At 47.2% G+C, this 72089-nt stretch overlaps 1 protein-coding gene and 1 pseudogene across 1 annotated transcript in view; both read right to left on the reverse strand.

Annotated features, from left to right (window-relative positions):
- Nucleotides 1-4204, reverse strand: part of LOC115125356 (Golgi reassembly-stacking protein 1-like) — an 11709-nt gene extending 7505 nt beyond the window's left edge. The window contains exon 1 of the mRNA XM_065007705.1: nucleotides 3945-4204. Within this exon, the coding sequence (XP_064863777.1) occupies nucleotides 3945-4007 (63 nt within the window). The 5' untranslated portion in view covers nucleotides 4008-4204. The remainder of the gene's footprint in view (nucleotides 1-3944) is intronic.
- Nucleotides 4205-16628: 12424 nt separating this feature from the next.
- Nucleotides 16629-40853, reverse strand: LOC115125357 (cysteine/serine-rich nuclear protein 1-like; annotated as a pseudogene).
- Nucleotides 40854-72089: the final 31236 nt, after the last annotated feature.

The following is a 72089-nucleotide window of genomic DNA, read 5'->3' on the forward strand; positions in this document are numbered from 1 at the left end:
ATAATTTATTTGTTAATGGCAGCCTGCAGTACCCCGGTTGACCTTCAACTAGAGTTAATCATTCAGAGGGGGCAGCACTGAGCTAGCCTGCAGTACCCCGGTTGACCTTCAACTAGAGTTAATCATTGAGAGGGGGCAGCACTGAGCCAGCCTGCAGTACCCCGGTTGACCTTCAACTTGAGTTAATCATTGAGAGGGGGCAGCACTGAGCTAGCCTGCAGTACCCCGGTTGACCTTCAACTAGAGTTAATCATTGAGAGGGGGCAGCACTGAGCTAGCCTGCAGTACCCCGGTTGGCCTTCAACTAGAGTTAATCATTCAGAGGGGGCAGCACTGAGCTAGCCTGCAGTACCCCGGTTGACCTTCAACTTGAGTTAATCATTCAGAGGGGGCAGCACTGAGCTAGCCTGCAGTACCCCGGTTGACCTTCAACTTGAGTTAATCATTGAGAGGGGGCAGCACTGAGCTAGCCTGCAGTACCCCGGTTGACCTTCAACTTGAGTTAATCATTCAGAGGGGGCAGCACTGAGCTAGCCTGCAGTACCCCGGTTGACCTTCAACTTGAGTTAATCATTGAGAGGGGGCAGCACTGAGCTAGCCTGCAGTACCCCGGTTGGCCTTCAACTAGAGTTAATCATTGAGAGGGGGCAGCACTGAGCTAGCCTGCAACGTCACTTCCAGTAGCTCAAACTGCGCATATGTAAAACACTAAACAAGAAGGGTGTTCATGTGAGGACAACACGGAAGAAGCCACTGCTGTCCAAAAAAACATTGCTGCATGTCTGAAATTTGCAAAAGAGAACCTGGATGTTCCACTACTACGCTACTGGCAAAATATCCTTTGGACAGATGAAACTACAGTTGAGTTGTTTGGAAGGAACACACAACATTATTTGTGGAGAAAAAAAGGCACAGCACACCAACATCAAAACCTCATCCCAACTGTAAAGTCTGGTGGAGGGAGCATCATGGTTTGGGGCTGCTTGCTGCCTCAGGGCCTGGACAGCTTGCTATCATCGACGGAAAAATGAATTCCCAAGTTAATCAAGACATTTTGCAGGAGAATGTTAGGCTATCTGTCCACCAATTGAAGCTCAACAGAAGTTGGGTGATGCAACAGGACAACGACCCAAAACACAGAAGTAAATCAACAACAGAATGGCTTCAACAGAAGAAAATACACCTTCTGGAGTGGCCCAGTCAGAGTCCTGACCTCAACCCGATTGAGACGCTGTGGCATGACTTCAAGAGAGCAGTTCACACCAGACATCCCAAGAATATTGCTGAACTGAAACAGTTTTGTAAAGAGTAATGGTCCAAAATTCCTCCTGACCGTTGTGCAGGTCTGATCCACAACTACAGAAAACGTTTGGTTGAGGTTATTGCTGCCAAAGGAGGGTCAACCAGTTATTAAATCCAAGGGTTCACATACTTTTCCAACCTGCACTGTGAATGTTGACACGGTGTGTTCAATAAAGACATGAAAACATATAATTGTTTGTGTGTTATTAGTTTAAGCAGACTGTGTGTGTCTATTGTTGTGACTTAGATGAAGATCAGATCAAATTTTACGACCAATTTATGCAGAAATCCAGGTAATTGCAAAGGGTCCACAGTTTTGCCACTGTGGTATCTGTACTTTACTATTTATATATATTACTACTACTTTTACTTCACTACATTCCTTAAGAAAATATTTTATTTTTTACTCCGTACATTTTCCTTGACACCCAAAAGTAGTCGTCTTTACATTTTTTTTTTGCTTAGCAGGACAGAAAAATATTCCAATTCATGCACCCCAAGCCATAAGACTCCTGAACATCTACTCTAATGGCTACCCAGACTATTGGCATTTCCCCACCACCATCTTTTACACTGCTGCTACTCTGTTATTATCTATGTATAGTCACTTTAATAACTCCACATACAGGTACACATCACCTCAATTACCTCGACTAACCGCAATGTTGGTTAAGGGCTTGTAAGTAAGCATTTCACTGTAAGGTCTACACCTGTTGTATTCGGCGCATGTGACAAATAACATCTGATTTGATCAACCGAACATCCCTGGTCATCCCTACTGCCTCTGATCTGGAGGACTCACTAAACAGAGAACATCCCTGGTCCTCCCTACTGCGTCTGATCTGGAGGACTCACTAAACAGAGAACATCCCTGGTCATCTCTACTGCCTCTGGTCTGGAGGACTCACTAAACAGAGAACATCCCTGGTCATCCCTACTGCCTCTGATCTGGAGGACTCACTAAACAGAGAACATCCCTGGTCATCCCTACTGCCTCTGATCTGGAGGACTCACTAAACAGAGAACATCCCTGGTCATCCCTACTGCCTCTGATCTGGAGGACTCACTAAACAGAGAACATCCCTGGTCATCCCTACTGCCTCTGATCTGGAGGACTCACTAAACAGAGAACATCCCTGGTCATCCCTACTGCCTCTGATCTGGAGGACTCACTAAACAGAGAACACTCCAGGTCATTCCTACTGCCTCTGATCTGGAGGACTCACTAAACAGAGAACATCCCTGGTCATCCCTACTGCCTCTGATCTGGAGGACTCACTAAACAGAGAACATCCCTGGTCATCCCTACTGCATCTGATCTGGAGGACTCACTAAACCGTCATGTTTTGCTTGTAAATTATGTCTGAGTGTTGGAGTGAGTCCCTGGCTGTTTGTAAATGATGTCTGAGTGTTGGAGCGTGCCCCTGGCTATCCGTAAATAAATAAAAACTAGAAAATGGTGCCATCTGGTTTGCTTAATATAAAGAATTTGAAATGATTTATACTTTTACTGTTGATACTTAAGTATATTTTAAACCAAATACTTTTAGACTTTTACTTGAGTCATTTTCTATGAAGATATCTTTACTTTTACAGAAGTATGACAGTTGGGTCTCTCTCCACCACTGGCATCATCTGCTCTAATCCGCTCACCAACGGAGAAGATTTGAAACGGATTGTGACCAATCAAATGATTGGAATAGAGATGCAGTTTGGGCTGTCAACGGTAGGTAAAACGTGAAGAATTATCAGTGATGATGACGTGGTGTGAAATTAGGTATGACTAACGTGGTGTTTGAGGCTATTAAAAAAAAGAAAATGTTTGAGACAATATGTGTGGGCATAGACATACGTTGCAATTGGAGGCTGCATGTTATGCATATTCTATAACAGCTAGTTGATGATCCCTGTTGGATAATGACAGGCTGCCGACATCTGTCCGCACAAACTCTGATTGTGGGAATGATGACGTCATTTACACTTCTGGTACCCTCTCACCGGCGGGGTTCAAAAATAACACTTGACCACTGCTTATTAGCTCCCAATGACATATGTAGCACATGGGGACATGTGAAACTTACTCCAGCTACTTTTTCGCGCCGCGACAACCGGTAAAACGCTTCAGTAGTGCGGTGACAACCGGTAAAACGCTTCAGTAGGGCGGTGACAACCGGTAAAACGCTTCAGTAGTGCGGTGACAACCGGTAAAACGCTTCAGTAGTGCGGTGACAACCGGTAAAACCCTTCAGTAGGGCGGTGACGTGTGTGAACCAGGCAGAGGTCCCGGGTTCGCGTCAGGGCCGAAACGGGAGTGACTCACTAAAGCAAGCAGCGTGATGTCCTTTATACATATATATAACACACATAAAGTTATCTCCTAGTAACATGGCACTGCAGAAGTTAGTCCCCAAAACGCAACCAATAGATTGTACACAGTATAGCTGATGGTGTAACGAACCAAGCAGAGGAAAAGAGATGTGTCAGTGCCTCCTCATTATCACAGACATAACGTTACAGAGCAGAAGGCAGTCTAGATGTCAAAGTTGCTGATTTCTGCTAAATATATATATATATAACGGCACAGTGTCTTGAAATCCTACTATACTGTTTGCTAGGCTGGCTAGCAGTCATTAGCAACCTACCCCATGGACATGGTATCCACTTGTCCCCCCGTCGGGTACTATTGAGCTTTGACTTATGCCCATCGCAAACTACCGTTCCAGTTGTTTTTTAACTAAGGTGAGGTAGTCCTGTCATTTTGAATGTGTTGTCTTAGCCGAGGAGAAATGCCTCCACGTCGCACAGAAACACCTCTGTATGCAGCCAGGCTAAAGTAACAAACAGAGACGACGTGCCAGACGCATCGAGCGGTGTGGATTCACAGCCTGGAGCAAAGATGTGAAGTCCACTCTGTGTTCGATTAGTAAGAAAAGATAAAAGGTACAAATCGTCTTAACACTTGAAAAAGGCAACTGACAAATGATTATTACAAGTGTCAAAAGTATTTTTTTGTAGACGTGATTTTTTCACCTGCCCAGTGTGAGTTAACAGGTCATTTGAAAGCTTGTTAAAGTCATTTTTACACGTGTTCTTTACACCTGTCCATTGACAGGTGATTTGAATGCTTATGTCCACCAGGGGGCGTCCAAGCCATCCACCCAGCTCCCTGCACCAGGGAAAGGAGGGGGAGAGGGTGGGGCCAACTCAGGGAAGGGGGGCTGACCCATGGAGCGGTTGCCTGATCTCTGCAAGGCTGCCATTCAGGGAAGGGGGGCCGACCCATGGAGCGGTTGCCTGATCTCTGCAAGGCTGCCATTCCAGCCAGCTTCTTGCCCCAGTCAAAGGCCTCAGACTGTCCTCCAGGCCCAAAAAGTGTGACAGAGCAGGTGACCTCCACAGAGCACCATATAGAGCACCGCTGTGCAGGGCCCTTAACCCAAACCTTATTTTCAACGCAATTGCAACATTAGATTGCTTTAACAACCTGTTAGTTGGGTTAAGTTATTGTGTTTGAGTTGAAGTTTTACCCCAATTTCAATGTTTTCAATGATGGTTGAAATGAGATGCAAACCATACTGGTTAATGACATTTTGTAAATTCAAATGTGTTTTCAACGTAGATTCCACACATTAGGTTGACAATGGCGTTGAAACAACAGTGTCCTCGCCACCGTGAGGATGATCAGCTGTCTATCCTGTCTCCCTGTAGTGCTGTCTTAGGCGTCTCCCAGTACGGACATAGCAAATTATTGCCCTGGCCACATCTGCAGTCCTCATGCCTCAGGCATCTTTCTTTTGGTGTTTTTCAGAGTCAGTAGAAAGGCCTCTTTAGTGTCCTAAGTTTTCATAACTGTGACCTTAATTGCCTACCGTCTGTAAGCTGTTAGTGTCTTAACGACCGTTCCACAGGTGCATGTTCATTAATTGTTAATGGTTCATTGACCAAACATGGGAAACAGTGTTTAAACCCTTTACAATGAAGATCTGTGAAGTTATTTGGATTTTTACGAATAAACTTTGAAAGACAGGGTCCTGAAAAAGGGACTTCTCTTTTTTTGCTGAGTTTTAAAAAATGAATTCCATTGTTTTACTATTAGATTTGTGTGTATTGCTGTGAATTGTTAGATACTACTGCACTGTTGGAGCTAGGAACACAAGCATTTAGTTAGATGCTACTGCACTGTTGGAGCTAGGAACACAAGCATTTAGTTAGATACTACTGCACTGTTGGAGCTAGGAACACCAGCATTTAGTTAGACTGTTGGGCTAGGAACACAAGCATTTAGTTGCACTGTTGGAGCTAGGAACACAAGCATTTAGTTAGATACTACTGCACTGTTGGAGCTAGGAACGCAAGCATTTAGTTAGATACTACTGCACTGTTGGAGCTAGGAACGCAAGCATTTCACTACACCCGCAATAACATCTGCTAAATATGTGTATGTGACCAATACAATTTGATTTGATTAGAGAAACAAGATTCTCTGGTCTGATGAAACCGAGATTGAACTCTTTGGCCTGAATGGCAAGCTTCACGTCTGGAGCTGCAACTCGCTGTTGGCTGGGCTCCCTGCCTGTGCCATTAAACCCCTACAACTCATCCAGAACGCCGCAGCCCGTCTGGTGTTCAACCTTCCCAAGTTCTCTCACGTCACCCCGCTCCTCCGCTCTCTCCACTGGCTTCCAGTTGAAGCTCGCATCCGCTACAAGACCATGGTGCTTGCCTACGGAGCTGTGAGGGGAACGGCACCTCAGTACCTCCAGGCTCTGATCAGGCCCTACACCCAAACAAGGGCACTGCGTTCATCCACCTCTGGCCTGCTTGCCTCCCTACCACTGAGGAAGTACAGTTCCCGCTCAGCCCAGTCAAAACTGTTCGCTGCTCTGGCCCCCCAATGGTGGAACAAACTCCCTCACGACGCCAGGACAGCGGAGTCAATCACCACCTTCCGGAGACACCTGAAACCCCACCTCTTTAAGGAATACCTAGGATAGGATAAAGTAATCCTTCTCACCCCCCTAAAAGATTTAGATGCACTATTGTAAAGTGGCTGCTCCACTGGATGTCATAAGGTGAATGCACCAATTTGTAAGTCGCTCTGGATAAGAGCGTCTGCTAAATGACTTAAATGTAAATGTAAATGTAAATGGAGGAAACCTGGCACCATCCCTACGGTGAAACATGGTGGTGGCAGCATCATGCTGTGGGGATGTTTTCCAGTGGCAGAGACTGGGATAATAGTCAGGATCGAGGGAAAGATTAATGGAGCAAAGTACAGAGAGAGCCTTGATGAAAACCTGCTCCAGGGCGAAGGTTCACCTTCCAACAGGACAATGACCCTAAGAACACAACCAAGACAACCTAGGAGTGGCTTGGGGACAGGTCTCTGACTATCCTTGAGTGGCACGGACTTGAACACGATCGAACATCTCTGAAGAGACCTGAAAATAGCTATGCAGCGACACTCCCAACCCAACCTGACAGAGCTTGGATCTGCAGAGAAGAAACTCCCCAAATACAGGTGTACCTGGCTTGTAGCGTCATACCCAAGAAGACTCGAGGCTGTAATCACTGCCAAAGGTGTTTCAACAAAGTGCTGAGTAAAGGGTCTGAATACTTTTGTAAATGTGATAATTCCGTTTTTTTTATTTGTATAAATCTGCAAAAATGTAAAAAACTGTTTTTGCTTTGTCGTTATGGGGTATATAATGTGTAGATTGATGAGGGGAAAAGACTCTCAGAATAAGGCTGGAACATAAATGTTTTGGGAAACGAGGTCTGAATACTTATGTAAATGTGATAATTCCATTTTTTGTAAAAATGTAAAAACCTGTTTTTGCTTTGTCATTATGGGGTATATAATGTGTAGATTGATGAGGGGAAAACACTCTTAGAATAAGGCTGGAACGTAAATGTTTTGGGAAAGGAGGTCTGAAGACATTCTGAATGTATTGTATTTGAAACAGCTACAAAACTCTGCAATTCAGACAGCATTTTTGTCATATTACTACCATGATTCTGGTAACAATTAGCTAAATACTTATAACATCTCTGGGCCATCATTCAGCATCACCTTACACATGTTTTCAGTCTTTATGGTCTCATTACAACAATTATTTATTCATTTATGGCTTTGAAAATAAATTCAGCTTCTCCACATTGTAATGAATGGTGGAAAATAGGCTGCTGTGACTAAATCATTGATGACTCTATGAATCTTTTTAAATAAGTCCCCTTGTTCTGTGGGACATTTGGTGTATTTATCATCTAGGGTACCATGAGATAATGAAGCATATTTAAATACTGCCCATCCTGTGTCAGTATACCACAAAATGCATAGCGGTATGACCTTTGACCCCCCCCCCCCAAGGTGGGCCCATGGAGATGCCATGAAAAACAGCCCCAAACCATTATTCCTCCTCCACCAAACTTTACAGTTGGCACTATACATTTGGGCAGGTAGCGTTCTTCTGAAATCCTCCAAACCCGAATTAGTCCGTCGGACTGCCAGATGGTGAAGCGTGACTCATCACTCCAGAGAACGCGTTTCCACTACAGAATTCAATGGGGACGAGCGCTTGGCATTGCGCATGGAGATCTTTGGCTTGTGTGTGGCTGCTCGGCCATACAAACCCATTTACAAGCAAAAACTAAAGCAGGAAGCAGCAGTGACTCGCTCAATACAGAAGTGGTCAGAAGACGCAGACGCTAAGCAACAGCACTTTTGCTAGCACAGACTGGAATATGTTTCGCAGTTCTTCCGATGGCATTGAAGAGTACACCACATCAGTCACTGGCTTCATCAATAAGTGCATCGATGACGTCGTCCCCACAGTGACTGTACGTACATACCCCAACCAGAAGCCATGGATTACAGGCAGCATCTGAGCTAAATGGTAGAGCTGCCAATTTCAAGGAGCGGAAGCTTGTAAAAAATCCCAATATGCCCGCTGACGAACCATCAAACAGGCAAAGCGTCAAAACAGGACGAAGATTGAATCGTACTACACCGGCTCCACTCATCGAATGTGGCAGGGCATCAAAACTATTACAGACTACAAAGGGAAGCACAGCCGCGAGTGACACGAGCCTACCAGACGAGCTAAATTACTTCTATGCTCGCTTCGAGGCAAGCAACACTGAAGCATGCATGAGAGCATCAGCTGTTCCGGATGACTGTGTGATCACGCTCTCCGTAGCTGATGTGAGTAAGACCTTTAAACAGGTCAACATTCACAAGGTCACAGGGCCAGACAGATTACCAGGACGTGTACTCCGAGCATGTGCTAACCAACTGGCAAGTGTCTTCACTGACATTTTCAACATGTCCCTGACTGAATATAATACCAACAATAATACCAACATGTTTCAAGCAGACCCCCATAGTGCCTGTGTCCAAGAACACTAAGGGTGCCTGCCTAAATGACTACCGACCCGTAGCACTCACGTCTGTAGCCATGAAGTGCTTTGAAAGGCTGATCAGGCTCACATCAAAACCATTATCCCAGAAACCCTAGACCCACTCCAATTTGCATACCTCCCCAGCAGATGATGAAATCTCTATTGCACTCCAGCACTTCCCTTTCCCACCTGGACAAAAGGAACACATATGTGAGAATGCCATTCATTGACTACAGCTCAGCATTTGACACAGTGACCACAAAGCTAAGGGTGCTGGGACTAAACACCTCCCTCTGCAACTAGATCCTGGACTTCCTGACGGGCCACCCCCAGGTGGTAAGGGTAGGTAACAACACATCTGCCACACTGATGCTACACCTACTGGAGAGCTCTTCGTCTACACACATTCAGCATCGTTCCTCAAACCTTAGCTCCACCCATCTCTTTAATTATTCACGTGAGGCCATGTGGTAAACACACGCTATATCAAATCAAATCCATAGTATCAAACACAGAATGTGTCCATAAAATAGTTTAGCAATATTAGATGACACTTACCTGACACACTTGTCTAAATTGATTGGGTCATGTGAAGGAAACGCAATAACCACCCCCAGCCACATCTAGCTAAGTGGAAGGGTCACTATTGTCTAGACAAAAACACATGTTCATGAAATACAATAGATGGCTGTAATCTCCCCGAGACACACCTGGCTAATTTGATGGGTCATGTTGTAATTCGACCGAAGTGGAGTCTTTTGTTTAGACATGTAGCTAGCTAGCTGAACAATGAACCAAAATCCCAACTCATACTACTACCAATACAAACATTGTCATATCTGTAGTGTGAATCTGCAGGTAGCTAAAGCTAACAAACTAGGTTCAATGTTAGCTATCTAAGGTTAGGCTATAACTAGCAATGCAAATGGACTTCTGATTCGAGTAATATTAATACACAGATCATATACGTAATGTTAGCATGTTGGCTTCCTAGCTCATTTTTCCTAAACTTATATCTGAAAATGTAGCTAGACTCTTACTCGTTCGTATACATGGATGAGCGCTTCACACAGACTGGAACCATCTCTGTTGTAGCTACATCTTGTTTGGCCAGCGTTGTCAAATCACTCCGGTTCACACGGACCATGGCGTGTGCAGAAAGTAGCCCATCACTTTCTCCAACTGCTCTGCCGCCTGCTACATTCAGGGCATCAATGTTGATGGGAAAAGTAGCAAAACTTTTGCAGTTCTCGATGACTAACATTATATCTTTAAAAAACGGCGCGGTAGAAAGGACCGTCAACATTTAGTAAACAGCTCACGTTATATACACAGAAGCATGCTTACATGGCAGACCTATCAAAACTCATCTCCCGGCATGTCCGGCCCATCCATTATCTCAGCCAATCATGGATAGCGGGAAGGTTCCTGACTTTTTCCATGGCTAAACCAACTAGGCTCGTAATTTAACAATTTGATTTGTATTTATGGGTTGATATTTGTTATTAAGGCACATGAACGTTCACATGCTCCAGAAGGCCTTTCTGCCAAAAAACTGGTTTAGATATTTTTTTTTTAATGTTTACATTCAAATGCCTTTTCTTCAAATGCAGTCGAAAAAACCATCAAGCAGTATGATGTAACTTGGCTCTCATGAGGACCGCCACAGGAAAGGAAGACCTGTGGTAAAAAATAAAGACAAACCCTTGAATGAGTAGGTCTGTACAAACTTGACTGGTACAGTATGTCTCCAACTCTAAATGACTCTAGTGACTCAAAGTTAAAACCATGAGCTGAACACTGATGTTTTCTACTGTTGTTGGACTGTAAAAGTCAACTCAACAAAGCAAGCATCAACTGACCCAGAAAAAGGCCAGCTAGGGTGAATGGGTACAAATCTGATGGGGTCAAAACGTTTGGTAGAGGTTGAACACTAAAGAAAAATAACAATGTCCTTAAAATGGAAATAGAAAAAGTCAAGGATTTAACCTCTACAGGATTGGTGGGTCCCCCTCAGGACAGTTGAGCTAACACATGCTAATGCAATTAGCATGAGGTTGTAAGTAACAAGAACATTTCCCAGGACATAGACATATCTGATATTGGCAGAAAGCTTAAATTCTTGTTAATCTAACTGCACTATCCAATTTACAGTAGCTATTACAGTGAAAGAATACCATGCTATTGTTTGTGGAGTGTGCACAATTATGAACTTGAAAAGTTATTCAAAAAACAATTAGGTACATTTGAGCAGTCTTGATACACATTTTAACAGAAATGTAATGGTTCATTGGATTAGTCTAAAACTTTGCACATACACTGATGCCTTCTAGTGGCCAAAATCTAAATTGCACCTGGGCTGGAATAATACATTATGGCCTTTCTCTTGCATTTTAAAGACGATGGTACAAAAAAATACATGGTTTCTTCTTTGTATTATCTTTTACCAGATCTAATGTGTTTTATTCTCCCACATTCCTTTTACATTTCCACAAACTTCAAAGTGTTTCCTTTCAAATGGTATCAAGAGTATGCATATCCTTGCTTCAGGTCCTGAGCTACAGGCAGTTAGATTTGGGTATGTCATTTTAGGAAATCTGATGGGGTCAAAAAGTTTGGTAAAGGTTGAACACTAACAATTAATTAATAACAATGTCCTTAAAATGTCGAATAGATGTATAACATTTTTAAAAAGTAAAGGATTTAAGAAATAAAATGTTTATTTTTATTTTGAAGGGACAAACTGTAAAAAAGGACTTTTCAGTTAAAGAGTGACAATGAGAAAACAATAAAGCCGCTTGGTTTGCTCTGCAGTACCATTCAAGCAGAAAATATGTACAACAAAATACACATTGTAATTAAAAAAGCCATGGTACTTTACATGAATAATTACCCATTGTTGCCATGTCTTCATTGATAATGATGCATTTACACCAGAGAAGCTCAGGTGTCTTGTTGGAGGCAATATAAACCCCTATAAGGTGTCCTGTTGGTGGCAATATAAAACCCCTATCAGGTGATCTCAACCCATAGAAAACCCCTATCAGGTGTCCTGTTGGAGGCAATATAAACCCCATCAGGTGTCCTGTTGGTGGCAATATAAACCCTAATCAGGTGTCTGTTGGAGGCAATATAAACCCTTATCAGGTGTCCTGTTGGTGGCAATATAAACCCTTATCAGGTGTCCTGTTGGAGGCAATATAAACCCTTATCAGGTGTCCTGTTGGAGGCAATATAAACCCTTATCAGGTGTCCCAATATAAACCCTTATCAGGTGTCCTGTTGGAGGCAATATAAACCCTATCAGGTGTCCTGTTGGTGGCAATATAAACCCTTATCAGGTGTCCTGTTGGAGCCAATATAAACCCTTATCAGGTGATCTCAACCAATATAAACCCTAATCAGGTGATCTCAACCAATATAAACCCTAATCAGGTGATCTCAACCAATATAAACCCCCATCAGGTGTCCTGTTGGAGGCAATATAAACCCCTATCAGGTGTCCTGTTGGAGGCAATATAAACCCCATCAGGTGTCCTGTTGGTGGCAATATAAACCCTAATCAGGTGTCTGTTGGAGGCAATATAAACCCTTATCAGGTGTCCTGTTGGTGGCAATATAAACCCTTATCAGGTGTCCTGTTGGAGGCAATATAAACCCTTATCAGGTGTCCTGTTGGAGGCAATATAAACCCTTATCAGGTGTCCTGTTGGAGGCAATATAAACCCTTATCAGGTGTCCTGTTGGAGGCAATATAAACCCTTATCAGGTGTCCTGTTGGTGGCAATATAAACCCTTATCAGGTGTCCTGTTGGAGGCAATATAAACCCCTATCAGGTGTCCTGTTGGTGGCAATATAAACCCTTATCAGGTGTCCTGTTGGAGCCAATATAAACCCTTATCAGGTGATCTCAACCAATATAAACCCTAATCAGGTGATCTCAACCAATATAAACCCTTATCAGGTGATCTCAGCCAATATAAACTCTTATCAGGTGATCTCAGCCAATATAAACCCTTATCAGGTGATCTCAACCAATATAAACCCTTATCAGGTCATCTCAGCCAATATAAACTCTTATCAGGTGATCTCAGCCAATATAAACCCTTATCAGGTGATCTCAACCGATATAAACTCTTATCAGGTCATCTCAGCCAATATAAACCCTTATCAGGTGATCTCAACCAATATAAACCCCTATCAGGTGATCTCAACCAATAGAAAACCCCATCAGGTGATCTCAATCCATAGAAAACTCCATCAGGTGTCCTGTCGGTGGCAATATAAAACCCCATCAGGTGTCCTGTCGGTGGCAATATAAAACCCCATCAGGTGTCCTGTCGGTGGCAATATAAAACCCCATCAGGTGTCCTGTTGGTGGCAATATAAAACCCCATCAGGTGTCCTGTTGGTGGCAATATAAAACCCCATCAGGTGTCCTGTCGGTGGCAATATAAAACCCCATCAGGTGTCCTGTTGGTGGCAATATAAAACCCCATCAGGTGTCCTGTCGGTGGCAATATAAAACCCCATCAGGTGTCCTGTTGGTGGCAATATAAAACCCCATCAGGTGTCCTGTCGGTGGCAATATAAAACCCCATCAGGTGTCCTGTCGGTGGCAATATAAAACCCATCAGGTGTCCTGTTGGAGGCAATATAAAACCCCATCAGGTGTCCTGTTGGAGGCAATATAAAACCCCATCAGGTGTCCTGTTGGAGGCAATATAAAACCCCATCAGGTGATCTCAACACATAGAAAACCCCATCAGGTGGATTTATAAAAGTCAGCTAATTAAGGCAGATAACAGAAGAACAGAAGAACGTATAGAACAATCAGAAAACATATAGACAGTATGAATGGGAGCATCATGCATAACTCCTACACCCATCAAACTCAACTCAGGACGCCAGTTCCACTGCCTTTTTCCATTGTTCCCCTCTAAATCAGGGACTGATTTAGACCTGGGACACGAGGTGTGTGCAATTATCCGGTAGAACAGTAAACCAGCAGGCTCTGGAACTGGTAGGGTAAGAGTTGAATACCCCCTGTCCTATAGGAGGCTCACTATAGGCTGGCTGTAGAACAGTAAACCAGCAGGCTCTGGAACTGGTAGGGTAAGAGTTGAATACCCCCTGTCCTATAGGAGGCTCACTATAGGCTGGCTGTAGAACAGTAAACCAGCAGGCTCTGGAACTGGTAGGGTAAGAGTTGAATACCCCCTGTCCTATAGGAGGCTCACTATAGTCTGGCTGTAGAACAGTAAACCAGCAGGCTCTGGAACTGGTAGGGTAAGAGTTGAAGGCTCACTATAGGCTGGCCAGTAAACCAGCAGGCTCTGGAACTGGTAGGGTAAGATCTGTTGGATAGGAGGCTCACTATAGGCTGGCTGTAGAACAGTAAACACATTACATTTACAAACCACGCTCAGGTTTTATCCAGGCTCTGGAACTGGTAGGAACAGTAGTGCATCTAAATCTTTTCAGCGGGGGGAGTGAGAGGGATTACTTTATCCTATCCTAGGTATTCCTATGGGGAGGCTCAGGTGGTGATTATAGGTCCTGGCTGTGAGGGAGTTTGAACATTGGGGGTAAGCCAACAGTTTTGCTCTGGAACTGGTAGGGTAGGGAGGTTGAGCAGGCCAGAGGTTGAAGTGCCCCCTGTCCTGGATAGGAGGCTCACTATAGGCTGGCTGTAGAAGCAGCCTGGAGGTACTGAGGTGCCGTTCCCCTCACAGTAAACCAGCAGGCTCTGGAACTGGTAGGAGCGGGGTGAAGAGAACTTGAATGAACACCAGACCCCCTGTGGCCAGGCAGGAGGAGGCTCACTGCCTAGGCTGGCTGTGAGGAACATGTTGTAAACCAGCAGGCTCTGGAACTGCGCTCTGGGAGGGGACACAATGGAGTTGTCAACCGTTGGCGAGATCATGGAACCAGTCCTCCCCGGGAGGAAGAGCAGTCCCTTGCCGAGGTTCAGCTTGAGGCTCCACACGGATACTGCCAGACATGCAGAGATGCGGCCACCTGGTCTCAGAAGGGGGAAAGGAGAAGATTAAGAACATGTAAAATGTGAGGTTATGACAGCAGGCTCTGGAACTGGTAGGGTAAGAGTTGAATACCCCCTGTCCTATAGGAGGCTCACTATAGGCTGGCTGTAGAACAGTAACAATAGAATGTGATCTCGGTCACAACCAGACCATTCAATCATGTGGATATTTTCATTCATTCATTTTAGTTTTAGCGTCATTTTATAGTCCAAAACAATCACCCTGGTGAAAAATACTTCAAAATGCTATACAGCAATAGCATTCATAATCGGCATCTCTATAAGTCAAATATTAAAGATTTTAATATTTTAGAGAAAAAAATTATGCAAATTTAATATTTTCTTAATAAAATAATTAATTTGTCAGTGATACAGATGATATATTTTGTCTTTCAATCTACATAAATTAGTTAGAAAATATTAGTGTGATTCTCTATGGTAACATTATAGGCAGAAATATCAATAGACCCATAGTACAAATGTTTGATTTAGAAAGTAGGTTACACAATATTCAGTCCCATAGCTCAAATGGAAGCACTGGAAGTTAAATGCATTTTCAGACCTGAACTCCACTGGGCTAGCTGGGACCAAAGATGGAAGTTACTCTCTTATGCCACAACGTCATAAATTTTAACATCGAGTGTTCAAATAATTACAAAAAAATGTAATTGACTAAAATATTAAAATGATACAGTACTGCTGAAGTAGGCTAGCTGGCAAACTGTTTTAGGCTGTTGGCATTTTATCTATATTTGACACTACACTCAAGAGGTTGTGTAATAGTTTCTACTGTGGAATGATGAAGTGCCCTTTAAGAACGGTTTAAAAAACGACAATAGCTGGCTGAAATGGAAAGCCTCTTTTCTTTGAGATTGAGTTTTGTCCTTCCATTCACCATTAAATGTTGTACTGTAATGAAATGAAATGAAAAATGAGTTCCAAATTTTCATGTTCTGTTTTAGCCTCTCCTATGTTAAGGACCAAAAAACTCAGACCTAAACTCCCATTATCAGACAAGCTCAAATCTTGCCCTTTGCAGCTAAATGCATTTTGTCCTTTTTGTGTGCCATTAGAATTGACAGCAATTAGGTAGCTGGCTAATTATTACCCAGAAATGATTTGATATTGAGATAAAAACAGCTGCATTGGACCGTTAAATCATTTCGCAATGGATTTAACTTTTAAATAATCCCATTTTCCCCAAATCCCAACAATGTCTCTGAGCAGAGCAGGGATATTACGGATAAGGGAATGCACCTCAAATAAGAGAATGCACCTGGCTCTCTATTTTCTAATAGTGCCCCCCAGGCTCAATTTAATTTTTGATTACCTTTACCAACTGGGACGGAGCACAGAGACGTAATGGGAAACGGGGTTATGAGGACGTTGTGATTCTAGTGGGGGTTTGTCTGTCTCTGTGTGTCTGTGTGTGTCTCTAATCCCATTTTCCCCAAATCCCAACAATGTCTGTCTCTGTGTGTCTGTGTGTGTCTCTGTGTGTCTTTACCAACTGTGTGTCTCTGTGTGTCTGTCTGTTGTGTTCTGTGTGTCTGTCTCTGTGTGTCTCTGTGTGTCTGTGTGTGTCTCTGTGTGTCTGTGTGTGTCTCTGTGTGTCTGTGTGTGTCTGTGTGTGTGTGTGTGTGTCTCTGTGTGTGTGTGTGTCTCTGTGTGTGTGTGTCTCTGTGTGTGTGTGTCTCTGTGTGTGTGTGTGTGTCTCTGTGTGTGTGTGTGTCTCTCTGTGTGTGTGTCTCTGTGTGTGTGTCTCTGTGTGTGTGTGTGTCTCTGTGTGTGTCTCTGTGTGTGTGTCTCTGTGTGTGTGTGTCTCTGTGTGTGTCTCTCTGTGTGTGTGTCTCTGTGTGTGTGTCTCTCTGTGTGTGTGTCTCTGTGTGTGTCTCTCTGTGTGTGTCTCTGTGTGTGTGTCTCTGTGTGTGTGTCTGTGTGTGTGTCTCTGTGTGTGTGTCTATGTGTGTGTGTGTCTCTGTGTGTGTGTCTCTGTGTGTGTGTGTCTCTGTGTGTGTGTGTCTCTGTGTGTGTGTCTCTGTGTGTGTGTCTCTGTGTGTGTGTCTCTGTGTGTGTGTCTCTGTGTGTGTGCGTCTCTGTGTGTGTGTCTCTGTGTGTGTGTCTCTGTGTGTGTGTCTCTGTGTGTGTAAATGCAACACAGTGTTTCAATGGCCACAACGGTCTGCTTCCTAAAGCTAGAAAAAGTCCCTGAGGTTGACATTCAGCAACGTTTAAAGATTCCCTACTGACCATGTCCCCAGACAGAACAGCAACTAGCACCAGTTACCCTCTTGTGTTAGTGTGGAGGGGCAGGCTTGGCTCCAGCACACGGCATCAGCGTATGGTCACAGATACATGACTCAGATTACACAATCGAGCGTTCACGTTTATGTTAGTCTCACTTTCTTTTTTCCAAATTAAATGTTTGCTGCCATTTCATACAGCAATAATTACCAACTGCTTTGGCTAAGATTTGGAAGGCAAGAACGGAATCTCATTAACAATAGAGAAATCACAGCTTCGTCCCCCCTAATTCACTACATAGCCCAGAACACAGTTGGCAGTTCAGGTCCGGTTGATTGTCTGAACGTTGCAGGGGGTTCTGGGACAGATTCTGACAGACCAATCAGAGACTCCAGGAGACAGGCCCCAGGGTCACTGGCCTGTGATTGGCTGCTGGGGTAACTAGGCAACTGGAAGTGAAAGAAGCTGTCCATGTGTTGGTATTCCTTTAGGGAGTTGTAGAGGGAGGAAGGACCCAGACAGAAACCAAGAACTCCAGGTCAGACTCTGAGGACAGGCTGGCAGCGGTGCCATCTACTGAGGAAGAGGGGTTGTTGGGGCAGTCTACTGAGGAAGAGGGGGTGTTGGGGCAGTCTGGGGCAGTCTACTGAGGAGGGGAAGTCTACTGAGGAAGAGGGGTGTTGTCTACTGAGGAAGAGGGGGTGTTGGGGCAGTCTACTGAGGAAGAGGGGTGTTGGGGCAGTCTACTGAGGAAGAGGGGTTGTTGGGGCTGTCTACTGAGGAAGAGGGGTTGTTGGGGCAGTCTACTGAGGAAGAGGGGTTGTTGGGGCAGTCTACTGAGGAAGAGGGAGTGTTGGGGCAGTCTACTGAGAAAGAGGGGGTGTTGGGGCAGTCTACTGAGGAAGAGGGGTTGTTGGGGCTGTCTACTGAGGAAGAGGGAGTGTTGGGGCAGTCTACTGAGGAAGAGGGGTTGTTGGGGCAGTCTACTGAGGAAGAGGGAGTGTTGGGGCAGTCTACTGAGGAAGAGGGGTTGTTGGGGACACTGCGGCCGCTGTGGTGGAACAGAGCGTTGCCTTGGTTAGCGTTATCATCTAACAGTTGTGTTATGGCCATGGTCCGGTTGTCTCTGTGCACCTCTAGATTGTTATTATCCTCTTGGAAGTCTGCCGTGATAAACCCTGTCAACATCCACGGCTGTTGCTGTAGACGTTGCTCGGGGCAGCAGAGGTTGTCATTGACAACGCGGTTGTTTACACTGTAGTCGTCGTTGTCGTCGATGTCACTGAAGCTGAGGATGTGGCTCAGTCCGTTCTCATCCACATCATCCAGCAGAGGGCCATCCTCCCGGGAGCGCCGCCCTAACCCCACCACTAACTCCGCCCCTTCCTCTGAGTATTCACTCCCCCCAGAGGAGTCGGTCATGTCGCTACTACAGCTGTTCTCCCTGACCGCCGCCAGCTTTGAGACGAAGTGGAAGGAGGAGCGCTTGGACAAGGGGTTGTAGTAGTGACATGGGGCGGTCTCTTCCAGGTCCTCTTCCTCTGGTCCAGACGTCTCCTCCAGTCTCTTCTCCAGCTCTAGCTTCATGATGGTGTGGATGTAGTGGGTCTGAACCCGGCTGGAGTTGAACTCTTTACGACCTTCCTGGTTACCGCAGCCATCCTTAGTGCAGCCGCAGGGAAATGACGAGTGGTCCATCTGGGGAGAGAAGAGGACGTAAAACAATAGAAAAAATCAGGTTCTGCTTTGTCCCTGAGGGTTCAGAATATTGTATTACAATGGACAAATAACCACTGCTCATATTGTTATGAATATAAAGTATTTAAAACATGAGGTCAGTTTACTATTAACATTGAAGTTGAATAAATGTTCATATGTGAGTTTTCATTAGCAAAGTGTCTTACCTGACACTTGATGCCTGCCAGGCTACAGGCGCAGGTCTCTGGCTCACAGAAACCCTGGCAGTCACACCCACAGTCCTCCCTGGACACTCTGAGCTGCTGCAGCTGTCTCTTCTCCTCCTTCTCCACCTTCACCCCCGCAGCCTTCAGCAGGGCACGTCTCCTCTTGGAGGGGTAGGGGTGGAGGAAGGAGCCGTCGTCTAGGTTACAGCTGCTAATGTCCATCTCGTCCTCTGGGATGTCTTCGACGGTGAGGCGGTCAGCCTCCGCCGACTCCACCGTGCCTCCCTTAGTCAGCTGCGAGGGAGAGACGGGGGATCATTGTGATACACGTAAACATGTTCTCAGGAAGTTATAATCACCTTCCCAACTAAACAAAGTGTTCAACACCAACTCATTTGAAAGAATCAGACTTGCTATTAAAACCTTTTCACAATCAGACATCACTGCATTAGCTAACCCAGACATGGGGAACTGTGTGTCTCGTCTCCCTGGACTCAGTCAAGGTCTTAATACATACATCTCCCAGGTCTGACCTTCTGTTTGAGAGCATCCAGTTTCTCCGCTCGGAGGCGGTCGAGGAGTTTCTCCCGACGGAGGGTGTGTTGCTCCACAGCGTACTCGTCCAGGGTGTACCTGCGGAGGGCGCTGTGGCGCTGCATCATACCCAGGGAACAGCCCCCCCTACTGGGCACGCTGCTGATGCCCTGGCACCGCGGGAACAGGAACACTGTCAGCATGTCAAAGGTCACGTTGCCCCGCCCACCCTGCTCACACTTAGCCTTCTTCAGGATGGACTTGGCTGGAGAGAGAGGAAGAGAAAGAGAAGAAAAGAGAGAGCGGGAGAGAGAGAGGGAGGGGGAGAGACTGGTATTATCACACTGGTCATTCCTCAAGAGCTTTGAAGAACAAGAGACATTCACAGTGTTAACTAACCTCCAGACAAGCTTTAATGCCATACAACTCTCCTTCTGTGGCCTCCAACTGCTCTTAAATGCTAGTAAAACTAAATGCATGATCTTCAACCGATTGCTGTCCGTACCCACCCACCCGACCAGCATCACTACTCTGGACGGTTCTGACTTAGAATATGTGGACAACTATAAATACATAGGTGTCTGATTAGACTGTAATCTCTCCTTCCAGACCCATATCAAACATCTCCAATCCAAAGTTTAATCTAGAATCGGCTTCCTATTTTGCAACAAAGCCTCCTTCACTCACGCTACCAAACATACCCTCATAAAACTGACTATCCTCCCGATCCTCGACTTCGGTGATGTCATTTACAAAATAGCCTCCAACACTCTACTCAGCAAATTGGATGTAGTCTATCACAGTGCCATCCATTTTGTCACCAAAGCCCCATATACCACCCACCACTGCTACCTGTACGCTCTCGTTGGCTGGCCCTCGCTTCATATCCGTCTCCAGACTCACTGGCTCCAGGTTCTACAAGTCTCTGCTAGGTAAAGCCCCGCCTTATCTCAGCTCACTGGTCACCATAACAACACCCACCCGTAGCATGCGCTCCAGCAGGTATATCTCACTGGTCATCCCCAAAGCCAACACCTCCTTTGGCCGCCTTTCCTTCCAGTTCTCTGCTGCCAATGAATGGAACGAATTGCAAAAATCCCTGAAGCTGGAGACTCACGTCTCCCTCATTAGCTGTCAGAGAAGCTCACATATCACTGCACCTGTACATAGCCCATCTGTAAATAGCCCACCCAATCTACCTACCTCATCCCCATACTGTATTTATTTATTTAGCTCCTTCTCCTTCCCAGTGTCTCTACTTGCACCTTCATCTTCTGCACATCTATCACTCCAGTGTTTAATTGCTAAATTGTAATTATTCTGCCACTACGGCCTATTTATTGCCTTACCTCCCTAATCTTAACTCATTTGCACACAATGTATATAGATTTTTCTATTGTTATTGACTGTATGTTTGTTTATTCCATGTGTAACTCTGTGTTGTTGTTTTTTGTCTCACTGCTTTGCTTTATCTTGGCCAGGTCGCAGTTAAATAAAGGTGAAAAAAACTAACAGGAACTGCAGTTCAAGTCACAAAGCAACTGCACTCCCCTCTATTGCCACTAGATGGAACCATGCATCAGATAACATGGAGGAAACATCAGGACTGTTGAACGGAGTGACACCACAGAAGAAGAAGTAATGTTTTGAAAAGGAAATAGGTTGGGATTAGGAGGAGAGAGTGAGGGAGGGAGCGGAGGAAGGGAGACCGGGTTAGTAGACAGTCCAACCATATGTTTTTATACAGACAGACAGTAGACAGTCCAACCATATGTTTCTAAACAGACAGACAGTAGACAGTCCAACCATATGTTTTTATACAGACAGACAGTAGACAGTCCAACCATATGTTTCTATACAGACAGACAGTAGACAGTCCAACCATATGTTTCTATACAGACAGACAGTAGACAGTCCAACCATATGTTTCTATACAGACAGACAGTAGACAGTCCAACCATATGTTTCTAAACAGACAGACAGTAGACAGTCCAACCATATGTTTCTATACAGACAGTAGACAGTCCAACCATATGTTTCTATACAGACAGACAGTAGACAGTCCAACCATATGTTTCTAAACAGACAGACAGTAGACAGTCCAACCATATGTTTCTATACAGACAGACAGTAGACAGTCCAACCATATGTTTCTATACAGACAGACAGTAGACAGTCCAACCATATGTTTCTATACAGACAGTAGACAGTCCAACCATATGTTTCTATACAGACAGACAGTAGACAGTCCAACCATATGTTTCTAAACAGACAGACAGTAGACAGTCCAACCATATGTTTCTATACAGACAGTAGACAGTCCAACCATATGTTTCTATACAGACAGACAGTAGACATTCCAACCATATGTTTCTATACAGACAGTAGACAGTCCAACCATATGTTTCTATACAGACAGTAGACAGTCCAACCATATGTTTCTATACAGACAGACAGTAGACAGTCCAACCATATGTTTCTATACAGACAGACAGTAGACATTCCAACCATATGTTTCTATACAGACAGACAGCAGACAGTCCAACCATATGTTTCTATACAGACAGACAGTAGACATTCCAACCATATGTTTCTATACAGACAGACAGTAGACAGTCCAACCATATGTTTCTATACAGACAGTAGACAGTCCAACCATATGTTTCTATACAGACAGTAGAGAGTCCAACCATATGTTTCTATACAGACAGTAGACAGTCCAACCATATGTTTCTAAACAGACAGACAGCAGACAGTCCAACCATATGTTTCTATACAGACAGACAGTAGACAGTCCAACCATATGTTTCTAAACAGACAGACAGTAGACAGTCCAACCATATGTTTCTATACAGACAGTAGACAGTCCAACCATATGTTTAGACTCCAACCAGACAGACAGTAGACAGTCCAACCATATGTTTCTATACAGACAGACAGTAGACAGTCCAACCATATGTTTCTATACAGACAGACAGTAGACAGTCCAACCATATGTTTCTATACAGACAGACAGTAGACAGTCCAACCATATGTTTCTATACAGACAGACAGTAGACATTCCAACCATATGTTTCTATACAGACAGACAGCAGACAGTCCAACCATATGTTTCTATACAGACAGACAGTAGACATTCCAACCATATGTTTCTATACAGACAGACAGTAGACAGTCCAACCATATGTTTCTATACAGACAGTAGACAGTCCAACCATATGTTTCTATACAGACAGTAGACAGTCCAACCATATGTTTCTATACAGACAGACAGTAGACAGTCCAACCATATGTTTCTATACAGACAGACAGTCCAACCATATGTTTCTATACAGACAGACAGTAGACAGTCCAACCATATGTTTCTATACAGACAGTAGACAGTCCAACCATATGTTTCTAAACAGACAGACAGTAGACAGTCCAACCATATGTTTCTATACAGACAGACAGTAGACAGTCCAACCATATGTTTCTAAACAGACAGACAGTAGACAGTCCAACCATATGTTTCTAAACAGACAGACAGTAGACAGTCCAACCATATGTTTCTATACAGACAGACAGTAGACAGTCCAACCATATGTTTCTATACAGACAGACAGTAGACAGTCCAACCATATGTTTCTATACAGACAGTAGACAGTCCAACCATATGTTTCTATACAGACAGTAGACAGTCCAACCATATGTTTCTATACAGACAGACAGTAGACAGTCCAACCATATGTTTCTATACAGACAGTAGAGAGTCCAACCATATGTTTCTATACAGACAGACAGTAGACAGTCCAACCATATGTTTCTAAACAGACAGACAGTAGACAGTCCAACCATATGTTTCTATACAGACAGTAGACAGTCCAACCATATATTTCTATACAGACAGTAGACAGTCCAACCATATGTTTCTAAACAGACAGTAGAGAGTCCAACCATATGTTTCTATACAGACAGTAGACAGTCCAACCATATGTTTCTAAACAGACAGACAGTAGACAGTCCAACCATATGTTTCTATACAGACAGACAGTAGACAGTCCAACCATATGTTTCTATACAGACAGTAGAGAGTCCAACCATATGTTTCTATACAGACAGTAGACAGTCCAACCATATGTTTCTATACAGACAGACAGTAGACAGTCCAACCATATGTTTCTATACAGACAGACAGTAGAGAGTCCAACCATATGTTTCTATACAGACAGTAGACAGTCCAACCATATGTTTCTATACAGACAGACAGTAGACAGTCCAACCATATGTTTCTAAACAGACAGACAGTAGACAGTCCAACCATATGTTTCTATACAGACAGACAGTAGACAGTCCAACCATATGTTTCTATACAGACAGACAGTAGACAGTCCAACCATATGTTTCTATACAGACAGACAGTAGACAGTCCAACCATATGTTTCTATACAGACAGACAGTAGACAGTCCAACCATATGTTTCTATACAGACAGTAGACAGTCCAACCATATGTTTCTATACAGACAGGCAGTAGACATTCCAACCATATGTTTCTATACAGACAGTAGACAGTCCAACCATATGTTTCTAAACAGACAGACAGTAGACAGTCCAACCATATGTTTCTATACAGACAGTAGACAGTCCAACCATATGTTTCTATACAGACAGACAGTAGACAGTCCAACCATATGTTTCTAAACAGACAGACAGTAGACAGTCCAACCATATGTTTCTATACAGACAGACAGTAGACAGTCCAACCATATGTTTCTATACAGACAGACAGTAGACAGTCCAACCATATGTTTCTAAACAGACAGACAGTAGACAGTCCAACCATATGTTTCTATACAGACAGACAGTAGACAGTCCAACCATATGTTTCTATACAGACAGACAGTAGACAGTCCAACCATATGTTTCTATACAGACAGACAGTAGACAGTCCAACCATATGTTTCTAAACAGACAGACAGTAGACAGTCCCATCATATGTTTCTATACAGACAGACAGTAGACAGTCCAACCATATGTTTCTATACAGACAGACAGTAGACAGTCCAACCATATGTTTCTAAACAGACAGACAGCAGACAGTCCAACCATATGTTTCTATACAGACAGACAGTAGACAGTCCAACCATATGTTTCTAAACAGACAGACAGCAGACAGTCCAACCATATGTTTCTATACAGACAGACAGTAGACAGTCCAACCATATGTTTCTATACAGACAGACAGTAGACAGTCCAACCATATGTTTCTATACAGACAGACAGTAGACAGTCCAACCATATGTTTCTATACAGACAGACAGTAGACAGTCCAACCATATGTTTCTAAACAGACAGACAGTAGACAGTCCAACCATATGTTTCTATACAGACAGACAGTAGACAGTCCAACCATATGTTTCTATACAGACAGACAGTAGACAGTCCAACCATATGTTTCTAAACAGACAGACAGTAGACAGTCCAACCATATGTTTCTATACAGACAGACAGTAGACAGTCCAACCATATGTTTCTATACAGACAGACAGTAGACAGTCCAACCATATGTTTCTATACAGACAGACAGTAGACAGTCACAACCATATGTTTCTAAACAGACAGACAGCAGACAGTCCAACCATATGTTTCTATACAGACAGACAGTAGACAGTCACAACCATATGTTTCTAAACAGACAGACAGCAGACAGTCCAACCATATGTTTCTATACAGACAGACAGTAGACAGTCCAACCATATGTTTCTATATGCCCATTAACAAGGGCGTCATTGAAAATAAGAATTTGTTCTTAATAGACTTGCCTAGTAAAATAAATAAAATTAAGTGAACATATTTTAAACATTTTTAATATATCTATTATATTTTTATTTATTTTTTGACAAATTTTACTTCACTACATTCCTAAAGAAAATAATGTACTTTTTACTCCATACATTTTCCCTGACACCCAAAAGTACTTGGAAAATGGTCCAATTCACACACTTATCAACAGAATATCCCTGGTCATCCCTACTGCCTCCGATCTGGTGGACTCACTAAACACACATGCTTCTTTTGTAAATGATTGTGTTGGAGTGTGCCCCTGGCTAGCTGTAAAAAATAATAATAATAATAATACAACTGTTCTGTCTAGTTTGCTTAATATAATATATTTTAGAAATTACATTTACTTTTGATACTTATGTATATTTAAAACCAAATACTTGTATAATTTTACCGGGTGACATCCACCTTTACTTGAATAATTTTTTATTAAAAAGCTATGTTTCCTTTTACTCAAGTTTGGGGTGATGCTCATCTGATGGAAAACCAAACCTGCAGAATCCCATAATCTATTCTCTAACCATTGGGTTTACATGGTAGGTGGTAACCTGCAATCTAATCACTGGGATTACATGGTAGGAGCTAACCTGCCATCTAACCACTGGGTTTACATGGTAGGTGGTAACCTGCCATCTAACCACTGGGTTTACATGGTAGGAGCTAACCTGCCATCTAACCACTGGGTTTACATGGTAGGAGCTAACCTGCCATCTAACCACTGGGTTTACATGGTAGGTGGTAACCTGCCATCTAACCACTGGGTTTACATGGTAGGAGCTAACCTGCCATCTAACCACTGGGTTTACATGGTAGGAGCTAACCTGCCATCTAACCACTGGGTTTACATGGTAGGTGGTAACCTGCCATCTAACCACTGGTCTTACATGTGAGAATGCTGTTCATCGACTACAGCTCGGCATTCAACACCATAGTACCCTCCAAGCTCGTCATCAAGCTCGAGACCCTGGGTCTCGACCCTGCCCTGTGCAACTGGGTACTGGACTTCCTGACGGGCCGCCCCCAGGTGGTGAGGGTAGGCAACAACATCTCCTCCCCGCTGATCCTCAACACTGGGGCCCCACAAGGGTGCGTTCTGAGCCCTCTCCTGTACTCCCTGTTCACCCACGACTGCGTGGCCACGTACGCCTCCAACTCAATCATCAAGTTTGCGGACGACACAACAGTGGTAGGCTTGATTACCAACAATGACGAGACGGCCTACAGGGAGGAGGTGAGGGCCCTCGGAGTGTGGTGTCAGGAAAATAACCTCACACTCAACGTCAACAAAACTAAGGAGATGATTGTGGACTTCAGGAAACAGCAGAGGGAACACCCCCTATCCACATCGATGGAACAGTAGTGGAGAGGGTAGCAAGTTTTAAGTTCCTCGGCATACACATCACAGACAAACTGAATTGGTCCACTCACACAGACAGCATCGTGAAGAAGGCGCAGCAGCGCCTCTTCAACCTCAGGAGGATGAAGAAATTCGGCTTGTTACCAAAAGCACTCACAAACTTCTACAGATGCACAATCGAGAGCATCCTGGCGGGCTGTATCACCGCCTGGTACGGCAACTGCTCCGCCCTCAACCGTAAGGCTCTCCAGAGGGTAGTGAGGTCTGCACAACGCATCACCGGGGGCAAACTACCTGCCCTCCAGGACACCTACACCACCCGATGTTACAGGAAGGCCATAAAGATCATCAAGGACATCAACCACCCGAGCCACTGCCTGTTCACCCCGCTATCATCCAGAAGGCGAGGTCAGTACAGGTGCATCAAAGCTGGGACCGAGAGACTGAAAAACAGCTTCTATCTCAAGGCCATCAGACTGTTAAACAGCCACCACTAACATTGAGTGGCTGCTGCCAACACACTGACACTGACTCAACTCCAGCCACTTTAATAATGGGAATTGATGGGAAATGATGTAAATATATCACTAGCCACTTTAAACAATGCTACCTTATATAATGTTACTTACCCTACATTATTCATCTCATATGCATACGTATATACTGTACTCTATATCATCGACTGCATCCTTATGTAATACATGTATCACTAGCCACTTTAACTATGCCACTTTGTTTACATACTCATCTCATATGTATATACTGTACTCGATACCATCTACTGTATCTTGCCTATGCTGCTCTGTACCATCACTCATTCATATATCCTTATGTACATATTCTTTATCCCCTTACACTGTGTATAAGACAGTAGCTTAGGAATTGTTAGTTAGATTACTTGTTGGTTATTACTGCCTTGTCGGAACTAGAAGCACAAGCATTTCGCTACACTCGCATTAACATCTGCTAACCATGTGTATGTGACAAATAAAATTTGATTTGATTTAGGTGCTAACCTGCCATCTAACCACTGGTCTTACATGGTAGGTGCTAACCTAATATAATATATGCTATTTAGCAGACGTTTCTGTCCAAAGCAACTTCCAGTCATACGTGCACACACACCTGGTGTCCTGCTAGATTCTGGCCAGCCACAACATCACACACCTGGTGTCCTGCTAGATTCTGGCCAGCCACAACATCACACACCTGGTGTCCTGCTAGATTCTGGCCAGCCACAACATCACAGATCACACACCTGGTGTCCTGCTAGATTCTGGCCAGCCACAACATCACAGATCACACATCTGGTGTCCTGCTAGATTCTGGCCAGCCACAACATCACAGATCACACACCTGGTGTCCTGCTAGATTCTGGCCAGCCACAACATCACACACCTGGTGTCCTGCTAGATTCTGGCCAGCCACAACATCACACACCTGGTGTCCTGCTAGATTCGGGCCAGCCACAGCATCACAGATCACACACCTGGTGTCCTGCTAGATTCTGGCCAGCCACAACATCACAGATCACACACCTGGTGTCCTGCTAGATTCTGGCCAGCCACAACATCACAGATCACACACCTGCTGTCCTGCTAGATTCTGGCAGTGGGTTATGTTGTCCTGTGACAGTGGGTGATGGTGCTGGTAGGTCAAAGTTTAATACCTGAAATGGGGGGTGGTATATTGTATATCTTAAATGTATGCCTACATTCTGATTACATCGCTGTTCAATATCACTTAACCTTCAATTTCTTAACCAGTTGTCTGGTACAGTGAGCTAGCAGCAACTACTCTTCCTGGGGTTTATTATCAATCAACATTAGTTCCTGCCAAGGCAGCAGCTACTCTTCCTGGGGTTTATTATGGATCCTCATTAGTTCCTGCCAAGGCAGCAGCTACTCTTCCTGGGGTTTATTATCAATCCCTATTAGTTCTTGCCAAGTCAGCAGCTACTCTTCCTGGGGTTTATTATGGATCCTCATTAGTTCCTGCCAAGGCAGCAGCTACTCTTCCTGGGGTTTATTATGGATCCTCATTAGTTCCTGCCAAGGCAGCAGCTACTCTTCCTGGGGTTTATTATGGATCCTCATTAGTTCCTGCCAAGGCAGCAGCTACTCTTCCTGGGGTCCAGCAAAATGAAGGCAGTTTATACAACTTTAAAAACATTATAATACATTCACAGATCGTGTGCCCTCAGGTCCCTACTCCACCACATATATACAGTACACAATCCATGTGTACATGTGTGTATAGCGGGTATGCTATCGTGTGTGTGTGTCTCTCTCTGCGGATATTTTTGTGCTGCTTCACAGTCCCCGCCGTTCCATAAGGCCTTTCTTTAATCTGTTTTTTAAAATTTAATTTTACTGCTTGAGTCAGTTACTTGATGTGGAATAGAGTTCCATGTAGTCATGGCTCTATGTAGTACTGTGTGCCTCATAGTCTGTTCTGGACTTGGGGACTGTGAAGAGACCTCTGGTGGCATGTCTTGTGGGGTATGCATGAGTGTCTGAGCTGTGGTGCCAGTAGTTCAGCTTGGTGCATTCAACAAGTCAATACCTCTCACAAATACAAGTAGTGATGAAGTCAATCTCTCCTCCACTGTGAGCCAGGAGAGATTGACATGCATATTATTAATATTAGCTCTCTGTGTACATCCAAGGGCCAGCCGTGCTGCCCTGTTCTGAACAAATTGCAATTTTCCTAAATCCTTTCTTGTGGCACCTGACCACACGACTGAACAGTAGTCCAGGTGCAACAAAACTAGGGCCTGTAGGACCTGCCTTGTTAATAGTGCTGTTAAGAAGGTAGAAACTAGAGCCTGTAGGACCTGCCTTGTTGATAGTGCTGTTAAGAAGGTAGAAACTAGGACCTATAGGACCTGCCTTGTTGATAGTGCTGTTAAGAAGGTAGAAACTAGAGCCTGTAGGACCTGCTTTGTTGATAGTGCTGTTAAGAAGGTAGAAACTAGGACCTGTAGGACCTGCCTTGTTGACAGTGTTAAGAAGGTAGAGCAGGGCTTTATTACAGACATACTTCTCCCCATCTTAGCTACTACTGCATCAATATGTTTTGACCATGAGTTTACAATCCAGGGTTACTTCAAGCAGTTTAGTCACCTCAACTTGCTTAATTTCCACATGAATTATTACAAGATTTAGTGAATGATTTGTCCCAAATCAATGGTTTAAGTTGTTGAAATATGTAGGACTAACTTATTCCACCACTTGCCACCCACTCTGAAACTAACTGCAGCTCTTTGTTAAGTGTTGCAGTCATTTCAGTCGCTGTAGTAGCTGACATGAATAGTGTTGAGTCACCCACATACATAGACACTCTGGCTTTCCTCAAAGCCAGTGGGAATTCATTACTTTGAAAAAAGTAAAAGGTCCTAGACAGCTGCCTTGGGGAATTCCTGATTCTACCAGGGTTATGTTGGTGAGGCTTCCATTAAAGAACCCTCTGTGTTCTGTTAGACAGGTAACTCATTATCCACAATATAGCAGGGGGCTAGTAAAGCCATAACACAAGTTTTTTCCAGCAGTAGACTATGATCCATAATGTCAAAAGCTGCAATAACGTCTAACAAAACTGTCCCACAATCATTTCATCATCAGTTTCTCTCAGCAAATCATCAGTAATTTGTGTCAGTGCTGTGATTGTTAAATGTCCTTCCCTATCAGCTGAAAGTCTGTCAATTTGTTTACTGTAAAATAACATTGTCTCTGGTCAAACAATTTTTCCATAAGTTTACTAAGGTTTGGTAACCGGCTGATTGGTCAGCTATTTGAGCCAGTAAAGGGGGCTTTACTATTCTTGGGTAGGGGAATGACTAGCTTCCCTCCAGGCCTGAGGGCACATGCTTTCTAGTAGGGTTAAATTGAAGATGTGGCAATATCGTCTGCTATTATCCTCAGTAATATTTCCATCCAAGTTGTCAGACCTCGGTGGCTTGTCATTGTTGATAGACAATATTTTCACCTCTTCCACACTAACTTTAGAGAATTTGAAATTACAATGTTTCATAATTTCCAATGGGAAAAAAAGTAATTAAAGTAGTTGGCAATATCATTTGGTTTTGTGATGAATAAGCCATCTGATTCAATGAATGATGGAGCCGAGTTTGCCTTTTTCCCCAGAATTTAATTTATGGTGCTCCAAAGCTTTTTACTATCATTCATCTAGGTTTCATAGTGTAGTTTATTTTTTCGTTGATTGTCTTGCTCCTCTTGCTGTGCTCCTTCGACTCTGCTATCAGGTGGGGGAGCTCCGGGCAACACCGGCCAGTCGGGTAACAAGGTGGAGATGCATCCAACAAGCGCAAACGCCATCAAGACACCGGTGTAGAAAATGTAAACATTCCACTCTGCGTTTTCCTCAGTTTCTTACATAGACAGGCGACCTGCGTGATCAGTGAAGCCACCTCAACCTCAAGCCTATAATTCTCGGCAAGCAAACAATTACAGCATTGGAACTCTGAGGGATCTGGTTTGTCCTGAAATAAAGTGTAGTAGATACAGCTCCTACAGCTCTGGAAACATTCATTTACTTCTTCAGTCAAAGAGGAGAAAACTCATCGGGGACTAACTTCATTAGCTTGATGGCTAACAGCTTAGCATCTCTGTCAAGTCGACTTCAACATGTCTGATAAGTGGGATTCTGGGACAACAAATAGCGGTCATTGCTGTTAAAAGCCACGTCACGGAATCCATGCAAAAATAAGTTCTGTATTCATATTTAATGAATAGTGGTTTGTTTCAATCAAAAATAAGAAACGGAGTGTTTTCCAGCTGCGCACTCTGATGACGTGTTTTTTTCCTTCAGACTCCAGGAAATGACTACCTCTTCCTAAATATTTGGTCACTGCAGGCCTCCCTTTATGGTCTCAAACTGGTCTTGAATGTACAAATAAATTAATTCATGACCTTTACCAGAGCTAGAACTCTGCCAGAGACTGTTAGCAGTAGCAACTGTTGTTTTCTCTGTAATTGATTATGGTGACTTGTTGTATATGCATGCAAGCCTCTGTCTTACAGAGACTGGACTCTGTTTATCATGTAGCCTCCTCTGTCTTACAGAGACTGGACTCTGTTTATCATGTAGCCTCCTCTGTCTTACAGAGACTGGACTCTGTTTATCATGCAGCCTCCTCTGTCTTACAGATTTACATTTACATTTAAGTCATTTAGCAGACGCTCTTATCCAGAGCGACTGACAAATTGGTGCTTTCACCTTATGACATCCAGTGGAACAGCCACTTTACAATAGTGCATCTAAGTCTTTTAAGGGGGGGGGGTGAGAAGGATTACTTTATCCTATCCTAGGTATTCCTTAAAGAGGTGGGGTTTCAGGTGTCTCCGGAAGGAGGTTACAGAGACTGGACTCTGTTTATCATGCAGCCTCCTCTGTCTTACAGAGACTGGACTCTGTTTATCATGTAGCCTCCTCTGTCTGACAGAGACTGGACTCTGTTTATCATGTAGCCTCCTCTGTCTTACAGAGACTGGACTCTGTTTATCATGTAGCCTCCTCTGTCTTACAGAGACTGGACTCTGTTTATCATGTAGCCTCCTCTGTCTTACAGAGACTGGTCTCTGTTTATCATGTAGCCTCCTCTGTCTTACAGAGACTGGACTCTGTTTATCATGTAGCCTCCTCTGTCTTACAGAGACTGGACTCTGTTTATCATGTAGCCTCCTCTGTCTTACAGAGACTGGACTCTGTTTATCATGCAGCCTCCTCTGTCTTACAGAGACTGGACTCTGTTTATCATGTAGCCTCCTCTGTCTTACAGAGACTGGACTCTGTTTATCATGTAGCCTCCTCTGTCTTACAGAGACTGGACTCTGTTTATCATGCAGCCTCCTCTGTCTTACAGAGACTGGACTCTGTTTATCATACAGCCTCCTCTGTCTAACAGAGACTGGACTCTGTTTATCATGCAGCCTCCTCTGTTTATCAGAGACTGGACTCTGTTTATCATGTAGCCTCCTCTGTCTTGCAGAGACTGGACTCTGTTTATCATGTAGCCTCCTCTGTCTTACAGAGACCGGACTCTGTTTATCATGCAGCCTCCTCTGTCTAACAGAGACTGGACTCTGTTTATCATGTAGCCTCCTCTGTCTTGCAGAGACCGGACTCTGTTTATCATGTAGCCTCCTCTGTCTTACAGAGACTCTGTTTATCATGCAGCCTCCTCTGTCTTACAGAGACTGGACTCTGTTTATCATGCAGCCTCCTCTGTCTTACAGAGACTGGACTCTGTTTATCATGCAGCCTCCTCTGTTTATCAGAGACTGGACTCTGTTTATCATGTAGCCTCCTCTGTCTGACAGAGACTGGACTCTGTTTATCATGTAGCCTCCTCTGTCTAACAGAGACTGGACTCTGTTTATCATGCAGCCTCTTCTGTTTATCATGTAGCCTCCTCTGTCTTACAGAGACTGGACTCTGTTTATCATGCAGCCTCCTCTGTCTTACAGAGACCGGACTATGTTTATCATGCAGCCTCCTCTGTCTAACAGAGACTGGACTCTGTTTATCATGCAGCCTCCTCTGTTTATCATGCAGCCTCCTCTGTCTGACAGAGACTGGACTCTGTTTATCATGTAGCCTCCTCTGTCTAACAGAGACTGGACTCTGTTTATCATGCAGCCTCCTCTGTCTTACAGAGACTGGACTCTGTTTATCATGCAGCCTCCTCTGTTTATCATGCAGCCTCCTCTGTCTTACAGAGACTGGACTCTGTTTATCATGCAGCCTCCTCTGTCTTAAAGAGACTGGACTCTGTTTATCATGTAGCCTCCTCTGTCTTACAGAGACTGGACTCTGTTTATCATACAGCCTCCTCTGTCTTACAGAGACTCTGTTTATCATACAGCCTCCTCTGTCTTACAGAGACTCTGTTTATCATGCAGCCTCCTCTGTCTTACAGAGACTGGACTCTGTTTATCATGCAGCCTTGTGCTTTATTACAAAAGCCAAGGCACTTACCCACCATTGCACCTTGTACCAAATGGAAGGTTGGACCTCTATATGCACAGAAAGATACATGTGTATGTGTTCACCTACAAAGTCCTTTTGGGTCAACTCCCTCTTTACCTTTGTGGTCTGGTTTCCTTCCCCACCAGCAGTTACCCCGTCTGCTAGGTGGTTGCTACTTAAAGTCCCCCAGGACATTCACAGTATTAGGCAAGACTGCCTTCTCGTCTTGTGCACCAGAGGCATGGAATAGTCTGCAATCCACGATTCATCTAGATATGTTGGTGCCACTGACTGAATGTAAAATATTGATGGGAGGTTAGAGGTTAAATGCTTTGTTGTATGTTTGATTGTTGCCGTCTTCTCCCTTGAAAAAGAGACTGTCTAAATGGGCTTTTCCTGGTTAAATAAAAACTGTCTCCATTAGATGAACACAGAAAGTATCCTCTCTACTCATCGCTCCAACATGCCTTAGTCCCCCTCTCTCTTGCTCTCCCCCATCCCTCCCTCCCTACTCTTCCAGGCAGGCTCTGTGTGTTCTCCCTGTCTAGCCATCTTCCTCTCTCTCTGGCACCATCCTGGGAACCCTAACAACTGTTTGCCCTTCTGTCCACAGACCCAAAACCCAAAAAATGACCACAGTCCCCTAAATGCCAGACCGACAGACAGACAGAGACTAGACCCCACACAGTTAGTTTTACCTTCCTATCAGTCTGAGTGAGAGGTGTATCTCTGCTTCCCCTAGGGCTGTAAGCAGGTAGGATAAGCGCTAACCTATCCTAATACATAATTCATGTTTTGAGAGAATCTATGGGCCTGGGGGAAAAAAACGTAATCATCCATGACCAGCCTTTCAAAGCACTTTATGGCTACAGCCGTGAGTGCTACGGGTCAGTAGTCATTTAGGCAGGTTACCTTAGTGTTCTTGGGCACAGGCACTATGTTGGTCTCCTTAAAACATGTTGGTATTACAGACTCGGACAGGGAGAGGTTGAAAATGTCAGTGAAGACACTTGACAGTTGGTCAGCGCATGCTCGGAGTACACGTCCTGGTAATCAGTCTGGCCCCACAGCCTTGTGAATGTTGACCTGTCTAAAGGTCTTACTCACGTCGGCTGCGGAGAGCGTGATCGCACAGTCTTCCGGTACAGCTGGTGCTCTCATGCATGTTTCAGTGTTAATTGACCCGAAGCGAGCATAGAAAAGTTTAGCTCGTCCGTTAGGCTCGTGTCACAGGGCAGCTCTCGGCTGTACTTCCCTTTGTAGTCGGCCATTCCGATTAATCGGTCGACCTCTCGTTCAAACACACCAAGACAGTCGTGAAGAGGGCACGACAAAGCCTATTCCCCCTCAGGAAACTGAAAAGATTTGGCATGGGTCCTGAGATCCTCAAAAGGTTCCACAGCTGCAACATCGAGAGCATCCTGCCTGGTTGCATCACTGCCTGGTAAGGCAATTACTACTAGAGGGTAGTGCGTACGGCCCAGTACATCACTGGGGTTAAGCTGCCTGCCATCCAGGACCTCTACACCAGGCGGTGTCAGAGGAAGGCCCTAAAAATTGTCAAAGACCCCAGCCACCTCAGTCATAGACTGTTCTCTCTACTACCACATGGCAAGCGGTACTAGAGTGCCAAGTCTAGGACAAAAAGGCTTCTCAACAGTTTTTACCCGCAAGCCATAAGACTCCTGAACAGGTAATCAAATGGCTACCCGGAATATTTGCATTGTGTGCCTCCCCCACTGCTGCTACTCTCTGTTTATCTTATATGCATAGTCACTTTAACTATACAATCATGTACATACTACCTCAATTGGGTCGACCAACCAGTGCTCCCGCACATTGGCTAACCGGGCTATCTGCATTGTGTCCCACCACCCACCAACCCCTCTCTTACGCTTCTGCTACTCTCTGTTCATCGTATATGCATAGTCACTTTAACCATATCTACATGTACATACTACCTCAATCAGCCTGACTAAACGGTGTCTGTATGTAGCCTCGCTACTTTTAAAGCCGCGCTACTTTTCATAGTCTGGCTTTTTACTGTTGTTTTATTTCTTTACTTACCTATTGTTCACCTAATACCTTTTTTGCACTATTGGTTAGAGCCTGTAAGGTCCTGTTGTATTCAGTGCACGTGACAAATAACATTTGATATGATGTACAAATTACCTAGAGTAACCTGTACCCCCGCATATGGACTCTGTACCGGTACCCCCTGTATATAGCCTCCACATTGTACCGGTACCCCCTGTATATAGCCTCCACATTGACTTTGTACCGGTACCCCCTGTATATAGCCTCCACATTGACTCTGTACCGGTACCCCCTGTATATAGCCTCCACATTGACTCTGTACCGGTACCCCCTGTATATAGCCTCCACATTGACTCTGTACCGGTACCCCCTGTATATAGCCTCCACATTGACTCTGTGTACCGGTACCCCCTGTATATAGCCTCCACATTGACTCTGTACCGGTACCCCCTGTATATAGCCTCCACATTGACTCTGTACCGGTACCCCCTGTATATAGCCTCCACATTGACTCTGTACCGGTACCCCCTGTATATAGCCTCCACATTGACTCTGTACCGGTACCCCCTGTATATAGCCTCCACATTGACTCTGTACCGGTACCCCCTGTATATAGCCTCCACATTGACTCTGTACCGGTACCCCCTGTATATAGCCTCCACATTGACTCTGTACCGGTACCCCCAGTATATAGCCTCCACATTGACTCGGTACCGGTACCCCCTGTATATAGCCTCCACATTGACTCTGTACCGGTACCCCCAGTATATAGCCTCCACATTGTACCGGTACCCCCTGTATATAGCCTCCACATTGTACCGGTACCCCCTGTATATAGCCTCCACATTGTACCGGTACCCCCTGTATATAGCCTCCACATTGTACCGGTACCCCCTGTATATAGCCTCCACATTGACTCTGTACCGGTACCCCCTGTATATAGCCTCCACATTGACTCTGTACCGGTACCCCCTGTATATAGCCTCCACATTGACTCTGTACCGGTACCCCCTGTATATAGCCTCCACATTGACTCTGTACCGGTACCCCCTGTATATAGCCTCCACATTGACTCTGTACCAGTACCCCTGTATATAGCCTCCACATTGACTCTGTACCGGTACCCCCTGTATATAGCCTCCACATTGACTCTGTACCGGTACCCCCTGTATATAGCCTCCACATTGACTCTGTACCGGTACCCCCTGTATATAGCCTCCACATTGACTCTGTACCGGTACCCCCTGGATATAGCCTCCACATTGACTCTGTACCGTAATACCCTGTATATAGCCTCCACATTGACTCTGTACCGGTACCCCCTGTATATAGCCTCCACATTGACTCTGTACCGGTACCCCCTGGATATAGCCTCCACATTGACTCTGTACCGTAATACCCTGTATATAGCCTCCACATTGACTCTGTACCGGTACCCCCTGTATATAGCCTCCACATTGACTTTGTACCGTAATACCCTGTATATAGCCTCCACATTGACTCTGTACCGGTACCCCCTGTATATAGCCTCCACATTGACTCTGTACCGGTACCCCCTGTATATAGCCTCCACATCGACTCTGTACCGGTACCCCCTGTATATAGCCTCCACATTGACTCTGTACCGGTACCCCCTGTATATAGCCTCCACATTGACTCTGTACCGTAATACCCTGTATATAGCCTCCACATTGACTCTGTACCGGTACCCCCTGTATATAGCCTCCACATTGACTCTGTACCGGTACCCCCTGTATATAGCCTCCACATTGACTCTGTACCGTTGCCCCCTGTATATAGCCTCCACATTGACTCTGTACCGGTACCCCTGTATATAGCCTCCACATTGACTCTGTACCGGTGCCCCCTGTATATAGCCTCCACATTGACTCCGTACCGGTACCCCCTGTATATAGCCTCCACATTAACTCTGTACCGGTACCCCCTGTATATAGCCTCCACATTGACTCTGTACTGGTGCCCCCTGTATATAGCCTCCACATTGACTCTGTACCGTAACACCCTGTATATAGCCTCCACATTGACTCTGTACCGTAATACCCTGTATATAGCCTCCACATTGACTCTGTACCGGTACCCCCTGTATATAGCCTCCACATTGACTCTGAACCGGTAACCCCTGTATATTGCCTCCACATTGACTCTGTACCGGTACCCCCTGTATATAGCCTCCACATTGACTCTGTACCGGTACCCCCTGTATATAGCCTCCACATTGACTCTGTACCGGTGCCCCCTGTATATAGCCTCAACGTTGACTCTGTACCGGTACCCCCTGTATATAGCCTCCACATTAACTCTGTACCGGTACCCCCTGTATATAGCCTCCACATTGACTCTGTACTGGTACCCCCTGTATATAGCCTCCACATTGACTCTGTACCGTAACACCCTGTATATAGCCTCCACATTGACTCTGTACCGTAATACCCTGTATATTGCCTCCACATTGACTCTGTACCGGTACCCCCGGTATATAGCCTCCACATTGACTCTGAACCGGTACCCCCTGTATATAGCCTCCACATTGACTCTGTACTGGTACCCCCTGTATATAGCCTCCACATTGACTCTGTACCGTAACACCCTGTATATAGCCTCCACATTGACTCTGTACCGGTACCCCCTGTATATAGCCTCCACATTGACTCTGAACCGGTACCCCCTGTATATAGCCTCCACATTGACTCTGTACCGGTACCCCTTGTATATAGCCACATTGACTCTGTACCGGTACCCCCTGTATATAGCCTCCACATTGACTCTGTACCGTAATACCCTGTATATAGCCTCCACATTGACTCTGTACCGGTAACCCCTGTATATAGCCTCCACATTGACTCTGTACCGTAATACCCTGTATATAGCCTCCACATTGACTCTGTACCGTAATACCCTGTATATAGCCTCCACATTGACTCTGTACCGGTACCCCCTGTATATAGCCTCCACATTGACTCTGTACCGGTACCCCCTGTATATAGCCTCCACATTGACTCTGTACCGGTACACCCTGTATATAGCCTCCACATTGACTCTGTACCGTAATACCCTGTATATAGCCTCCACATTGACTCTGTACCGGTACCCCCTGTATATAGCCTCCACATTGACTCTGTACCGTAATACCCTGTATATAGCCTCCACATTGACTCTGTACCGGTACCCCCTGTATATAGCCTCCACATTGACTCTGTACCGGTACCCCCTGTATATAGCCTCCACATTGACTCTGTACCGGTACCCCCTGTATTTTGCCTGTATTTATTGTTATTCTTATTGTGCTACTTTTAATTATAGTCTACTCTGCAAATATTTTCTTAACCAACAGTGCAGTTCAAGAAGAGTTAAGGGCTTGTAAGTAAGCATCACTTGTTGCATTCGGCACATGTGACAAATAAAGTTTGCTTTGATTTGAGAAGGAGGGGGGGGGGGGGGGGGGCGTGTCAGTGCAGATAGCCCGGGTAACCATTTAATGAACTATTTAGCAGTCTTAGGAGCCAGTCGGTCGAGAGCCGACGCTTCGGTACCATTTGCCGGACAATAGCACAATCTATGGCTTGGGTGGCTGGAGCCCATTGTTCAGCCTTTCCCGACACCGCCTGGTACAGAGGTCCTGGATGGCAGGGAGATCGGCCTCAGTGATGCACTGGGCCGTCCGCACACCATCTGCAGTGCTTTGGGGTCAAGGTGGTGCGTTTGACATACCAAGCAGTGATGCACTGGGCCGTCTGCACCACCATCTGCAGTGCTTTGGGGTCAAGGTGGTGCGTTTGACATACCAAGCAGTGATGCACTGGGCCGTCCGCACCACCATCTGCAGTGCTTTGGGGTCAAGGTGGTGCGTTTGACATACCAAGCAGTGATGCACTGGGCCGTCCGCACCACCATCTGCAGTGCTTTGGGGTCAAGGTGGTGCGTTTGGCAGTGATGCTGCCAGTTAAGACGTTCTCCATGTTACAGCTGTAGAACATTTTGTGGATATGAGGGCCCATGCCAAATCTTAGTGGAGATTAGTGAAGGCATAGTGAAGGCATAGTGAAGGCATAATGAAGGCATAGTGAAGGCATAATGAAGGCATAGTGAAGGCTGAGGAAGTAGATTAGATACTCACTCTTGTAGTGTGTGTCTGGAGAGCCAGGGTTGCTGGGTGTTGAGTCAAGGGTGTCTGAGTAGCAGCTCTCGCCCTCCGAGTCCCACCCGGAGTAAGCTGAGGACGACCGGGAGGAGGACGAGGAGTAGCACTGGTCCTCATCACAGACCTCCTCAAACTTCCTTTTCAGTAAACCGCTCATGGCTCTAGCTAGCATGGAGCTGATCTGAGAAACACAGGGAGAGGAGACAGGGTTATTAGCATGGGGCTAGCTAGCATGGGCCTGATCTGAGGAACACAGGGAGAGGACAGAGGGGTTATTAGCATGGGGCTAGCTAGCATGGGCCTGATGTGAGGAACACAGGGAGAGGAGACAGGGTTATTAGCATGGGGCTAGCTAGCATAGGCCTGATCTGAGGAACACAGGGAGAAGAGACAGGGTTATTAGCATGGGGCTAGCTTGCATGGGCCTGATCTGAGGAACACAGGGAGAGGAGACAGGGTTATTAGCATGGGGCTAGCTAGCATGGGCCTGATCTGAGGAACACAGGGAGAGGAGACAGGGTTCTTAGCATGGGGCTAGCTAGCATGGGCCTGATCTGAGGAACACAGGGAGAGGAGACAGGGTTCTTAGCATGGGGCTAGCTAGCATGGGCCTGATCTGAGGAACACAGGGAGAGGAGACAGGGTTATTAGCATGGGGCTAGCTAGCATGGGCCTGATCTGAGGAACACAGGGAGAGGACAGAGGGGTTATTAACATGTTTACAATTAGCATAATCAGCATGTCATAACTGCAGTGGGTTGTGATTATGGTAATGATTATAGGCGTCCTACACAAGAAGGCCTCAGGGTTAATATAAGTCGCATTAAACTAACTATTATCACATTACCCTACTATAAATAATATCCATAGCCTACTATAATAAAGCATGAAAACCCCTGGTGGTACTCATGGGCATATGTTCTCTAATCAGAGCATAGGCCTAATAGGCTGGATTTGCTACGACCATAAACAGATGAGTGAAATGTACGATGGAAATTGCTGAGTACAAGCTAGTCCTGTGCTGCCATGTGAGGCCCTGCAGAACACACCTCAGACACAGAGAGAATGACGGGGGGAGAGAGCGAGAGGAGGGGTGAGAGCGAGATGGGGGTGAGAGCGAGAGGAGGGGTGAGAGCGAGAGGGGGGTGAGAGCGAGAGAGCGAGAGGGGGTGAGAGCGAGAGAGCGAGATGGGGGTGAGAGCGAGGGGGTGAGAGCGAGAGAGCGAGATGGGGGTGAGAGCGAGAGAGCGAGATGGGGGTGAGAGCGAGAGAGCGAGATGGGGGTGAGAGCGAGAGAGCGAGATGGGGGTGAGAGCGAGAGAGCGAGATGGGGGGGGTTGAGAGCGAGAGAGCGAGAGGGGGTTGAGCGAGAGAGCGAGGGGGTGAGGTGAGAGAGAGAGCGAGCGAGAGCGAGAGAAGCGAGCGGGGGTGAGCGAGAGAGCGAGGGGGGTGAGAGCGGGGGGTGAGAGCGAGAGGCGCGGTGAAAGCGAGAGGGGGGGGCGAGAGGGGGCGAGAGGGGGTGAGAGCGAGAGAGCGAGAGGGGGGGTGAGAGCGAGAGAGGGGGATGAGAGGGGGGATGAGAGCGTAATGATGGGTAGAAAACTCAGGATACTAGCCAATGAGGACTGACAGGCCAACCTGAACAGTACTGGTACAGGCCAACCTGAACAGTACTGGTACAGGCCAACCTGAACAGTACTGGTACAGGCCAACCCCTGGACTTCCCCTGAATCGAAGAGGGAGCTCAGCAGGAGAAGCTCTCTCTTGAGAAAGACTCTCCCACCCCAAACAAGTCAGACATCTTCCTTAAACAACCCCACAGATGAGCAACCCCAAGCGGAAAGACAACCTCCCAGCACAGAGCACTACTCCCTCACTGAAATGAAGGATAAATTCACCCAGCTGGAAGTAAGGCGGAGCTGGAATAGCAGGTGAGAACACCAAAGGAGGAGAAGGTGAGAAAGATGTGTGACAGAACAACACATTAAAGAGCGGGCAACCCCACAGAGAAGCCAGCAGAACAGTCCACCTCAGACCCTGACCAAAGTCTCAACACTACAGCAGAACAGTCCACCTCAGATCCTGACCAAAGTCTCAACACTACAGCAGAACAGTCCACCTCAGATCCTGACCAAACTCTCAACACTACAGCAGAACAGATAAATGAAGAACCCCAAGCCCAGCGGACCCCAGACCTTCCTAGCACCCCCCCCTCACCCTCCCATCAGCCCACCTGATAGCCTTCCTGACAACCCCACCACACCCACAAACTACAGATTGTACTCCTTATGGACTCCAATGGGAAATAAATACAACACACAGGCTCTAAACTCTGGTGTCCTTTTGTCTGAGGACCAACTAGGAACACCCAGCCACATAATAATACACACAGGCAAGAACAACCTGAGAACACAGCAGGAAAGGGTGTTAATGAAAAAGCTTCTTCTACTTTCCCCAACACACAACTGGTTATCTCCACCCTGCTACCACAAAAATACTTCCACCCTGCTACCATACAGCGGGTAAATGCAAGTATTTCCCGTGACTGTGCCTCAAAACCAAATGTTTACCTGGCCCACCACTCCACCCTGGACTAGAACAGCCTTTATGACCAGGTCCACTTATACAAGACAGCAGTGCCCACCTTCACCAGGACCCTAAAGGACATCGCTCTGAACCGCAGCTCAACGGACATCCCGCCCAGACCAGCGAGACCCTCTCCCAGAACGACGGGACCTCCCCCCAAAAATTACCATGGAATATGCATCAGCAGCCATCTCATAAAAATCATCTGCAGTATCATCAACAGCAGACTCAAACATTTCCTCAGTGAAAACAATGTCCTGAGCAAATGTCAAATTGGCTTCTTACCAAAATACCGTATGACAGACCACGTATGCACCCTGCACACCCTCCACACACTGACAAACAGTAAGGGGGACGTACAACATTATAAAATCCATGTACACAAACAGCAATTGTGAGGTTAAAATTAGCTAAATAAACAATGATTTCTTTCCTCAGGGCCGTGGGGTGAGACAGGGATGCAGCTTTAGCCCCACCCCCTTCAACATTTATATCAATGAATTGGTGAGGGCACTAAAACAGTCTGCAGCACCAGGCCTCACCCTACTAGACTCTGAAGTCAAATGTTTACTGTTCGCAGATGATCTGGTGCTTCGGTCCCCAACCATGTAGGGCCTACAGCAGCACCTAGATCTACTGCACAGATTCTGTCAGACCTGGGCCCTGACAGTAATTCCCAGTAAGACAAATATAATTGTGCTCCAAAAAAGGTCTAGTCACCAGGACCAGAAATACAAATTCCATCTAGACACTGTTGCCCTTGAGCACAAAAAAAATATATATACTCTTCTCGGCCGAAGCATCAGCACCACATAACTTCCATAAAGCTGTGAACGATTTGAGACAAGGCAAGAAGGGCCTTCTACGCCATCTAAAGGAATATAACATTTGACATCCCAATTAGGATCTGGTTAAAAATACTTGAATCAGTCATAGAACCCATTTCCATTTATCATTGCAAGGTCTGGGGTCCACTTACCAACCAAGAATTCACAAAATGGGATAAACATTAAATTGAGACTCTGCATGCATAATTATGCAAAAACATCCTCTGTGTACAAGCTAAAACACCCAATAATACACGCAGAGCAGAATATGGAGGATTCCAGAAAAGAGCAATTAGCATCCCATCAGCTGAGACCAGGAGTCTTCACCACTAGCATCCCATCAGCTGAGACCAGGAGGCTTCACCACTAGCATCCCATCAGCTGAGACCAGGAGTCTTCACCACTAGCATCCCATCAGCTGAGACCAGGAGGCTTCACCACTAGCATCCCATCAGCTGAGACCAGGAGTCTTCACCACTAGCATCCCATCAGCTGAGACCAGGAGTCTTCACCACTAGCATCCCATCAGCTGAGACCAGGAGTCTTCACCACTAGCATCCCATCAGCTGAGACCAGGAGTCTTCACCACTAGCATCCCATCAGCTGAGACCAGGAGTCGGAGTCTTCACCACTAGCATCCCATCAGCTGAGACCAGGAGTCTTCACCACTAACATCCCATCAGCTGAGACCAGGAGTCTTCACCACTAGCATCCCATCAGCTGAGACCAGGAGGCTTCACCACTAGCATCCCATCAGCTGAGACCAGGAGGCTTCACCACTAGCTGAGACCAGGAGTCTTCACCACTAGCATCCCATCAGCTGAGACCAGGAGTCTTCACCACTAGCATCCCATCAGCTGAGACCAGGAGTCTTCACCACTAGCATCCCATCAGCTGAGACCAGGAGTCTTCACCACTAGCATCCCATCAGCTGAGACCAGGAGTCTTCACCACTAACATCCCATCAGCTGAGACCAGGAGTCTTCACCACAAGCATCCCATCAGCTGAGACCAGGAGTCTTCACCACAAGCATCCCATCAGCTGAGACCAGGAGTCTTCACCACAAGCATCCCATCAGCTGAGACCAGGAGTCTTCACCACTAGCATCCCATCAGCTGAGACCAGGAGGCTTCACCACTAGCATCCCATCAGCTGAGACCAGGAGTCTTCACCACTAGCATCCCATCAGCTGAGACCAGGAGGCTTCACGACTAGCTGAGAACAGAGCTGTGTTCGAATACCAACTGCACTAGTAGCACTAACCATACTATTTGTGACGTAAATTGTGTATTTTTTTTATTTTTATCTTTTATTTCACCTGTATTTAACCAGGTAGGCTAGTTGAGAACACCTTTATTTAACCAGGTAGGCTAGTTGAGAACACCTTTATTTAACCAGGTAGGCTAGTTGAGAACACCTTTATTTAACCAGGTAGGCTAGTTGAGAACACCTTTATTTAACCAGCTAGTTAGGCTAGTTAGAGAACACCTTTATTTAACCAGGTAGGCTAGTTGAGAACACCTTTATTTAACCAGGTAGGCTAGTTGAGAACACCTTTATTTAACCAGGTAGGCTAGTTGAGAACACCTAGTTATTTAACCAGGTAGGCTAGTTGAGAACACCTTTATTTAACCAGGTAACCAGGTAGGCTAGTTGAGAACACCTTTATTTAACCAGGTAGGCTAGTTGAGAACAGAACACCTTTATTTAACCAGGTAGGCTAGTTGAGAACACCTTTATTTAACCAGGTAGGCTAGTTGAGAACACCTTTATTTAACCAGGTAGGCCAGTTGAGAACACCTTTATTTAACCAGGTAGGTTAGTTGAGAACACCTTTATTTAACCCAGGCCAGTTGAGAACACCTTTATTTAACCAGGTAGGCCAGTTGAGAACACCTTTATTTAACCAGGTAGGCTAGTTGAGAACACCTTTATTTAACCAGGTAGGCTAGTTGAGAACACCTTTATTTAACCAGGTAGGCCAGTTGAGAACACCTTTATTTAACCAGGTAGGCTAGTTGAGAACACCTTTATTTAACCAGGTAGGCTAGTTGAGAACACCTTTATTTAACCAGGTAGGCTAGTTGAGAACACCTTTATTTAACCAGGTAGGCCAGTTGAGAACACCTTTATTTAACCAGGTAGGTAAGTTGAGAACAAGTTCTCATTTACAATTGCGACCTGGCCAAGATAAAGCAAAGCAGTTCGACACATACAACGACACAGAGTTACACATGGAGTAAAACAAACATACAGTCAATAATACAGTATAAACAAGTCTATATACAATGTGAGCAAATTAGGTGAGAAGGGAGGTAAAGGCAAAAAAGGCCATGGTGGTAAAGTAAATACAATATAGCAAGTAAAACACTGGAATGGTAGTTTTGCAATGGAAGAATGTGCAAAGTAGAAATAAAAATAATGGGGTGCAAAGGAGCAAAATAAATAAATAAATTAAATACAGTTGGGAAAGAGGTAGTTGTTTGGGCTAAATTATAGGTGGGCTATGTACAGGTGCAGTAATCTGTAAGATGCTCTGACAGTTGGTGCTTAAAGCTAGTGAGGGAGATAAGTGTTTCCAGTTTCAGAAATGTTTGTAGTTCGTTCCAGTCATTGGCAGCAGAGAACTGGAAGGAGAGGCGGCCAAAGAAAGAATTGGTTTTGGGGGTGACTAGAGAGATATACCTGCTGGAGCGTGTGCTACAGGTGGGAGATGCTATGGTGACCAGCGAGCTGAGATAAGGGGGGACTTTACCTAGCAGGGTCTTGTAGATGACATGGAGCCAGTGGGTTTGGCGACGAGTATGAAGCGAGGGCCAGCCAACGAGAGCGTACAGGTCGCAATGGTGGGTAGTATATGGGGCTTTGGTGACAAAACGGATTGCACTGTGATAGACTGCATCCAATTTGTTGAGTAGGGTATTGGAGGCTATTTTGTAAATGACATCGCCAAAGTCGAGGATTGGTAGGATGGTCAGTTTTACAAGGGTATGTTTGGCAGCATGAGTGAAGGATGCTTTGTTGCGAAATAGGAAGCCAATTCTAGATTTAACTTTGGATTGGAGATGTTTGATATGGGTCTGGAAGGAGAGTTTACAGTCTAACCAGACACCTAAGTATTTGTAGTTGTCCACGTATTCTAAGTCAGAGCCATCCAGAGTAGTGATGTTGGACAGGTGGGTAGGTGCAGGTAGCGATCGGTTGAAGAGCATGCATTTAGTTTTACTTGTATTTAAGAGCAATTGGAGGCCACGGAAGGAGAGTTGTATGGCATTGAAGCTTGCCTGGAGGGTTGTTAACACAGTGTCCAAAGAAGGGCCGGAAGTATACAGAATGGTGTCGTCTGCGAGAGGTGGATCAGAGACTCACCAGCAGCAAGAGCGACCTCATTGATGTATACAGAGAAGAGAGTCGGTCCAAGAATTGAACCCTGTGGCACCCCCATAGAGACTGCCAGAGGTCCGGACAGCAGACCCTCCGATTTGACACACTGAACTCTATCAGAGAAGTAGTTGGTGAACCAGGCGAGGCAATCATTTGAGAAACCAAGGCTGTCGAGTCTGCCGATGAGGATGTGGTGGATGACAGAGTCGAAAGCCTTGGCCAGATCAATGAATACGGCTGCACAGTAATGTTTCTTATCGATGGCGGTTAAGATATCGTTTAGGACCTTGAGCGTGGCTGAGGTGCACCCATGACCAGCTCTGAAACCAGATTGCATAGCAGAGAAGGTATGGTGAGATTCGAAATGGCCGGTAATCTGTTTGTTGACTTGGCTTTCGAAGACCTTAGAAAGGCATGGTAGGATAGATATAGGTCTGTAGCAGTTTGGGTCAAGAGTGTCCCCCCCTTTGAAGAGGGGGATGACCGCAGCTGCTTTCCAATCTTTGGGAATCTCAGACGACACGAAAGAGAGGTTGAACAGGCTAGTAATAGGGGTGGCAACAATTTCGGCAGATAATTTTAGAAAGAAAGGGTCCAGATTGTCTAGCCCGGCTGATTTGTAGGGGTCCAGATTTTTCAGCTCTTTCAGAACTTCAGCTGAATGGATTTGGGAGAAGGAGAAATGGGGAAGGCTTGGGCGAGTTGCTGTTGGGGGTGCAGTGCTGTTGACCGGGGTAGGAGTAGCCAGGTGGAAAGCATGGCCAGCCGTAGAAAAATGCTTATTGAAATTCTCAATTATGGTGGATTTATCAGTGGTGACAGTGTTTCCTATCTTCAGTGCAGTGGGCAGCTGGGAGGAGGTGTTCTTATTCTCCATGGACTTTACAGTGTCCCAGAACTTTTTTGAGTTAGTGTTGCAGGAAGCAAATTTCTGCTTGAAAAAGCTAGCCTTGGCTTTTCTAACTGCCTGTGTATAACGGTTTCTAGCTTCCCTGAACAGCTGCATATCACGGGGGCTGTTCGATGCTAATGCAGAACGCCATAGGATGTTTTTGTGTTGGTTAAGGGCAGTCAGGTCTGGGGAGAACCAAGGGCTATATCTGTTCCTGGTTCTAATTTTCTTGAATGGGGCATGTTTATTTAAGATTGTTAGGAAGGCATTTAAAAAATATATCCAGGCATCCTCTACTTGGTCATAGTATGGATATAGTTAATATGCCAAAAGTTCACGGATGTTGTACTACATTCGCCAAAATACGTAAGTATAAGTATACAAGCAGCCCCTAATGCAATTCAGAAAATGGGTATGGCTTCATGTTTTCAAATTTGAAGAAAATAGTGGAAAATATGCAGCCGAAGTCCAACGAGATACAAATGCATTGCTTGACCTAATTATGACAAATGTTAAGAAAATGTTGAGCAATGAAATAAAGTAATGACTTTTCAAATAGTTACCTTACACATTATATTGGCCGATATTTAGTTAGCTACGCTGTCCTTACGAGCCACATAGCATATCATTATAGCAGTAGGTACCGGTATGATGTTAGCTAGCTACCTAACGTTAGTTGGCTACTAATACATTGATTTTGCCAGTAGATTAACTATATGCTATCTATCTCCTCAATGTTTATGGACTTGATTATTCCCATCATTCTTAGTTTAGCTAAGTAGTACAGTCGTCTCAATCGACATTCACACTGGCTATCTACTCAGATTTCAGGGCACTCTCGTCTGAGTGTACCAGAGAATAACTGATGAATTTACAAACACTGAACACCAGTTGGTGTCAGTAAACGTCGGCAAAAAAGCCTAATTAAAGTGTTGGCAGCTGCACAGTTGTCAGACTCCAGTCACCCAAGTTATAGACTGTTCTCTCTGCTACCGCACGGCAAGCGGTACGGGAGCGCCAAGTCGAGGTCAAAAATGCTCCTCAACATCTTCTACCCCCAAACCATAAAACTGCTGAACAATTAATCAGATGGCCACTGGACAATTTACATTGACCCCCCCTGTACACTGCTGCTACTCACAGTTTATCATCTATGCAAAAGGCACTTCACCCCCACCTACATGTACAGATTACCTCAACTAGCCTGTACCCCTGTACATGGACTCTGTACCGGTACCCCCTGTATATAGCCTCCACATTGACTCTGTACCGGTACCCCCTGTATATAGCCTCCACATTGACTCTGTACTGGTACCCCCTGTATATAGCCTCCACATTGACTCTGTACCGGTACCCCCTGTATATAGCCTCCACATTGACTCAGTACCAGTACCCCCTGTATATAGCCTCCACATTGACTCTGTACCGGTACCTCCTGTATATAGCCTCCACATTGACTCTGTACCGTAACACCCTGTATATAGCCTCCACATTGACTCTGTACTGGTACCCCCTGTATATAGCCTCCACATTGACACTGTACCGGTACCCCCTGTATATAGCCTCCACATTGACTCAGTACCGGTACCCCCTGTATATAGCCTCCACACTGACCTACCCCTCTACCCTACCCCTCTACCCTACCCCTCTACCCTACCCCTCTACCACACTGACAGTGTCTGGCAGACAGTGTCTGGCAGTGTGCGCTCTGACCGCTCAGAGAGCGAAATGCTCTGAATTTACAATAGGAAAATCTGACAACGCTCTCAATTTACAAACACCCAGGGCGCTCTCTGGCACTCCAGAATGAATTCAATAACACACCCCAGATTAAATATAATAAACACACCTGAAGATGTAAAATGTCTAGCTAGCAATTTGTTATGCTAACAAGCTAGCAATAGGTTGAATTGCAACAGCATCAACTTCCAGTAGACAGGCAAAGAGCTAGTACGCTTAACCGAAAGGAAACTGTTCGTTTACAGTATACTAAAATGAACTAATAGTATATACACACTCATTAAGTATGTAGTATACATTATGGGTATTGGAACAACAAGACTCATCACTAACATCCCATTAGCTGAGACCAGGAGGGAGAGGCCAGCACAGAGAGAGGCCAGCACACTCGCTCTCCCCCTTCCTTAGGAACACCTGGGGAAGTGGATGGCTGCAAACTTTCTACTTTTAAACTCGGACAAAACAGAGATGCTTGTTCTAGGTCCCAAGAAACAAAGAGATCTTCTGTTGAATCTGACAATTAATCTTAATGGTTGTACAGTCGTCTCAAATAAAACTGAAGGACCTCGGCGTTACTCTGGACCCTGATCTCTTTTGAAGAACATATCAAGACCATTTCAAGGACATTCAAGGACAGCTTTTTTCCATCTACGTAACATTGCAAAAATCAGAAACTTTGTCCAAAAATGATGCAGAAAAATTAATCCATGCTTTTGTCACTTCTAGGTTAGACTACTGCAATGCTCTATTTTCCGGCTACCTGGATAAAGCACTAAATAAACTTCAGTTAGTGCTAAATACGGCTGCTAGAATCCTGACTAGAACCAAAAAATGTGATCATATTACTCCAGTGCTAGCCTCTCTACACTGGCTTCCTGTCAAAGCAAGGGCTGATTTCAAGGTTTTACTGCTAACCTACAAAGCATTACATGGGCTTGCTCCTACCCATCTCTCTGATTTGGTCCTGCCGTACATACCTACACGTACGCTACGGTCACAAAACGCAGGCCTCCTAATTGTCCCTAGAATTTCTAAGCAAACAGCTGGAGGAAGGGCTTTCTCCTACTGAGCTCCATTTTTATGGAAGGGTCATATGGAGTGGGTCATATGATTGAGTGTAGTCTGGCCCAGGAGTGTGAAGGTGAACGGAAAGACTCTGCCTTGCTGTCTCTGCCTGGCCGGTTCCCCTCTTTCCACTGGGATTCTCTGCCTCTAACCCTATTACAGTGGCTGAGTCACTGGCTTACTGGGGCTCTACCATGCTGTCTCTGCCTGGCCGGTTCCCCTCTTTCCACTGGGATTCTCTGCCTCTAACCCTATTACAGTGGCTGAGTCACTGGCTTACTGGGGCTCTACCATGCTGTCTCTGCCTGGCCGGTTCCCCTCTTTCCACTGGGATTCTCTGCCTCTAACCCTATTACAGTGGCTGAGTCACTGGCTTACTATGTCTCTTTCAAACTGTCCCTAGGAGGGGTGCGTCACTTGAGTGGGTTGAGTCACTGATGTGATCTTCCTGTCTGGGTTGGGTTAACTGGTCTAGGAACAGTGGGTTAACTGGTCTAGGAACAGTGGGTTAACTGGTCTAGGAACAGTGGGTTAACTGGCCTAGGAACAGTGGGTTAACTGGTCTAGGAACAGTGGGTTAACTGGTCTAGGAACAGTGGGTTAACTGGTCTAGGAACAGTGGGTTAACTGGCCTAGGAACAGTGGGTTAACTGTCTAGGAACAGTGGGTTAACTGGCCTAGGAACAGTGGGTTAACTGGCCTAGGAACAGTGGGTTAACTGGTCTAGGAACAGTGGGTTAACTGACCTAGGAACAGTGGGTTAACTGACCTAGGAACAGTGGGTTAACTGACCTAGGAACAGTGGGTTAACTGGCCTAGGAACAGTGGGTTAACTGGCCTAGGAACAGTGGGTTAACTGGTCTAGGAACAGTGGGTTAACTGGTCTAGGAACAGTGGGTTAACTGGTCTAGGAACAGTGGGTTAACTGGTCTAGGAACAGTGGGTTAACTGGTCTAGGAACAGGGGGTTAACTGGTCTAGGAACAGTGGGTTAACTGGCCTAGGAACAGTGGGTTAACTGGCCTAGGAACAGTGGGTTAACTGGCCTAGGAACAGGGGGTTAACTGGTCTAGGAACAGGGGGTTAACTGGTCTAGGAACAGGGGGTTAACTGGGTTAACTGGTCTAGGAACAGAGGGTTAACTGGCCTAGGAACAGTGGGGTAACTGGCCTAGGAACAGTGGGGTAACTGGTCTAGGAACAGTGGGTTAACTGGTCTAGGAACAGTGGGTTAACTGGCCTAGGAACAGGGGGGTAACTGGTCTAGGAACAGTGGGTTAACTGGTCTAGGAACAGTGGGTTAACTGGCCTAGGAACAGTGGGGTAACTGGTCTAGGAACAGGGGGTTAACTGGCCTAGGAACAGTGGGGTAACTGGTCTAGGAACAGTGGGTTAACTGGTCTAGGAACAGTGGGTTAACTGGCCTAGGAACAGGGGGGTAACTGGTCTAGGAACAGTGGGTTAACTGGTCTAGGAACAGGGGATTAACTGGTCTAGGAACAGGGGGTTAACTGGTCTAGGAACAGTGGGGTAACTGACCTAGGAACAGTGGGTTAACTGACCTAGGAACAGTGGGTTAACTGGTCTAGGAACAGTGGGTTAACTGGTCTAGGAACAGTGGGTTAACTGGTCTAGGAAGAGTGGGTTAACTGGTCTAGGAACAGTGGGTTAACTGGCCTAGGAACAGTGGGGTAACTGGTCTAGGAACAGTGGGTTAACTGGCCTAGGAACAGTGGGGTAACTGGTCTAGGAACAGTGGGTTAACTGGTCTAGGAACAGTCGGTTAACTGCCTTGTTCAGGGGCAGAACGACAGATATTTTATTTTGTACTTGTCAGCTCGGGGATTCAACCTTCTGAAGCCGATGTGAAATGGCTAGCTAGTTAGCGGTGGCGCGCTAGTGGCGTTTCAATCGGTGACGTCACTTGCTCTGTGACCTTGAAGTCAGTTCCCCTTGCTCTGCAAGACCCGCGGCTTTTGTGGAGCGATGGGTAACGATGCTTCGAGGGTGACTGTTGACGTGTGCAGAGTGTCCCTGGTTCGCGCCCAGGTCGGTTACTCGTCCAACGCTCTAACCACTAGGCTACCTGCCGCTTACTTATGATTGATAAATAAGGACCCAGGCATCTTCAATCACAGGCAGGGGACAGGGCTAGGAGGCAGGGGACAGGGCTAGGAGGCAGGGGACAGGGCTAGGAGGCAGGGGACAGGGCCAGGAGGCAGGGGACAGGGCCAGGAGGCAGGGGACAGGGCCAGCCAGGACACATGGTCTCACTTTACATTCTCCCATCCCCTTCCTCCCCCCTTCCTAAAAATGTAAACATAGCTGTGAGCGTTCCCTGGGGAGGGAGGGGGGCAGAGCCAGCTAAGTCTATTTAACTAAAGGTTGCAGTGAGGAACAGAAGGAGGGAGGGAGGGAGGGGGACCATGGTGTCAGAATGGGGTCATATTCTCCAGACTGACTGTCTACAGTAAATCTACCTGACAAACTGATTATAGGCAGAAACAATGGCTGAGGTTAATCCCTGCTTCCTAGTCAATCTGGGGTTTATCAATCTGCTAAACTGTCTGAGCGGCACTAGTCACACAGACAGAACAGTAGTACGAGCCCAGTCAGTCACACAGACAGAACAGTAGTACGAGCCCAGTCAGACAGACAGACAGAACAGTAGTACGAGCCCAGTCAGTCACACAGACAGAACAGTAGTACGAGCCCAGTCAGACAGACAGACAGAACGGTAGTACGAGCCCAGTCAGACAGACAGACAGAACGGTAGTACGAGCCCAGTCAGTCACACAGACAGAACGGTAGTACGAGTCCAGTCAGACAGACAGACAGAACAGTAGTACGAGCCCAGCCAGACAGACAGAACGGTAGTACGAGCCCAGTCAGACAGACAGAACGGTAGTACGAGCCCAGTCAGACAGTCAGAACAGACAGAACAGTAGTACGAGCCCAGTCAGACTGACAGAACAGTAGTACGAGCCCAGTCAGACTGACAGACAGAACAGTAGTACGAGCCCAGTCAGACTGACAGACAGAACAGTAGTACGAGCCCAGTCAGACTGACAGACAGAACAGTAGTACGAGCCCAGTCAGACTGACAGACAGAACAGTAGTACGAGCCCAGTCAGACTGACAGACAGAACAGTAGTACGAGCCCAGCCAGACAGACAGAACGGTAGTACGAGCCCAGTCAGACAGACAGAACGGTAGTACGAGCCCAGTCAGACAGTCTGACAGACAGAACGGTAGTACGAGCCCAGTCAGACAGTCTGACAGACAGAACAGTAGTACGAGCCCAGTCAGACTGACAGACAGAACAGTAGTACGAGCCCAGTCAGACTGACAGACAGAACAGTAGTACGAGCCCAGTCAGACTGACAGACAGAACAGTAGTACGAGCCCAGTCAGACTGACAGACAGAACAGTAGTATGAGCCCAGTCAGACTGACAGACAGAACAGTAGTACGAGCCCAGTCAGACTGACAGACAGAACAGTAGTACGAGCCCAGTCAGACAGTCTGACAGAACAGTAGTACGAGCCCAGTCAGACAGTCTGACAGACAGAACAGTAGTACGAGCCCAGTCAGACAGTCAGACAGACTGAACAGTAGTACGAGCCCGGTCAGACAGACAGAACAGTAGTACGAGCCCAGTCAGACAGACAGAACAGTAGTACGAGCCCAGTCAGACAGACAGAACAGTAGTACGAGCCCAGTCAGACAGACAGAACAGTAGTACGAGCCCAGTCAGACAGACAGACAGAACAGTAGTGCGAGCCCAGTCAGACAGACAGAACAGTAGTACGAGCCCAGTCAGACAGTCAGACAGACAGAACAGTAGTACGAGCCCGGTCAGACAGACAGAACAGTAGTACGAGCCCAGTCAGACAGACAGAACAGTAGTACGAGCCCAGTCAGACAGACAGAACAGTAGTACGAGCCCAGTCAGACAGACAGAACAGTAGTACGAGCCCAGTCAGACAGACAGACAGAACAGTAGTACGAGCCCAGTCAGACAGACAGAACAGTAGTACGAGCCCAGTCAGACAGAACAGTAGTACGAGCCCAGTCAGACAGACAGAACAGTAGTACGAGCCCAGTCAGACAGACAGACCAGTCAAAGTGCACTTTGTCCCTCCACTCTCCTGCCTGCTGGTCTGTCCAGCATGTCCTTGGCAACTGATAACCCAGGGCTGTGTGGGAGTGTGTCTATACAGACTAACCTGCTCCATCCAGCTGATATCTTGGAGCTGTGCCACGCTGTCTCTGTCACAACTACACTCAAATGGATAAGGGCTGAGAGTCATAAACTGACAGGCCGGCACGCACACAGTGAGTGAAGGGTTCTAAAACACAGTAATGGTGAGTAGGATAACACACACACACACACACACACACACACACACACACACACACACACACACACACACACACACACACACACACACACACACACACACACACACACACACACACACACACACACCTCACTCAAGGCTCTATCAAGTGGCAGAGAGAGGGAACATGTATCATTATTTTACCAGGTAAATTGACTGAGAACACATTTTCATTTACAGCAACGAACTGGGAAATAGTTACAGTGGAGAGAAATGAGTCAACTGGATGCTGGTGATGATTAGGTGACCGTGATGGTATGACGGCCAGATTGGGAATTTAGGCAGGACAACAGGGTTAAACACTATTACAATAAGTGGCATGGGATTTTTAATAATGCAAAAAACGGCAGGAGAGGCCTAAACACAGACAGGTACATACTGGAGGCATCTCCACTGCACCGTTCACAGACAGGTACATACTGGAGGCATCTCCACTGCACCGTTCACAGACAGGTACATACTGGAGGCATCTCCACTGCACCGTTCACAGACAGGTACATACTGGAGGCATCTCTACTGCACCGTTCACAGACAGGTACATACTGGAGGCATCTCCACTGCACCGTTCACAGACAGGTACATACTGGAGCCAACCCAATGGACAAGGTAGCGCAGTGGACAAGGTAGTGTCGTCTACTGGACAAGGTAGTGTCGTCTACTGGACAAGGTAGTGTCGTCTACTGGACAAGGTAGTGTCGTCTACTGGACAAGGTAGTGTCGTCTACTGGACAAGGTAGTGTCGTCTACTGGACAAGGTAGTGTCGTCTACTGGACAAGGTAGTGTCGTCTACTGGACAAGGTAGTGTCGTCTACTGGACAAGGTAGCGCAGTGGACAAGGTAGTGTCGTCTACTGGACAAGGTAGCGCAGTGGACAAGGTAGCGCAGTGGACAAGGTAGCGCAGTGGACAAGGTAGTGTCGTCTACTGGACAAGGTAGCGCAGTGGACAAGGTAGCGCAGTGGACAAGGTAGCGCAGTGGACAAGGTAGTGTCGTCTACTGGACAAGGTAGCGTCGTCTACTGGACAAGGTAGCGCAGTGGACAAGGTAGTGTCGTCTACTGGACAAGGTAGCGCAGTGGACAAGGTAGTGTCGTCTACTGGACAAGGTAGCGCAGTGGACAAGGTAGCGCAGTGGACAAGGTAGCGCAGTGGACAAGGTAGCGTCGTCTACTGGACAAGGTAGCGCAGTGGACAAGGTAGCGCAGTGGACAAGGTAGTGTCGTCTACTGGACAAGGTAGCGCAGTGGACAAGGTAGCGCAGTGGACAAGGTAGCGTCGTCTACTGGACAAGGTAGCGCAGTGGACAAGGTAGTGTCGTCTACTGGACAAGGTAGCGCAGTGGACAAGGTAGCGTCGTCTACTGGACAAGGTAGCGCAGTGGACAAGGTAGCGCAGTGGACAAGGTAGCGTCGTCTACTGGACAAGGTAGCGCAGTGGACAAGGTAGTGTCGTCTACTGGACAAGGTAGCGCAGTGGACAAGGTAGTGTCGTCTACTGGACAAGGTAGCGCAGTGGACAAGGTAGTGTCGTCTACTGGACAAGGTAGCGCAGTGGACAAGGTAGTGTCGTCTACTGGACAAGGTAGCGCAGTGGACAAGGTAGCGCAGTGGACAAGGTAGCGCAGTGGACAAGGTAGCGTCGTCTACTGGACAAGGTAGCGCAGTGGACAAGGTAGCGCAGTGGACAAGGTAGCGTCGTCTACTGGACAAGGTAGCGCAGTGGACAAGGTAGTGTCGTCTACTGGACAAGGTAGCGCAGTGGACAAGGTAGCGTCGTCTACTGGACAAGGTAGCGCAGTGGACAAGGTAGCGCAGTGGACAAGGTAGCTCGTCTACTGGACAAGGTAGCGCAGTGGACAAGGTAGCGCAGTGGACAAGGTAGCGTCGTCTACTGGACAAGGTAGCGCAGTGGACAAGGTAGCGCAGTGGACAAGGTAGCGTCGTCTACTGGACAAGGTAGCGCAGTGGACAAGGTAGCGCAGTGGACAAGGTAGCGTCGTCTACTGGACAAGGTAGCGCAGTGGACAAGGTAGTGTCGTCTACTGGACAAGGTAGCGCAGTGGACAAGGTAGCGTCGTCTACTGGACAAGGTAGCGCAGTGGACAAGGTAGCGCAGTGGACAAGGTAGCGTCGTCTACTGGACAAGGTAGCGCAGTGGACAAGGTAGCGCAGTGGACAAGGTAGCGTCGTCTACTGGACAAGGTAGCGTCGTCTACTGGACAAGGTAGCGTCGTCGCAGTGGACAAGGTAGCGCAGTGGACAAGGTAGCGTTGTCTACTGGACAAGGTAGCGCAGTGGACAAGGTAGCGTCGTCTACTGGACAAGGTAGCGCAGTGGACAAGGTAGCGCAGTGGACAAGGTAGCGTCGTCTACTGGACAAGGTAGCGCAGTGGACAAGGTAGCGCAGTGGACAAGGTAGCGTCGTCTACTGGACAAGGTAGCGCAGTGGACAAGGTAGTGTCGTCTACTGGACAAGGTAGCGCAGTGGACAAGGTAGCGTCGTCTACTGGACAAGGTAGCGCAGTGGACAAGGTAGCGCAGTGGACAAGGTAGCGTCGTCTACTGGACAAGGTAGCGCAGTGGACAAGGTAGCGCAGTGGACAAGGTAGCGTCGTCTACTGGACAAGGTAGCGTCGTCTACTGGACAAGGTAGCGTCGTCTACTGGACAAGGTAGCGCAGTGGACAAGGTAGCGCAGTGGACAAGGTAGCGTCGTCTACTGGACAAGGTAGCGCAGTGGACAAGGTAGTGTCGTCTACTGGACAAGGTAGCGCAGTGGACAAGGTAGCGTCGTCTACTGGACAAGGTAGCGCAGTGGACAAGGTAGCGCAGTGGACAAGGTAGCGTCGTCTACTGGACAAGGTAGCGCAGTGGACAAGGTAGTGTCGTCTACTGGACAAGGTAGCGCAGTGGACAAGGTAGTGTCGTCTACTGGACAAGGTAGCGCAGTGGACAAGGTAGTGTCGTCTACTGGACAAGGTAGCGCAGTGGACAAGGTAGTGTCGTCTACTGGACAAGGTAGCGCAGTGGACAAGGTAGCGCAGTGGACAAGGTAGCGCAGTGGACAAGGTAGCGTCGTCTACTGGACAAGGTAGCGCAGTGGACAAGGTAGCGCAGTGGACAAGGTAGTCGTCTACTGGACAAGGTAGCGCAGTGGACAAGGTAGTGTCGTCTACTGGACAAGGTAGCGCAGTGGACAAGGTAGCGTCGTCTACTGGACAAGGTAGCGCAGTGGACAAGGTAGCGCAGTGGACAAGGTAGCGTCGTCTACTGGACAAGGTAGCGCAGTGGACAAGGTAGCGCAGTGGACAAGGTAGCGTCGTCTACTGGACAAGGTAGCGCAGTGGACAAGGTAGCGCAGTGGACAAGGTAGCGTCGTCTACTGGACAAGGTAGCGCAGTGGACAAGGTAGCGCAGTGGACAAGGTAGCGTCGTCTACTGGACAAGGTAGCGCAGTGGACAAGGTAGTGTCGTCTCTACTGGACAAGGTAGCGCAGTGGACAAGGTAGCGTCGTCTACTGGACAAGGTAGCGCAGTGGACAAGGTAGCGCAGTGGACAAGGTAGCGTCGTCTACTGGACAAGGTAGCGCAGTGGACAAGGTAGCGCAGTGGACAAGGTAGCGTCGTCTACTGGACAAGGTAGCGTCGTCTACTGGACAAGGTAGCGTCGTCGCAGTGGACAAGGTAGCGCAGTGGACAAGGTAGCGTTGTCTACTGGACAAGGTAGCGCAGTGGACAAGGTAGCGTCGTCTACTGGACAAGGTAGCGCAGTGGACAAGGTAGCGCAGTGGACAAGGTAGCGTCGTCTACTGGACAAGGTAGCGCAGTGGACAAGGTAGCGCAGTGGACAAGGTAGCGTCGTCTACTGGACAAGGTAGCGCAGTGGACAAGGTAGTGTCGTCTACTGGACAAGGTAGCGCAGTGGACAAGGTAGCGTCGTCTACTGGACAAGGTAGCGCAGTGGACAAGGTAGCGCAGTGGACAAGGTAGCGTCGTCTACTGGACAAGGTAGCGCAGTGGACAAGGTAGCGCAGTGGACAAGGTAGCGTCGTCTACTGGACAAGGTAGCGTCGTCTACTGGACAAGGTAGCGTCGTCTACTGGACAAGGTAGCGCAGTGGACAAGGTAGCGCAGTGGACAAGGTAGCGTCGTCTACTGGACAAGGTAGTGTCGTCTACTGGACAAGGTAGCGCAGTGGACAAGGTAGCGTCGTCTACTGGACAAGGTAGTGTCGTCTACTGGACAAGGTAGCGCAGTGGACAAGGTAGCGCAGTGGACAAGGTAGCGTCGTCTACTGGACAAGGTAGCGCAGTGGACAAGGTAGCGCACCTTCCGGAGACACCTGAAACCCCACCTCTTTAAGGAATACCTAGGATAGGATAAAGTAATCCCTCTCACCCCCCCTTCCCCTGAAAAGATTTAGATGCACTACTGTTCCACTGGAGGTCATAAGGTGAATGCACCAATTTGTAAGTCGCTCTGGATAAGAGCGTCTGCTAAATGACTTAAATGTAAATGTAATGTACTGGACAAGGTAGCGCAGTGGACAAGGTAGCGCAGTGGACAAGGTAGCGTCGTCTACTGGACAAGGTAGCGTCGTCTACTGGACAAGGTAGCGTCGTCTATTGGACAAGGTAGCGTCGTCTACTGGACAAGGTAGCGCAGTGGACAAGGTAGCGCAGTGGACAAGGTAGCGTCGTCTACTGGACAAGGTAGCGCAGTGGACAAGGTAGCGCAGTGGACAAGGTAGCGTCGTCTACTGGACAAGGTAGCGCAGTGGACAAGGTAGCGCAGTGGACAAGGTAGCGTCGACTACTGGACAAGGTAGCGCAGTGGACAAGGTAGTGTCGTCTACTGGACAAGGTAGCGCAGTGGACAAGGTAGCGTCAGTACTGGACAAGGTAGCGCAGTGGACAAGGTAGCAAGGTAGCAGTGGACAAGGTAGTCGTCTACTGGACAAGGTAGCGCAGTGGACAAGGTAGCGCAGTGGACAAGGTAGCGTCGTCTACTGGACAAGGTAGTGGACGTCTACTGGACAAGGTAGCGTCGTCTACTGGACAAGGTAGCGCAGTGGACAAGGTAGCGCCGTGGAGAAGGTAGCGTCGTCTACTGGACAAGGTAGCGCAGTGGACAAGGTAGCGTCGTCTACTGGACAAGGTAGTGCAGTGGACAAGGTAGCGTCGTCTACTGGACAAGGCAGCGCAGTGGACAAGGTAGCGTCGTCTACTGGACAAGGTAGCGTCGTCTACTGGACAAGGTAGCGCAGTGGACAAGGTAGCGTCGTCTACTGGACAAGGTAGCGCAGTGGACAAGGTAGCGCAGTGGACAAGGTAGCGTCGTCTACTGGACAAGGTAGCGCAGTGGACAAGGTACTGGCGCAGTGGACAAGGTAGCGTCGTCTACTGGACAAGGTAGCGCAGTGGACAAGGTAGCGCAGTGGACAAGGTAGCGTCGTCTACTGGACAAGGTAGCGCAGTGGACAAGGTAGTGTCGTCTACTGGACAAGGTAGCGCAGTGGACAAGGTAGCGTCGTCTACTGGACAAGGTAGCGCAGTGGACAAGGTAGCGCAGTGGACAAGGTAGCGTCGTCTACTGGACAAGGTAGCGCAGTGGACAAGGTAGCGCAGTGGACAAGGTAGCGTCGTCTACTGGACAAGGTAGCGCAGTGGACAAGGTAGCGCAGTGGACAAGGTAGCGTCGTCTACTGGACAAGGTAGCGCAGTGGACAAGGTAGTGTCGTCTACTGGACAAGGTAGCGCAGTGGACAAGGTAGCGTCGTCTACTGGACAAGGTAGCGCAGTGGACAAGGTAGCGCAGTGGACAAGGTAGCGTCGTCTACTGGACAAGGTAGCGCAGTGGACAAGGTAGCGCAGTGGACAAGGTAGCGTCGTCTACTGGACAAGGTAGCGTCGTCTACTGGACAAGGTAGCGTCGTCTACTGGACAAGGTAGCGCAGTGGACAAGGTAGCGCAGTGGACAAGGTAGCGTCGTCTACTGGACAAGGTAGCGCAGTGGACAAGGTAGCGCAGTGGACAAGGTAGCGTCGTCTACTGGACAAGGTAGTGTCGTCTACTGGACAAGGTAGCGCAGTGGACAAGGTAGCGCAGTGGACAAGGTAGCGTCGTCTACTGGACAAGGTAGCGCAGTGGACAAGGTAGCGCAGTGGACAAGGTAGCGTCGTCTACTGGACAAGGTAGCGCAGTGGACAAGGTAGCGCAGTGGACAAGGTAGCGTCGTCTACTGGACAAGGTAGCGCAGTGGACAAGGTAGTGTCGTCTACTGGACAAGGTAGCGCAGTGGACAAGGTAGCGTCGTCTACTGGACAAGGTAGCGCAGTGGACAAGGTAGCGCAGTGGACAAGGTAGCGTCGTCTACTGGACAAGGTAGCGCAGTGGACAAGGTAGCGCAGTGGACAAGGTAGCGTCGTCTACTGGACAAGGTAGCGTCGTCTACTGGACAAGGTAGCGTCGTCTACTGGACAAGGTAGCGTCGTCTACTGGACAAGGTAGCGCAGTGGACAAGGTAGCGCAGTGGACAAGGTAGCGTCGTCTACTGGACAAGGTAGCGCAGTGGACAAGGTAGCGTCGTCTACTGGACAAGGTAGCGCAGTGGACAAGGTAGCGCAGTGGACAAGGTAGCGGACAAGGAGCGTCTACTGGACAAGGTAGCGCAGTGGACAAGGTAGCGCAGTGGACAAGGTAGCGTCGTCTACTGGACAAGGTAGCGCAGTGGACAAGGTAGTGTCGTCTACTGGACAAGGTAGCGCAGTGGACAAGGTAGCGTCGTCTACTGGACAAGGTAGCGCAGTGGACAAGGTAGCGCAGTGGACAAGGTAGCGTCGTCTACTGGACAAGGTAGCGCAGTGGACAAGGTAGAGCATTGGACAAGGTAGCGTCGTCTACTGGACAAGGTAGCGTCGTCTACTGGACAAGGTAGCGTCGTCTACTGGACAAGGTAGCGCAGTGGACAAGGTAGCGTCGTCTACTGGACAAGGTAGTGCAGTGGACAAGGTAGCGTCGTCTACTGGACAAGGCAGCGCAGTGGACAAGGTAGCGTCGTCTACTGGACAAGGTAGCGTCGTCTACTGGACAAGGTAGCGCAGTGGACAAGGTAGCGCAGTGGACAAGGTAGCGTCGTCTACTGGACAAGGTAGCGTCGTCTACTGGACAAGGTAGCGCAGTGGACAAGGTAGCGTCGTCTACTGGACAAGGTAGCGCAGTGGACAAGGTAGCGTCGTCTACTGGACAAGGTAGCGCAGTGGACAAGGTAGCGTCGTCTACTGGACAAGGTAGCGTCGTCTACTGGACAAGGTAGCGCAGTGGACAAGGTAGCGTCGTCTACTGGACAAGGTAGCGCAGTGGACAAGGTAGCGTCGTCTACTGGACAAGGTAGCGCAGTGGACAAGGTAGCGTCGTCTACTGGACAAGGTAGCGTCGTCTACTCGACAAGGTAGCGCAGTGGACAAGGTAGCGTCGTCTACTGGACAAGGTAGCGCAGTGGACAAGGTAGCGTCGTCTACTGGACAAGGTAGCGTCGTCTACTGGACAAGGTAGCGCAGTGGACAAGGTAGCACTGGACAAGGTCTACTGGACAAGGTAGCGTCGTCTACTGGACAAGGTAGCGTCGTCTACTGGACAAGGTAGCGCAGTGGACAAGGTAGCGTCGTCTACTGGACAAGGTAGCGTCGTCTACTGGACAAGGTAGCGTCGTCTACTGGACAAGGTAGCGCAGTGGACAAGGTAGCGTCGTCTACTGGACAAGGTAGCGTCGTCTACTGGACAAGGTAGCGCAGTGGACAAGGTAGCGTCGTCTACTGGACAAGGTAGCGCAGTGGACAAGGTAGCGTCGTCTACTGGACAAGGTAGCGCAGTGGACAAGGTAGCGTCGTCTACTGGACAAGGTAGCGCAGTGGACAAGGTAGCGCAGTGGACAAGGTAGTGCAGTGGACAAGGTAGTGCAGTGGACAAGGTAGTGTCGTCTACTGGACAAGGTAGTGCAGTGGACAAGGTAGTGTCGTCTACTGGACAAGGTAGCGCAGTGGACAAGGTAGCGCAGTGGACAAGGTAGTGCAGTGGACAAGGTAGTGTCGTCTACTGGACAAGGTAGCGCAGTGGACAAGGTAGCGCAGTGGACAAGGTAGATCAGTGGACAAGGTAGTGTCGTCTACTGGACAAGGTAGTGCAGTGGACAAGGTAGCGTCGTCTACTGGACAAGGTAGCGCGGTGGACAAGGTAGTGTCGTCTACTGGCCAAGGTAGCGCAGTGGACAAGGTAGTGTAGTGGACAAGGTAGTGTCGTCTACTGGCCAAGGTAGCGCAGTGGACAAGGTAGTGTAGTGGACAAGGTAGTGTCGTCTACTGAACACTTGGGAACATTGGATCCATCAGACCTGGATCTGTTTAGCACAATGGAGCAAAAATGTTTCCAAGTGGTGACCAGTCAAAACCTTTATGTTACTGTGTCCACGATGACTAAAATCAGACAATACTACTTTTTCACAACATGTCTATTTAAAGTCAATGATAATATTTATAGATTGAGATAGCAACTGCAGTTGTGTTTAATTTTCATTGTGCTTTGAAACATTTGCATGAAGCCAAACTCAACCCAGGGATGAGAAAGTTAAGGGAGACCATAACAGAAGAGAAAGACTGTTAGTTCTCACAGTTTAGTTATGCTATTCTGCTGTGTTTGAGCTTCTGTTCATCAATACTTATTAACTCCCTGGAGACAGAAGCCTCTGTGTGTGTCAGTTAAACACTTTCCTGTGGGTGTGAAACGTGCGCGGCAGAGCACATGAAGTGGTTAGAGCGTTGGGCCAGTAACCGAAAGGTTGCTGGATCGAATCCCTGAGCGGACAAGGTAAACCTCTGTTGTTCTGCCCCTGAGCAAGGCTGTGAACCTATTTCACCGGGCGCCGAAGATGTGGATGTCGATTATGGCAGCACCCGCACCTCTCTGATTCAGAGGGGGGGTTGGGTTAAATGAGGAAGACACACCTCTCTGATTCAGAGGGGGGGTTGGGTTAAATGAGGAAGACGCACCTCTCTGATTCAGAGGGGGGGTTGGGTTAAATGAGGAAGACGCACCTCTCTGATTCAGAGGGGGGGTTGGGTTAAATGAGGAAGACGCACCTCTCTGATTCAGAGGGGGGGTTGGGTTAAATGAGGAAGACACCTCTCTGATTCAGAGGGGGGGTTGGGTTAAATGAGGAAGACGCACCTCTCTGATTCAGAGGGGGGGTTGGGTTAAATGAGGAAGACACACCTCTCTGATTCAGAAGGGGGGTTGGGTTAAATGAGGAAGACGCACCTCTCTGATTCAGAGGGGGGTTGGGATAAATGAGGAAGACACACCTCTCTGATTCAGAGGGGGGGTTGGGTTAAATGAGGAAGACACCTCTCTGATTCAGAGGGGGGGTTGGGTTAAATGAGGAAGACACCTCTCTGATTCAGAGGGGGGGTTGGGTTAAATGAGGAAGACGCACCTCTCTGATTCAGAGGGGGGGTTGGGTTAAATGAGGAAGACGCACCTCTCTGATTCAGAGGGGGGGTTGGGTTAAATGAGGAAGACGCACCTCTCTGATTCAGAGGGGGGGTTGGGTTAAATGAGGAAGACACACCTCTCTGATTCAGAGGGGGGGTTGGGTTAAATGAGGAAGACACACCTCTCTGATTCAGAGGGGGGTTGGGTTAAATGAGGAAGACACACCTCTCTGATTCAGAGGGGGGGTTGGGTTAAATGAGGAAGACGCACCTCTCTGATTCAGAGGGGGGGTTGGGTTAAATGAGGAAGACGCACCTCTCTGATTCAGAGGGGGTTGGGTTAAATGAGGAAGACACACCTCTCTGATTCAGAGGGGGGGTTGGGTTAAATGAGGAAGACACACCTCTCTGATTCAGAGGGGGGGTTGGGTTAAATGAGGAAGACGCACCTCTCTGATTCAGAGGGGGTTGGGTTAAATGAGGAAGACACACTTCTCTGATTCAGAGGGGGGGTTAAATGAGGAAGACACACCTCTCTGATTCAGAGGGGGTTGGGTTAAATGAGGAAGACACACCTCTCTGATTCAGAGGGGGTTGGGTTAAATGAGGAAGACGCACCTCTCTGATTCAGAGGGGGTTGGGTTAAATGAGGAAGACGCACCTCTCTGATTCAGAGGGGGTTGGGTTAAATGAGGAAGACACACTTCTCTCTGATTCAGAGGGGGTTGGGTTAAATGAGGAAGACACACCTCTCTGATTCAGAGGGGGTTGGGTTAAATGAGGAAGACACACCTCTCTGATTCAGAGGGGGTTGGGTTAAATGAGGAAGACGCACCTCTCTGATTCAGAGGGGGGGTTGGGTTAAATGAGGAAGACACACCTCTCTGATTCAGAGGGGGGGTTGGGTTAAATGAGGAAGACGCACCTCTCTGATTCAGAGGGGGGTTGGGTTAAATGAGGAAGACACACCTCTCTGATTCAGAGGGGGGGGGGGTTGGGTTAAATGAGGAAGACACCTCTCTGATTGAGGGGGTTGGGTTAAATGAGGAAGACAGACCTCTCTGATTCAGAGGGGGTTGGGTTAAATGAGGAAGACAGACCTCTCTGATTCAGAGGGGGGGTTGGGTTAAATGAGGAAGACACCTCTCTGATTCAGAGGGGGGGTTGGGTTAAATGAGGAAGACACACCTCTCTGATTGAGGGGGGTTAAATGAGGAAGACACACCTCTCTGATTCAGAGGGGGGTTGGGTTAAATGAGGAAGACACACCTCTCTGATTCAGAGGGGGGTTGGGTTAAATGAGGAAGACACACCTCTCTGATTGAGGCGGGTTAAATGAGGAAGACACACCTCTCTGATTCAGAGGGGGGGTTGGGTTAAATGAGGAAGACACACCTCTCTGATTGAGGGGGGTTAAATGAGGAAGACACACCTCTCTGATTCAGAGGGGGGTTGGGTTAAATGAGGAAGACACACCTCTCTGATTCAGAGGGGGGTTGGGTTAAATGAGGAAGACACACCTCTCTGATTCAGAGTGGGGTTGGGTTAAATGAGGAAGACACACCTCTCTGATTCAGAGTGGGGTTGGGTTAAATGAGGAAGACACACCTCTCTGATTCAGAGGGGGCGTTGGGTTAAATGAGGAAGACACACCTCTCTGATTCAGAGTGGGGTTGGGTTAAATGAGGAAGACACACCTCTCTGATTGAGGGGGGTTGGGTTAAATGAGGAAGACAGACCTCTCTGATTCAGAGGGGGGTTGGGTTAAATGAGGAAGACACACCTCTCTGATTCAGAGGGGGGTTAAATGAGGAAGACACATTTCAGTTGAATACATTCCGCTCTGAAAAAGATCTGATGTGAAAAGATCTGATTGGTTTGAAAAATATGAAATATGTGACTCGTTTCAGGAAACAAGGTGCATGTCATGCGTCACTACGTCACAGGAGAGCCATTTGAATGTAAACTTTGTTTTTATTAATCAATAATGCCTTCTGGAACACGTCAACTTTCATGTGCCTCAATAACAAACTTGTATGCCATCTGTAAAAACCATTTCAAAATTATGAGCCTAGTTGATTTAGCCACAGATAAAGGCAGCAACCTTCCCGCTAGCCATGATTGGCTGAGATAATGAGTGGGATGGACATGCTGAGAGAGGAGAGAGGATTGGTCTGCCATGTAGCCAGCTTCTGTCTATAATATGAGCTGGTCAGTATGTGTGGGTAATCTTTTCTAACGCTGCTTTTCTGAATGACATCACGTAGTAGAACTGCATAAGTGTTGCTCTCCATTTTCTGGAGGACAGTTTTGAAATCAGTGGAATTAGAGTGTGATAGCTAAGGAATTCTGCCGTTTGATTGCAAATATGCAGACAGAGACGAAAAGGGAACACACATAAGGCTGATGTATAAAGCACCTGTCTCCGGATTATATCTTCAATCTAAGGGCAACCGTGGCATCCGTGACAGAGAGGGAGAAGCGTCCATCCATGTATACGGGTAAGAATCTAGCTAGCAAACATTTGTAGATATTACACGTTTCTAATTTTGTCAAAGTTGATTTAATTTAAAGTTAAAGTGTACTGTTAGCTAGCTAACGTTAGCTGGCTGGTGTGAGAATAATCAAAATACACAACGCAGAGGACTAAACGTCAAGAGGGAATTAATGATCAATGGAAATAGTTGTCTTTCTGTAATAGGGAATTAATGATCAATGGAAATAGTTGTCTTTCTGTAATAGGAATGAATGGGTCTGAGACACGGGAGGCATTTCAGTCTGGGACATGTGGCATGTTCTCACTGATCTGAATTGTCTATACATTGGGCCTGAAACAGGATACTTGGTATTTGGCCATTGGCCTAGTTTTACTGCAAGGAATTCTAATTGGTCAACCACAGGCTGGGGTTATAAATGACACCCTGTTACTTTGTTCTGTGGAGAAGACATTGAGAACAGGGAAAATAGCCTTCCAGACAACAGGAAAACGCATGTTTTTTTGTCCTCTAAACATTACATGTGTGGTCCAATGCAGAATAACCAATCCTTTAGATATTATTCTAAACTAACTAGCTGTAATTGATTTAACTTGACAGACAAATATTTAACAATAAAAGGGATTCCTTTGCGCCAAGTGTCATTTGAATGTCCCCCGATTCCCATATAATCAAATGATGAATCAATGTCTATTTCAATGACAAGGCGAGAAACACACACGGGCCATTTCATTTGAATAGCGCAGCCTAATTGCTGATATCTGTCAATCATTATATCACGTCTGATTATCTGTGCCCAGCCTCCCCACGTTGACCTGATCAATCCTCCTGATTAATGATAATTGCTATGACAACACATCAGCTGTGAGAGCTCGAGCTGTAGTGGCCAGGAGGCGAACTAGGGAATCATTTTAGCCTACTGAATACACTGTAGACAACACACCATATTAGAAATACCCATTACAACCACAAAATCAACTAGGCTACAAACACCCAGGCTGCATCACATCTGGCTGTGATTGGGAGTCCCGTAGGGCGGCGCACAATTTGTTCTTAACTGACTTGCCCAGTTAAATAAAACATATTTTTATTAAATATAATAGCCTAACACTGTCAACAGTCCTGCACTCAACCTGGTCCAATCACATGGTTTATTAACACTGGCGTGCCCTGTCCTCACCTGTCCTGCACTCAACCTGCTCCAATCACATGGTTAATTAACACTGGCGTGCTCTGTCCTCACCTGTCCTGCACTCAACCTGCTCCAATCACATGGTTTATTAACACTGTCCTCACCTGTCCTCACCTGTCCTCACCTGTCCTCACCTGTCCTGCACACAACCTGCTCCAATCACATGGTTTATTAAAGGCCAAACACCAAACTTTTTATAAGTTGTCAATTCGTTTTTCAACAGCTGCGATAAAACGTCAGATGTATAAAAATGCGAGCATCAACTAAATGAACCACTTCATTATCTACCCGATTATCATCATATTTAAATACCATAGCTTTGTCTATACTGTCTACCTTCTGCAACATTGTAACCAAACGAACATAACCAAAATGATTAGCGCCAGTGCTGTTTCTGCTATGGTGAAAGAGAACATCCTAACTATGTCTCGTCTCCACCCCGAAGCTTTTACACATCAATTACACAGAACAGTGTTCAATTACCAACAGCGCCGCTACTCACCAATACTTCAGATATCAGATCATCATTAGTGAAAATATAGTCACAATCCAAGCGACACAATTGCACTTTATCCTCGAACAGACCTCTCGCTTTTGTCTCGACTGTAGCAGAGCACACTGTCAGTGGCAGCCTTCCCCTTGTCTGAGACAGACCGCTCCGCAGCGCAGCCTCCTCGTCACTGGAAAAACCGTGACGCAGCGGTGCCACAGGGAGGCTGGCTGCCCACGCTGCTTCCTGCCTGAGAGACAGACCGAGAAAGCTGCCTGGCTGACAGACAGACAGACAGACAGAGAGACAGACAGAGAAAGCTGCCTGGCTGACAGACAGACAGACAGACAGAGAGACAGACAGAGAAAGCTGCCTGGCTGAGAGACAGACAGAGAGACAGAGAGACAAACAGAGAAAGCTGCCTGGCTGACAGACAGACAGACAGACAGAGAGACAGACAGAGAAAGCTGCCTGGCTGACAGACAGACAGAGAGACAGAGAGACAGACAGAGAAAGCTGCCTGGCTGACAGAGAGACAGAGAGACAGAGAGACAGACAGAGAGACAGAGAGACAGAGAGACAGACAGAGAAAGCTGCCTGGCTGAGAGACAGACAGACAGACAGAGAGACAGAGAGACAGACAGAGAAAGCTGCCTGGCTGAGAGACAGACAGAGAGACAGAGAGACAGACAGAGAAAGCTGCCTGGCTGAGAGACAGACAGAGAGACAGAGAGACAGACAGAGAAAGCTGCCTGGCTGAGAGACAGACAGAGAGACAGAGAGACAGACAGAGAAAGCTGCCTGGCTGAGAGACAGACAGAGAGACAGACAGAGAAAGCTGCCTGGCTGAGACAGACAGAGAGACAGACAGAGAAAGCTGCCTGGCTGAGAGACAGACAGAGAGACAGACAGAGAGACAGACAGAGAAAGCTGCCTGGCTGAGAGACAGACAGAGAGACAGACAGAGAGACAGACAGAGAAAGCTGCCTGGCTGAGAGACAGCCAGAGAGACAGACAGAGAGACAGACAGAGAAAGCTGCCTGGCTGAGAGACAGCCAGAGAGACAGCCAGAGAGACAGACAGAGAAAGCTGCCTGGCTGAGAGACAGACAGAGAGACAGACAGAGAGACAGACAGAGAAAGCTGCCTGGCTGAGAGACAGACAGAGAGACAGAGAGACAGACAGAGAAAGCTGCCTGGCTGACAGAGAGACAGAGAGACAGAGAGACAGACAGAGAGACAGAGAGACAGAGAGACAGACAGAGAAAGCTGCCTGGCTGAGAGACAGACAGACAGACAGAGAGACAGAGAGACAGACAGAGAAAGCTGCCTGGCTGAGAGACAGACAGAGAGACAGAGAGACAGACAGAGAAAGCTGCCTGGCTGAGAGACAGACAGAGAGACAGAGAGACAGACAGAGAAAGCTGCCTGGCTGAGAGACAGACAGAGAGACAGAGAGACAGACAGAGAAAGCTGCCTGGCTGAGAGACAGACAGAGAGACAGACAGAGAAAGCTGCCTGGCTGAGACAGACAGAGAGACAGACAGAGAAAGCTGCCTGGCTGAGAGACAGACAGAGAGACAGACAGAGAGACAGACAGAGAAAGCTGCCTGGCTGAGAGACAGACAGAGAGACAGACAGAGAGACAGACAGAGAAAGCTGCCTGGCTGAGAGACAGACAGAGAGACAGACAGAGAGACAGACAGAGAAAGCTGCCTGGCTGAGAGACAGCCAGAGAGACAGCCAGAGAGACAGACAGAGAAAGCTGCCTGGCTGAGAGACAGACAGAGAGACAGACAGAGAGACAGACAGAGAAAGCTGCCTGGCTGAGAGACAGACAGAGAGACAGAGAGACAGACAGAGAAAGCTGCCTGGCTGAGAGACAGACAGAGAGACAGAGAGACAGACAGAGAAAGCTGCCTGGCTGAGAGACAGACAGAGAGACAGAGAGACAGACAGAGAAAGCTGCCTGGCTCAACTGGACTATTTACATGCACTGTCTATTCTTCCAGTAGAAAACAAACAAATAGTTGAAGAACAATATTTAAAGTACATATTGGAAATGTGTTGAGGATAAAAATGTGTATGTGTACAATGGAAACAGTATCAAATCCATTTTTTATTGATGCATATCAATGTTTAGCTGATGTTATTGTGGGTGTAGCTTGTGTTTCTAGCTCCAACAGTGCAGTAATCTCTAACAATACACATATCTAAAAGTTTTAAAAAATGAATTTAGACGAGCAATGTCGGACTATGTATTTATTTTAGTACCAGTCAAAAGTTTGGACACACCTACACATCCCAGGGTCATTTTGTACTATTTTCTACATTGTAGAATAATAGTGAAGACATCAAAGCTATGAAATAACACATGGAACCAAAAAAAATGTGTCCAAAATATATTTTATATTTGAGATGATTCAAAGTAGGGTTAGCTAGGCAGCCACGCCAACCAGAGTCATTTATTTTCACTCTTTACTGCTTTCACCCTGGCATTCAGTTCTGCAAGGCTTTTTGGCAAACCTCAGCCACCTGCTTCCACATTCTGCCACATTAGATCAATAAGAAAGAGGGTTTATTGAACACACAGCTGGTTAGCTGGGAGGCTGGACCGTCTCCCTTGGCTGCTAGTGGGAGGCTGGACCGTCTCCCTTGGCTGCTAGTGGGAGGCTGGACCGTCTCTCTTGGCTGCTAGTGGGAGGCTGGACGTCTCCCTTGGCTGCTAGTGGGAGGCTGGACCGTCTCCCTTGGCTGCTAGTGGGAGGCTGGACGTCTCCCTTGGCTGCTAGTGGGAGGTTGGACCGTCTCCCTTGGCTGCTAGTGGGAGGCTGGACGTCTCCCTTGGCTGCTAGTGGGAGGCTGGACGTCTCCCTTGGCTGCTAGTGGGAGGCTGGACGTCTCCCTTGGCTGCTATTAACATCTGCACCTTGTAGGATCTGCTGGCAGATTTCAGAATAGACTAGAGGTGGATTGAAGATCGGGGCGCTGGGTGGAGGATGAGCTGGGGTGGCCGTAGAGAGGGGGTGGTGGGCCCGGATGGAGGGGCTGGGCTGCGGCCGGCAGTGAAGACTGGAACCGAGAGGCAGTTGGGACAGGGTTGCAGCTTGGAGGGCGGCAGGCCCGTAACTGGCTGAGTAGGTGGAGATGTGTGAGGTTGTTGCTGGCAGAGAGAGAAGATGAGAAGCTGCGGTGGTGGTGGCGGGACCTGAGAGAAAGCGAAAGGTTGACACTGGCAGATAGAGAGGTTAAGCTGGAGAAGTGGTCACGGGGCTAGCGAGACCTGGGGGGAGGCTGTGAAGATTAGGACGCCAGAGCAGGCTCCGGTGGAGATGAGATGAGCACATGAGAGGTGGGAGACAAGGGCAAGGGCAAGGAGGAAGGGAAGAAGAGTGGGAAAAGCTGACGATAAGGCAGGTAAGGGGTTGAGGGGGGTGTGAGTACAGAGACATTGAAGGCCCTTTGGTAGCGGTTGGAGCCATGGCATCCAGGATGTTTACGGGCTATGTCTGGGCAGAAGCCGTGTGTGGAACAGCTCTGCCTTGTTATTAAGATGGAAGCGGGAGCAGAGGGGAAAGGTTCTGTAGGTTGATGGAAGCATGAGCCGTCCCCTTATGCGGAGAGGGGAGGCTGGTGAGCTCGGGTGGGCAGGGAGGTAAGAAATCGGCCTGGCCACGGCATTCTGGTTCTTTGTGAGGCCTGCAACGGTGGCGGGGCACCGAGACAACGGACCGCAGCCA

This window comes from Oncorhynchus nerka, linkage group LG22 (assembly GCF_034236695.1).
Source record: "Oncorhynchus nerka isolate Pitt River linkage group LG22, Oner_Uvic_2.0, whole genome shotgun sequence".
Lineage (NCBI taxonomy): Eukaryota > Metazoa > Chordata > Actinopteri > Salmoniformes > Salmonidae > Oncorhynchus > Oncorhynchus nerka.